This window comes from Gouania willdenowi, chromosome 5 (assembly GCF_900634775.1).
Source record: "Gouania willdenowi chromosome 5, fGouWil2.1, whole genome shotgun sequence".
NCBI classification, from domain to species: domain Eukaryota; kingdom Metazoa; phylum Chordata; class Actinopteri; order Blenniiformes; family Gobiesocidae; genus Gouania; species Gouania willdenowi.
In genome coordinates, this window is record NC_041048.1 from 22,271,615 (window position 1) to 22,343,703 (window position 72,089).

General features: G+C 40.0%; 6 protein-coding genes across 6 annotated transcripts; all 6 read left to right on the plus strand.

The window, feature by feature from the left end:
* The first annotated feature begins 6,272 nt into the window (after positions 1–6,272).
* Positions 6,273–7,389, plus strand: LOC114463952 (trace amine-associated receptor 6-like). Its single transcript, XM_028447854.1, has 2 exons — positions 6,273–6,445; positions 6,579–7,389. Exons 1-2 carry the CDS (start codon positions 6,273–6,275, stop codon positions 7,387–7,389), a joined length of 984 nt encoding a protein of 327 aa, XP_028303655.1.
* Positions 7,390–15,463: 8,074 nt separating this feature from the next.
* Positions 15,464–16,306, plus strand: LOC114463550 (trace amine-associated receptor 6-like). Its single transcript, XM_028447186.1, has one exon. It carries the CDS (start codon positions 15,464–15,466, stop codon positions 16,304–16,306), a length of 843 nt encoding a protein of 280 aa, XP_028302987.1.
* Positions 16,307–31,181: 14,875 nt separating this feature from the next.
* LOC114463549 (trace amine-associated receptor 6-like) lies at positions 31,182–32,291 on the plus strand. The gene is made up of 2 exons (XM_028447185.1): positions 31,182–31,354; positions 31,481–32,291. The coding sequence occupies exons 1-2, from the start codon at positions 31,182–31,184 to the stop codon at positions 32,289–32,291; spliced, it is 984 nt and encodes a 327-aa protein (XP_028302986.1).
* Positions 32,292–39,383: 7,092 nt separating this feature from the next.
* LOC114463927 (trace amine-associated receptor 6-like) lies at positions 39,384–40,494 on the plus strand. The gene is made up of 2 exons (XM_028447826.1): positions 39,384–39,556; positions 39,684–40,494. Exons 1-2 carry the CDS (start codon positions 39,384–39,386, stop codon positions 40,492–40,494), a joined length of 984 nt encoding a protein of 327 aa, XP_028303627.1.
* Positions 40,495–45,625: 5,131 nt separating this feature from the next.
* On the plus strand, positions 45,626–46,724 carry LOC114464072 (trace amine-associated receptor 6-like). Its single transcript, XM_028448126.1, has 2 exons — positions 45,626–45,798; positions 45,914–46,724. The coding sequence occupies exons 1-2, from the start codon at positions 45,626–45,628 to the stop codon at positions 46,722–46,724; spliced, it is 984 nt and encodes a 327-aa protein (XP_028303927.1).
* Positions 46,725–63,236: 16,512 nt separating this feature from the next.
* Positions 63,237–64,347, plus strand: LOC114463932 (trace amine-associated receptor 6-like). Its single transcript, XM_028447830.1, has 2 exons — positions 63,237–63,409; positions 63,537–64,347. The coding sequence occupies exons 1-2, from the start codon at positions 63,237–63,239 to the stop codon at positions 64,345–64,347; spliced, it is 984 nt and encodes a 327-aa protein (XP_028303631.1).
* The last annotated feature ends 7,742 nt before the right edge of the window (positions 64,348–72,089 follow it).

Below are 72,089 nucleotides of genomic sequence, written 5' to 3' on the forward strand. Positions count from 1 at the left end.
CCTAAATACAGAGAGACAGCAGGCAGGTGTAGCGTTAACATGAGTCCATTTACTTCAAATGTAACAAAATCCAAAAGGGCACAAGGGAAAAACCAGGAAGCAGGGAACAAATGCAGCAGGACACAAGGAGGTTTGACAATATACAATGATCCAGCAAATACACAATGACCACACCTGGGTGCAACACATGAGGCAGCTAATCAGTCACAACTCAAACACAATGACATCACTGGGAGGTGGAGACACGAGCAGGAATACCAAGAAACACAAAGACAAAGACTCAGAATAACACAAGGGCTAAACACAAACTAAACAGAACCTGACAGTGTGGTACAGGTAAAATCCATGTGCAAATGGTGGCCACCCAGAGGCGGAGCCACAGAAGGGGCTCGGAGGGCGGCAAGCCCCCGGCCGGAGCCCGGATAGGAGGTAGGACTTAAGGGAGCCGTTGCACACATTGCACATTATTGTACACAACTGAGCTGGCTCTAAAGACTGACAGGGAACATAAACACTGAGAATTATAGCAGAAGAGAGGTTTACAATGTGGCCATCCTAACAGCATTCTGCTCCGTGCACAAACTGATTTTTAAACTTCCCGGTAATATTCTTCCCGGTGCTGGAACATATATACAAGTCAAATTATTTGTACAAATAGGTGAATGAAAACGCCTTACTCTGCCAAGCAGTAGGCCTACCAGACTATAAAATCTTTTTTTATACTGACTAAACCTTTAACCAGAGGTTTGGACTCGAGTCACAAATTTGATGACTTTAGATTTACAATCAGAAAGTCTCACTCTTGTCAGTTTCTGAAACTTGGTAGCCCTTATACAAGTGTTAAATCTGATCATTAATAAATATGTGGCCCTTTGTGGTTTGATGACATTAAGATGTGGACTTTTTACTAGTCTCTTCTTTTCATTAAGTGGTTAGCATTAGCTCTTAACCCAGTCTTATGTGTCGGTGAAGAAAGAAATAATGTTTGTGGTATTTCTTATTAATGTTAACAAAACAGAACTGGAAAACGTAATACATAATGTGTAAGTGCGAAACTGCTAACTCGGTGAAACAGGTGTCTATTTTGAACCAAAATGGCGGCTGAGGGCTGAACTTTGCCTGTTTTGTTTGAGCCAAAATTACGGCCAAGCACCAAATTTTTACACCCGTGAGTGTCTTAAAACGACACATAACTCAGCCAAACATGCTCTAAACTTCACCTAACACCTCTAGTTATAGCAACGTTTACTTATATCCAACATTCTATAATGCTTGGAACTCTTACGGACCTGTACTTGTATAATGCAGGTGAAACAGAGGAGTCAGGAAACGACCTGTGTTCTAAGCTTTCCAGGCTTCTTCTGAAGAGATGGGGCGCCGCCCCTTTACCCGTTCCTAAAGCAATTAGTTCCCGCACAGAAGTTCCACCAGGTGTGTGTGTGTGTGGGGGGGGGGGGGGGGGGGGGGCGCAAATATCTCCCCGATGTGGTGCCTGTTCGACCTGAATCTTTGTCAATGAGTTCCAAATCCCCCGAGTGTGTGCATCTGTTGTTTTGGAGTAATTTGGTCATTTTAAAAAGTTTATTTTTATTTTATTTCACTTCTGGATGGTACAGAAGTGAAACCTATTCAGTATTTGACCTCAGAGTGTGAGGGGGCGCTAGCGCACCATTTATATCTATTTCACTACACAGCTCACTTCAGTTGCGTGCTTCTGTGGACTTCTCTTTTGAGGAAACATACTTTTTTACTGTGATGAGTCCGGTTAAAGTCTGTGTCACGACACCCGTCCATAGTGTGGTAGTGACTGTAGTGTTACGGTCTGAGTGATTTCCAAGTGTTTACATGTTACGTAGATTGTGCTACATAGTGAAGGTCACCTGATTACTCCAGCTTCACTCACAACACACCTGCCACTACACCTAACTACTTAAAAAGGATAAGTTTAGTGAAAGTTAGACAGGCAGGTACACGTGGATGGACTGGTGTGCATAAATTTAGAATGGATTCACCACCCTAAACACACACACCAAACAACAACAAAAATATGAAAATGACTCCAGATTCACACTACTTAAGGCAACAAAAAACAATAATCATACAAAAAATGCACAAATGACGTAAAACAAAAAACTAAACAATATTTATACAGGAAGTACACAAAACGGCAACAGAAATGCACAAAAACATAGAAAAAGGCTCCAAAAACACACAAAATGACTCCAAAAAACATATATTACAGAAAAATACACCAAACGACAACAAAAATATGAAAATGATTCAAAATACACTAAACTAAATATTTATACAAAAAATACACTAAAATGACAACAGAAATGCACAAAACTACACCAAAAAAGAAATACACAAAATGACTCACACAACAATGACAACAAAAAATAATAATAAATAATTATACAAAAATGTCACAAAAAAACAACAGAAAGATACAAAAATACACAATGACTCCAAAAAAACATACATTACAGAAAAATACACCAAACAAAAAAAATGTAAAAATTAGTTAAAAAAAAAAAAACAACACATTCATCATGCGCATGTCTCATAGAATTAAACCAGGGAAATTACACATGCTATTTTACTTTGCATCTGCCAATCTACCCCTTTATAATGCTACAGAGTATGTTATTATTATGCCCATAATTGACAACTCCACTTCAGCGCCCACTATATGAATACATACTTCCTACCGGCACTGTACTAGTTATAATAAAAGCGCCCAAATGTTCACAAAAACTATAGATACATAAATACAAAATATAGCAAAACTATTTATGAAACTTCAGCTCTTACATATAGATTGTGGCTGACCTATTTTTGGTAGTGTCACACTTGAAGTTAATCAAGGCTCTTCGTTGTTAAAATCCCAAGTTTTGTCCATAGTTAGAACACATGTCTTGCTGTACCAAGAAGAAGGTTGTGGATTGGATCAATGACAACAAATCTGATGGCATCATAGTAACTCAGGTGAAAAAGTTCTGACCATCTAACTCCATTTCCGTGTTCAATTCTTTTGTGTTCTGCCTTTGTCTGTGCCCGCCTGGATAATGCAGCATATATTATGTGTTCTTCTTTTTTTCTTTCTTTTTTTAAAAATGAAATAAATGTGTTCTTCTGATGTACGTGGCACCCATGAAGACCGGTCAAATCCAGAGTAGTCCATCCTAGCACCAAACATTGTCTTGCTGAATGTCTTCAAACACTTGTGGCATCCTGTGAGATAAATGGATTATAGTGAGATAATGTGTTACACAAGTTTATATTTTAGAATTCAAGTACACAGACACAATAGATAGATGGGTAAAATTGCCATTGCTATTTAGATGACCTCAATATGCTCCATGTTCTACAAAGCCACCACATTTTCTAGTGGCTGGGATGTCTGATGACAGACAAAGGAGAGAAGCTCTGTAGACTTGATATCCTATGGGAGAGCTGTCAGAGTTCTTTGAGATCATCAACCAAGGGATACAAGAAAAACATTTAAGTTTAATGAGAGTTGCTTTGGGCCAGGTATCAGTCCAGCAAGAATCATATTTTCTTCTTTAAAGGGGACATATCATGCTAAATCCACTTTTTTAGCCCTTAAATGCATTTTGTTGTATATTTAGAGTGCTTAGAAGTACAGAAAAAATCAAATTAGTCTCTTCAGGTGCTCCGTAGATATCTTTATATTCTGTTTTGCTCATATTTTTCAATCTGTTTCGATTTTTCTATTCTCTATTACGTTTTTTGAACTATTACATCACAGTATTTGCAGCGGAACTGACAAATTAGTACATCAACTCCAGGTCCAACACTTCGAGCAATCCGCCATTTTTATTTCTCGCGTTTATTTTGTAGTCCACACTCAAGGATGCCGAAGTTACGAGAGGATAAGTCAAAATGTTCGGTTGTTGGATGTAGTAACCCACACGCTTCATTACACCGTCTCCCAGCATCAGAACCTTTTCAAAGTGCCTGGTTGAGTTTTATTTTTCACAGAAATGTACCCACACCTGTGGGTAAGGTCATTTTTGTGTGCGCGAAGCACTTCAAGGATGACTGCTTCGCCAGTATAAAGAAGGATTTGCCGAAAGACTTTGTCTGATTGAGGGTTCAATTCCTTCTATCTTTGGAGACGACGAACAGAGCACTTCGGTAAGCTGTAAATAACGCTAAAAAGTGTGATGATAAGACGTCCCTGTCATTGTTTTGTTAGCATTAGCAGTTGCATCGTCTTCAGACTTCATATGTTAGCGCTGTGTGCTCGTTTTAGATCCTTGATGATATGGCCTACGTGATTTAATTTAAGTCTAAAGTTTTCATTAGTCATTTCATTTTGCCATTTTTGTCTCCGAAAAGACTGTATTAAAATGCATTTTGTGACATTAGCTTGGCGCTAGCGTTAGCTCGGTGCTTGTGTTAGCTCACTTGTTAGGGTTCTGCAGGTTCATCATCTTCATTTTCATCTGTCACCTGAAGAGGGGGCGGGGTATGAAGTGTCTCATTTGCATTTAAAGAGACAGCACCAAAACGAGTTGCTCTCAGAAGCACATCAGAAAAGGGGTAGAAAAGGGGCCTGTGGAGCTATAATAATGAGGAGTTCAGACCCAAGCATTGCAGTTCCGCTTTATATAGACCACAACTGTATGATTTATATGTATAAAAGAAAGGATTTAAAACCATGATATGTCCCCTTTAAAGCCATATTCAGATTTAGGATTACCAAGTAGAGGGCTGAATATGGTGCATTTTTGAGAGGCTGACACAGTTGACATTCAGCATCAGGGCCAAGTTTTTGGCTCTGCTAAAAAAGGCTGTACATTTACAAACTGATAATCTTGCCACACTTGTCCATCATATACATCTCCAAACACATTTGCTGGCATTTTCAGCTTTCGTCACTCTTCACAGCTTTCTTCAAACCCAGGTCTTCTAACAAGTGCTGCCAGAGACTGTATAACACTGCTGTAACAGTAAGTTCATATTGAATAAACATACTCTGCACCACTGGAAGATTTTGTCTTCCGGAGCAAAACAGAGCCACACTTCTTCCTCAGTGCAGACCTGGATGCTTCTAGAATGGGATTTGGCTACAAGTCTGGCACACCTTCATGCCATCCCTTCTGACCTCACAGGTTTCAGAAAGCATGTATAAGCAGTGTTTGGAATAACGGCGTTTAAAATAACGTCGTTAGGTAATGGTGTTTTTTTTTCAGTAACGGGGTAATTTAACTAATTACTTCTTATGCCGTTACAACGCCGTTAACGTTACTGACCGTTAAATGCGGTGCATTACATGTATTGATTGAATAAACTGTTATCCGAAAGCACCCCTGGCTTCTTACTCAGCTGTAGTGAGGAGGTGGGTTAAAAACAAGGTGAGCGATTATGACTGGCTAAGGTGGCGTCATGTGTCATGGTAGCCAATCAGAGCCAGTGTTTTTACACATGTGCCAGCACACGCGCCACACACAGAACCACTACAGATTTGATGAAGCAGCAGAGATGGCGAGCGTGGGGCAGACTGATGAAAAGTTGGCATTTTAAGGTGGCGATACAAACGCTACTTTAAATTAATTGTGGTCAAAGGCAAGAACGTGCATGTGAAGTGTACATTATATCTAGGGGTGAAGACTTTGTCAACATCCGTTGTAAGCAACTCCAATTTAAATAGCACTGTTTCACAAAGTAAATTCATGCTTGAGGCAGAGGGACATATGGTTTTTCAATAACTGTTTAGAAACCATAGCGACGTCAACCGATATTGCATTTAATGGCAAATAACGGCCCATCTTTAGTTAAAATTCTATACTTTTTTTGCGGGCCAATTAAAAATGGTTGGTGGGCTGCAGTAGGCCCGGTGTGGTATGTTTGGAAAGCTCTGCTCTAAAGAGTTAATATCAAAAGTAAAAGAAGAGGACTTTAGTCTTTTTTTATGTAAAGCCCTGAACATGAAACTAACAGTGAACACTTATCATTACAAATTATTTGGACAATATGATGCTCCCAACATTGTAGAAGTAGTTTGTGAACACTGTACCCCATGCTGTACATGTCAGAAAGGATCAGCTGCGGCACAAAGGGGAAACCATTAAATAAAACTTTAGTTACAGAGTCTGGAGACCAGGCCGTCTCTGAGGGAGGTCCTGTCCTAAGGTCCAGCCTCTACATCCCTGTGACTGAGGGAGGAGCAGGAATGACTTCAGGTAAACATCAGAGAGCCTGAGGCAGAACGCTGCAGAGCCCAGCAGCTTCTTCTCCTCACTATGAGCACATCTGATCAAACTGAGCTCTGCTATCCACACCTCGGAAACTCCTCATGCAGGAGGACTGTGCGCCCTCACTCAGTGTCTGTGCTCCTTCACATCATCCTGTCCTCCATCTCTGTGCTCACTGTGACCCTCAACCTGATGGTCATCATCACCATCTCACACTTCAAGTAATGGCATGTTCTGCTGTTTTATGAATTATCTTGTTGCTGAATATTTCCACTTCAACTACATTTGTTTTCTGCTTTGATGATAATTGTCAGTTCCTATAATGATCAGTGTGTTGCTCTCTATCCCCTCCAGGAAGCTGCACACTCCGACCAACTTTCTCCTCCTTTCTCTGGCTGTCTCAGATTTCTGCGTAGGGTTCCTCTTTATTTTTCAGATTCTCCTCATGGACGGCTGCTGGTATCTCAGTGCAGGCTGGTGTGTGTTTTACACAGTTTTTGTCGTTGTGGTAACCTCTGCATCAATAGGAACTGTTGTGCTCATTGCCATTGATCGCTACATTGCTGTTTGTGATCCTCTGCACTATCCAACTAAAGTCACTGTAAACAGAGCAAAGATTTGTGTTGTTCTATGTTGGGTCTGTTCTGGTTTCTGTCATACTGTGAGGCTTAAAGACAACATTGAACATCCAGGTGAGTTTAATTCCTGCATTGGAGAATGTGTAGCTTCTGCACATCCTGTCTCTCGAATTACGGGTGTGGTTTTGAACTTCATCTTCCCTGTCACTATTATTCTACTCTTGTATGTGAGGGTGTTTGTTGTGGCTGTGTCTCAGGCCCGAGCCATGCACTCTCATGTTGCAGTGGTGACACCTCATGGTTCACTGAAGGTTTACAGATCAGAGCTGAAGGCAGCCAGAGTTTTAGGTGTGGTGGTTGTTGTTTTTCTGATGTCTATATTTCCATTTTATATTGTGTCACTTTTAGCAGGGCCGACAAAAGTATCATTATCATTTCTTGTTTTTGTCATATGTTTGTACTTATTCAACTCCTGTGTGAATCCTATGATCTATGTGTTTCTTTACCCCTGGTTCAGGAAATCTTTAAAATATATTCTTTCTTTTCAGATCTTAAAATCCGGCTCCAGTGAGGCTAACATTCTGTAAAAAGAGTGAGAGCTGCTGACGTGTAAAGTTGGGACACTTTTCTATTTGTGTTTAGAAGTTCTCACTCTGAAACTGTGACGATTTCTGCAATGATTTCATGTAATTATCAGTATGTTTTATCATATGTGCATTAATCTCACAAACACTTAATAGCATGAAATTGACTACCTGTACCCTATGATCTATGTGTTTCTTTTGCCCATCTTGAACTCTGGCTCCAGCGAGGCCGACATACTGTAAAGAGAGAGAGAGAGAGCTGCTGACATGTCATCTTAGGATGGTGTGTTGTTGATGATTGAAGCATTTCATTTTAAAACTTGTGTACATCTTTTTGAGACTTTACTGCATATTAATAATATTAATAATACATCATTTTTTTACTCAATATTAGAGGTTGATACTTTTTTGTCTTTCATGGACAAAAGTGCACCAATCACACAGACACTGGAGGCTCTGAGACTGACTGGCAACAATAAGAACATGTTTAATGACAGAAGGAACTACAATGATAGTGAATATTTAAAAAATGGATGCAGTAAAGAATACAGTAACTTTACGTAATAAAGAGGATGAAAATAGATAGAAGGGGAATAGATGGGGACTATTAAAAGTGACAATGTTTTTAATTATGTTCACAGTTTTGAAATACTTTCTTTCTAAATTGTAAAGCTGAATACGTTTTAAGAAAATACATAATATGTTCAAATATTATTATATTTTTTTTCATACATTTGGGAGTGAGTATTACATGGACAAATGTACACTGATCATACAACCCTCACTGTGTAAAACTTCAAGTTGATGACATTTGTGTTACACACAAATGATCAAAATTGTTTTATTACAGAATAAAGCACCATTGTAAAGTAAACTATAGTCATTTTAAAATAAGCATTTTTTAATGTCAGATGTAGACTGAAAAGTACTGAGCTGAAATGACGACAATGGAAATACACAAAAGTAACTGAAAATCAAATGAGTGAGAAATTAGGGCCAGAATAATAGATTTTTTTTGTAAACAAAACTGATGCAAAGCAGTCAAGAATGAGTGGTCCACATTTCTGATTTGATTTGTCTTGTTGCTGAACACAATCTATTTCTTTTTATTTGACTATAAATCTAAACGTAATTCTGGATTTTGTAATAAAATCCACACAAATCGAGTGAGTTTCCGACTTTGGACAGTGATTAGAGTGTATGGAAGAATAGCCTGTGTGTATCATGATGTGGTGGTGTGGATCTAAATACAGAGAGACAGCAGGCAGGTGTAGCGTTAACATGAGTCCATTTACTTCAAATGTAACAAAATCCAAAAGGGCACAAGGGAAAAACCAGGAAGCAGGGAACAAACGCAGCAGGACACAAGGAGGTTTGACAATATACAATGATCCAGCAAATACACAATGACCACACCTGGGTGCAACACATGAGGCAGCTAATCAGTCACAACTCAAACACAGTGACATCACTGGGAGGTGGAGACACGAGTAGGAATACCAAGAAACACAAAGACAAAGACTCAGAATAACACAAGGGCTAAACACAAACTAAACAGAACCTGACAGTGTGGTACAGGTAAAATCCATATGCAAATGGTGGCCACCCAGGGGTGGAGCCACAGAAGGGGCTCGGAGGGCGGCAAGCCCCCGGCCGGAGCCCGGATAGGAGGTAGGACTTAAGGGAGCCGGGCTTCTACCGCGGCTCAGGGGAGCTGGAGAAGGTGGGCCCTCCCATGACTTGTGCCCAGAGGCGCACAGAGTATGGGCAGTCACCCATCATGCAGGTTATAACAGGGGTTATATAGACCCATTCTGTGTGACGTATGCATACTAAATTAGGTGCACGCGAGCGCAGGCTTGGTGCAAAACAACCGGAGGACTGCTGAGGCAATGGTGCACGGGAGCGGACGGAGCGCTATCTCAGTCTGGATCCAGTAAAAAGTGACCATAAAAATCTGTAAATGGACTGATATGCAGACGTGGGACAGTGAGGAGGAGACTTAATGTAGAGATGGAAACTCATTCGTTGAAAATGATCAGAATATACGGAAATACACGGAAACCTTTGGGAACAGGAGTACAGCAGCCCGCCTACCTGCCTGTTCATAACAGTTATAAGCATCTAGAGACTTAACGCTTTTAGGTTTTCTTTTGTTTATATACTGAGTTTTTCTATTAGATATGTATAAATATCTGGCCATTGAACATAGGGTCAGGAGCGCACATCGGATGACCACTCGATTTCAGGAATGCTGCATGGGTCCCTCAATCGTTCACCTGTACTTAAAGTGCGTTTCCTTAAATAAGTGGCCGCATCCTCAGATGACAAGCTTTCTACACACTTCAAACTATTTACGAGCCTTAACAGCGGTCTGTCATGGCAAATTTGCAGTTGACCTCATTTGGAGACATGATTTATTGCTCTGGTTGAGTGATGGAGTCCAGGCGAGGTATTGATGATTTTATAAAAAAAAGGTTTATTATAAAACTAAGTAAAAAAGAGTACAAAGATGGACAAAATTAGTGACCGCCCGGCCAGGCGATCCGAGGACCGAGACCCGCTCTAACCAACAGTTTCACAGCTTAAGCTTTTATACAGATAACATAAGAAGTTCCACCCTGAGGTAAGGAGAAGGGGGGAGTCAGATGCCCAACAGTGGAAACATTTGAGGATGATGAAGACGTGTATAATATGAGGAAGATTGGGCGCCACTCTTATCTATCCTTGATAGTGTGTGCGTTCGTGTATATCTGCATGTGAGTTTGAGTTTTGGCCTTCAGCAGAGAGTACAATACGATCTGTACTGTTTAATCTAACATGATTCAGCTGTTCAAAAGTGCAAAGAGTAATGGAGTCATCATGTATTAAAACATGACAAATTGTACACATGAACATACATTTGACGATATGATGATGAATATAAAAATTGCCATAACAGGTCCATTCATCGCCATTTTTCAAGCATCACATATGTAAACAACATGGTTTCTGTACGCACTCGCATGTCAATCACGTGTCCCGCTCATTCTCGAAGTTAAACTAATTAAAAACCAGTTGAGGGACACAGTGGGACAGGAGAGATTGAGGGGTCTTGCCATGTTGTCCATAGAGAATGAAGGAGCAAAGAAAATGGACATACAGAGCATCGTGGACGGCGCAAGGCTAGCCGTATGCCTTTTAAATAGTGGTGAGGAGGCCTATAGTAATTCATATTGAAATTGTGTTTGTGAACATGTGAGTCGCTGTGCCAGTTTTACTCAACTTTATAGCTACTGATACAGGCTCTGAGTTGAAATAGTTAAAGTGGGTGTCAAAATAAAGCGGTCGCTATCCGTGGTGCTGAGATACTTTGAATTTGTGTTCGTGACCATCCTAATTTTTTTTTGTTCTCTTGTTATACTTCATGTTCATTTGATGGACTTCAAAATGACGAGGTCGCTCTCCGTGGTGCTGAAGCTTGTAAGCCCCGCTGTTGCGGGCATATGTATGTTGTAATTTGATGTTATCATGAGCTTTATTATTTGGGTTTAAAGGGCCCGGTCATTTGCACCGCCCCGGCTCTGATTTGTTCCGTTACTGTGGCTACCTGTGCAAGAAACTCTAGTGGAAGCAGCCCCTGAATGAGATAGAGTCTCAGTCAGAACCATTTGAACTGAATTGAGAGATATATGTGTTTCTCCAGCTGGGTTCCTTCCGAGTGCGTGAGACTGAGGTAGTGATTAGAAAGTGAAAAGTTGGTTATGCTCCCACAGAGGGCAAATAACTTCTGTTTACACAGAGGGGAGCGTAAATAACTTTTCAGGCAGAGTTATTGTAAATAAACAATAACCACAGCTACCAACACAAAATGCCAGTGTCTTTAGCAAAATATGCCGATGTGATGGCTGTGTAATGACTGGGAAACAGCAGCATTCTCAGTGTGGTACTGAGTCTCGGTTGATCTGAGGTACTGTATTTTTCAGGGTGTTTTCTCCACTGTGATGTGTTTAGCAAGTCAGGTGGTCTGTGTGTATTCTTACACCACTTTGATGACTTGTAAGAACCTGTTCTCTAAGTTTGGTTCTGCAGACCACTTACACAAAAAATATTCTCCCATATTGCCTGGATCACATTAAATTCTGGTCAATGATGCTATATAATATATGAATAATTAAAGGGTTTATTAGTCATTGTGGTGTCTGTGTTGTTGTTGTTGTCCTTACTGGTCCTGTGGGGCCTGTACTACGAAGCTAGATTAAAGCAGATCTAAGTAACTTGAACTTAGCGCTCCCCCTAAAGATGGTTTTGGTTATGTCACTATCGTAAAAACCCCCCGCCGCCTGCCCTACCCCACAGCTACCTTTACTCTCCCAAGATGGTATCAACCAATTATTGAAAAATCCTAATACAACAGTAACACTAAGGGTGCTTTCACACATATAGTCACATGTGACCATGTGAACAGTATAAGGAAGAGAGACAAGTAAACTAAATGAATGATGGAGTAATACGGAAGGTAGTGTCGAAATGTGTGTGATGTGTTTGTTTGTGTGCTGAAAAAGTGGCTCTGAAAATGGATGGATGGATGGATATTTGTGTGTGCTGCCTGATGTGGTGCTGGGTTGCGAGTATGTGTGTGCGTGCCTGTTGCCGTGACAACAGTGTGTGTGATTACTGTGTTCCACTACTGAGCTGTCACTGCATGGAGTTGCTCCGTTCCTTAGACAAAAGTCTTCTTTGCCATTTTTTTGCTTGCTTCGCCATGATATAAGTTTGGTAAAAGTGAATTTGTAGACAACTGTGACCAGCCACGGTGCCGGTGATAGTCTAGCTTTAGTGTGTATTGGGCTGCCGTAAAGCAATAAATCTTATGGCGAGAACGAGAACAGAGCTGCGAGACTGCCACTGGGCCAGAGACAGCGGGGGGAGGGGGAAGACCCAATCACCCCATAAACACTTGTATTACCTTCACAGGGACTACGAGAAGGATTTATTATGGTGAAAAAGTAGTTCTGCTTTGATATTGTTTAATCTCGTGCTTTCATGCATTAACAGTGTTGGCAGTTTCCTGCCTGTGTTGCCGGGAGAGAACCAGCCATACATATCACCCAGGCGGGCATCGGTGAAGGGTGGAGAGGTGGGTGGGATCGGCTGCGTGTGTCTCTGCTTGTGTATTGGTTGAGGTTACAAGGGGAGGGGTCAATTAGCATATGTGCGAAACATTTAAGTTCAACATTTAGATTTAGATTTAACATTTAGATTTAACATTTAACATTTAGATTTAACATTTAACATTTAGATGATATATAAGATTTAGATTTAGATTTAAACATTTAGATTTAACATATATTATTTAGATTTAAACATTTAGATTTAGATTTAAACATTTAGATTTAAATTTAACATTTATACTGTACATAAGATTTAACATTTAGACTTAGATTTAACATTTAGATATAACATATAACATTAAGATTTAAAATTTAGATTTAATGCTTTTTTAACCTCTATATATGTAGTTAAATGTTGTGTTAAATGTAGGAAAATGTGCTAAATATGAGAAAAGTAAGTGAAAATGTGTTAGCTATACAACATTTATACAAAATTTTTACACTTGGCACCCCATAGTCTTGTGGGGGGAAAAAATAAAAAAGTGGCAACACCCAGTAACAGCAAATATTTCTTATAAGCTGAAAAAGAGAAAATGATCAGAAAGGCTGCTGTTGGCTAATCACACTGAAGAGTGGAAGGGAAAAAGTTTTTCCCGACTCATTACACACTTTGTTAAGAGATTATCTGTGTGCGATCTTTGTGGGAACAAGACATGTTTTGTGAACTTGTCAGAGAGAGAGACATAACACTAGGGAAACAGAGCTCTGACATGAAGGAAGGGAGAAATGTACATATATAGGTATCTATATTGACATCTTATAAGCTCAGAAAAATAATGTGCATATAATTCTACCATTACACCCGCTATCGGAAAATATTTCTGCATATACTTAACAGTTGTACAAACTTCAACACAAACAAGGAGCCTTTGATGATGTTTACAGTTAATACAATACAATACATAATAAAATAACCTTTCAATATTGTGCAACAAATATTACACTTATAACATGACTTATATAGTATTTTTTGTACATGAGGAGCAGATCGACTAACATAGCTATTGAGTTCGCTTAGTGTTTAGCCTGTGAGCTAGTTAAACATGTACAAAACAGGGAACAGGGCTCTACATTACTGTGTAAAATAACTGAAAATATAATAAACACTGTCCACCAACTGAAAATGCATTAGCACACAGAATGGAAGTTAACAAGCCATATGAATACGTTGCGGCAGTATGTTTCGGTACTTCTGATTTTGATGGGAAATTATTATTTTCCACCATTAAATAGCACTGTTTCACAAAGTAAATTCATCCGTGAGAAAGAGTGACACATGGTTTTTCAATAACTGTGGATATTGTATTTTACGGCAAATTTTGGCCCAAAATTCTATACTTTTTTTGAAGGTCAATTAAAAATGATTGGTGGGCTGCAGTAGGCCCGGGGCAGTATGTTTGGAAATCTCTGCTCTAAAGAGTTAATACCAAAAGTATAACAAGAGGAGTTTAGTCTTATTTTATGTAGGGCCCTGAACATGAAACCAACAGTGAACACTATTATCATTACAAACTTATTTGGACAATATGATGCTCCCAACATTGTAGAAGCAGTTTGTGAACACTGTACCCCATGCTGTACATGTTAGGTAGCATCAGCTCCAGCACAAAGGGGAAAACATTAAATAAAACTTGAGTTACAGAGTCTGGAAACCAGGCCGTCTCTGAGGTAGGGAGGCGCATCGTTAACCGTTTTAGTTTGGGAACCTGTTCTTAGTCAAACGATTCTGTGAAAATGCAAACAAAAACCCTTTACGATTCTGCTATCGATTCTTCTCGGGCTGCATCGCTACTGCAAACAATCGTACACTCCATCATCCAGTCCATCCTCTGCTCCTCCATCACCATCTGGTATGCTGCAGCTACGGCCAAGGACAAGGCCAGACTGCAGCGTATCATCCACTCTGCAGAGAAGGTCATCGGCTGCAATCTGCCCTCCCTCCAGGACCTGTACGGCTCCAGGATTTTGAGGCGTGCAGGAAAGATTGTGGCCGACCCCTCCCACCCTGGTCATAAACTGTTTCAATCTCTCCCTTCTGGAAGGAGGTTTCGGTCCATCAGGACCAGAACCTCCAGACACAAAAACAGCTTCTTTCCCTCTGCCACCATCCACATGAACACACCCCAAGTCACCCACTGAACCCCCCCCCCCGATCACCACCTCCATGATGACATTATCTGCTGCACTGTATATATATATATATATTTATATTTATCCTATTTATCCTTTATTCTCTATCTAGCCTTTATTTATCCCTCATCCTTTATATTTATCATTATTATTATTATTATTATTGTTGCTGGGTTGTTCTTTGTTTTTTTTATTTTATTTTCTTTGTTGTTTGTTTTGTGCACCAACTACCAAGACAAATTCCTTGTACTGTCCTTAAAACTCTACATGGCCATTTAAAACATTTCTGATTTCTGATTTCTGATAAGAGAATCAATAAAAAAAATTTAAAAAACGGATGTCGGGATCAATAAAGCATCGGGATCACAACATCTTTATCAATATGCATCCCAACTCTGAGGGAGGTCCTGTCCTAAGGTCCAGCCTCTACATCCCTGTGACTGAGGGAGGAGCAGGAATGACTTCAGGTAAACATCAGAGAGCCTGAGGCAGAACGCTGCAGAGCTCAGCAGCTTCTTCTCATCACTATGAGCACATCTGATCAAACTGAGCTCTGCTATCCACACCTCGGAAACTCCTCATGCAGGAGGACTGTGAGCCCTCACTCAGTGTCTGTGCTCCTTTACATCATCCTGTCCTCCATCTCTGTGCTCACTGTGACCCTCAACCTGATGGTCATCATCACCATCTCACACTTCAAGTAATGACATGTTCTGCTGCTTTATGAATTATCTTGTTATTAAATGTTTGACTGCTGTTGTTTTCTGCTTTGATGATAATTGTCAGTTCCTATAATGATCAGTGTGTTGCTCTCTATCCCCTCCAGGAAGCTGCACACTCCGACCAACTTCCTCCTCCTTTCTCTGGCTGTCTCAGATTTCTGCGTAGGGTTCCTCTTTATTTTTCAGATTCTCCTCATGGACGGCTGCTGGTATCTCAGTGCAGGCTGGTGTGTGTTTTACACAGTTTTTGTCGTTGTGGTAACCTCTGCATCAATAGGAACTGTTGTGCTCATTGCCATTGATCGCTACATTGCTGTTTGTGATCCTCTGCACTATCCAACTAAAGTCACTGCAAACAGAGCAAAGATTTGTGTTGTTCTATGTTGGGTCTGTTCTGCTCTCTGTCATACTGTGAGGCTTAAAGACAACATTGAACATCCAGGTGAATTTAATTCCTGCATTGGAGAGTGTGCAACTTCTGCACATCCTGTCTCTCGAATTATGGATGTGGTTTTGAACTTCATCTTCCCTGTCACTATTATTCTACTCTTGTATGTGAGAGTGTTTGTTGTGGCTGTGTCTCAGGCCCGAGCCATGCACTCTCATGTTGCAGTGGTGACACCTCATGGTTCGCTGAAGGTTAACAGGTCAGAGCTGAAGGCAGCCAGAGTTTTAGGTGTGGTGGTTGTTGTTTTTCTGATGTCTATATTTCCATTTTATATTGTGTCACTTTTAGCAGGGGCGACAAAAGTATCTTCATCATCTCTTGTTTTTGTTATATTTTTGTACTTATTCAACTCCTGTGTGAATCCTATGATCTATGTGTTTCTTTACCCCTGGTTCAGGAAATCTTTAAAATATATTCTTTCTTTTCAGATCTTAAAATCCGGCTCCAGTGAGGCTAACATTCTGTAGAAACAGTGAAAGCTGCTGACGTGTTAAGTTGGGACACTTTTCTATTTGTGTTCAGAAGTTCTCACTCTGAAACTGTGACGATTTCTGCAATGATTTCATGTAATTATCAGTGTAATCTACAGTATATGTTTTATCATATGTGCATTAATCTCACAAACACTTAATAGCATGAAATTGACTACCTGTACCCTATGATCTATGTGTTTCTTTTGCCCATCTTGAACTCTGGCTCCAGTGAGGCCGACATACTGTAAAGAGAGAGAGAGAGAGCTGCTGACATGTCATCTTAGGATGGTGTGTTGTTGATGATTGAAGCATTTCATTTTAAAACTTATGTACATCTTTTTGAGACTTTACTGCATATTAATAATATTAATAATACATCATTTTTTTACTCAATATTAGAGGTTGATACTTTTTTGTTATTCATGGACAAAAGTGCACCAATCACACAGACACTGGAGGCTCTGAGACTGACTGGGAAAAATAAGAACATGTTTAATGACAGAAGGAACTACAATGATAGTGAATATTTAAAAAATGGATGCAGTAAAGAATACAGTAACTTTACTTAATAAAGAGGATGAAAATAGTTAGAAGGGGAATAGATGGGGACTATTAAAAGTGACAATGTTTTTAATTATGTTCACAGTTTTGAAATACTTTCTTTCTAAATTGTAAAGCTGAATACATTTTAAGAAAATAAATAATATGTTCAAATATTATTATAATTTTTTTCATACATTTGGGAGTGAGTATTACATGGACAAATGTACACTGATCATACAACCCTCACTGTGTAAAACTTCAAGTTGATGACATTTGTGTTACACACAAATGATCAAAATTGTTATATTACAGAATAAAGCACCATTGTAAAGTAAACTATAGTCATTTTAAAATAAGCATTTTTTAATGTCAGATGTAGACTGAAAAGTACTGAGCTGAAATGACGACAATGGAAATACACAAAAGTAACTGAAAATCAAATGAGTGAGAAATTAGGGCCAGAATAATAGATTTTTTTTGTAAACAAAACTGATGCAAAGCAGTCAAGAATGAGTGGTCCACATTTCTGATTTGATTTGTCTTGTTGCTGAACACAATCTATATCTTTTTATTTGACTATAAATCTAAACGTAATTCTGGATTTTGTAATAAAATCCACACAAATCGAGTGATTCCGAGTTTCCGACTTTGGACAGTGATTAGAGTGTATGGAAGAATAGCCTGTGTGTATCATGATGTGGTGGCGTGGACCTAAATACAGAGAGACAGCAGGCAGGTGTAGCGTTAACATGAGTCCATTTACTTCAAATGTAACAAAATCCAAAAGGGCACAAGGGAAAAACCAGGAAGCAGGGAACAAACGCAGCAGGACACAAGGAGGTTTGACAATATACAATGATCCAGCAAATACACAATGACCACACCTGGGTGCAACACATGAGGCAGCTAATCAGTCACAACTCAAACACAGTGACATCACTGGGAGGTGGAGACACGAGCAGGAATACCAAGAAACACAAAGACAAAGACTCAGAATAACACAAGGGCTAAACACAAACTAAACAGAACCTGACAGTGTGGTACAGGTAAAATCCATTTGCAAATGGTGGCCACCCAGGGGCGGAGCCACAGAAGCGGCTCGGAGGGCGGCAAGCCCCCGGCCGGAGCCCAGATAGGAGGTAGGACTTAAGGGAGCCGAGCTTCTACCGCGGCTCAGGGGAGCTGGAGAAGGTGGGCCCTCCCATGACTTGTGCCCAGAGGCGCACAGAGTATGGGCAGTCACCCATCATGCAGGTTATAACAGGGGTTATATAGACCCATTCTGTGTGACGTATGCATACTAAATTAGGTGCACGCGAGCGCAGGCTTGGTGCAAAACAACCGGAGGACTGCTGAGGCAATGGTGCACGGGAGCATTTTTCAAGCATCACATATGTAAACAACATGGTTTCTGTATGCACTCGCATGTCAGTCACGTGTTCCGCTCATTCTCAAAGTTAAACTAATTAAAAACCAGTTGAGGAACACAGTGGGACAGGAGAGATTGAGGGGTCTTGCCATGTTGTCCATAGAGAATGAAAGAGCAAAGAAAATGGACATACAGAGCATCGTGGACGGCGCACGGCTAGCCGTATGCCTTTTAAATAGTGGTGAGGAGGCCTATAGTAATTCATATTGAAATTGTGAACATGTGAGTCGCTGTGCCAGTTTTACTCAACTTTATAGCTACTGATACAGGCTCTGAGTTGAAATAGTTAAAGTGGGTGTCAAAATAAAGCGGTCGCTATCCGTGGTGCTGAGATACTTTGAATTTGTGTTCGTGACCATCCTAATATTTTTTTTTGTTCTCTTGTTATACTTCATGTTCATTTGATGGACTTCAAAATGACGAGGTCGCTCTCCGTGGTGCTGAAGCTTGTAAGCCCCGCTGTTGCGGGCATTTGTATGTTGTAATTTGATGCAATAAAATGCAACTAAAGACACTTTTATACAGAAAAGCTTTTAATGAACCTCTTTTATTAATGTGGTGTTAACATTGTATTTTCTTTTTCCTAATTTTGAAGCACTGTTTTGTATCTTTGTAAATCACTGTTTATTCTGTTTTGAGAAGCAATGTGTTTTCACTGTGTCACGGCAAATTTGAGAAAAATGTGGAAATAAACCTTAAAAAACTTCATCATTATTATCAATGGCATGAATCATCAAAAATCATCCTTTATTACATCTAGATAAGCAAAAATCATCATTTGCATCAAGGACATCACTCGTCTTCATTGACTGAGTTCAGTGGTGACTGCGGTCACCAATAGCTAGAAGAATAGTGGAACCATGGTTAGAATCACCGCACTTGATTGGCGGCATCATGAGTGAAGAACCTTGAGTGTTTTCCTCAATCGCAGCAGAAGGGTTTATGACTGTATTCCTGCAGCCAGGTGTAAGGTGTCCACCCTCCACCTAGCTATAAGCCTTTGGTGTGGCTTATAAACAAAGCAAAGGAAGAACAAAATCCCACGTCGGCGGGGTCCTCAGGGCTTGGTCTAGGCTCTTGTTCTGGAGCGTTTTTTTTCAACAGAGTGTGTGTCTCGTGAAAAAGAAAATCAGCTCCTGTGATCCCACAAGGCAAAGGAATGCTTCTTTCTGCACCGCACCTGAGAAGCCAGCTTAGACGGTGTAGTTGTTATTACGCCGCCTCACTCAGTGGCCTTGTCGGTTCCCCCTTCGTTGTTCGGTCAGCCTCCGTCTCAGCATCAGCTGGTGTCGGCAATCATCTGCTTGGATCCATGTCGCCCGCTCCGCGACCTTCTGTCACGTCCAGAAGGTTATGTTAAGTTATGTTTAGTTTTTTGTCTTTGTTTTGTCATCCATTTCCTGTTTTATTTTGATACTCATCTCTTCCCTCTCATTTCAGATCCTGACTTCCTCCCTTTGTGTGATTTCCCTCCAGTGTGATTGTTAACTCCGCCCCTGATTGGTTCCACCTGTGTTCCCCTACCTCATGTATAAATAGTCTGTGTCTCCCTTTGTCCTGTGCCAGTTCGTCTTGTTGTGTGCAGCCAGAGAACCAGCGTTACTCCATGTTTCATGTTCTTCATCAAGTCAGGTTTTGTATTCCTTTGATACTTTGCTTCATTTTGCCATAGTTGTGCCTAATATTATTTGATACTTTGTCCTTGCCTTTGTTACGGCTGTTTTTCCTCTGAGAGAGTGATTTTACGTTGTTACCTTGTTTATTAAAAGATTATTTGTTTGAACTTTGACTCCTGAGTTGTGCATTTGGGTTCTAGTCCATGCTCGAGCGTGACAGTACGAACTGGCCAGCATGAACCCAGCAGACTCAGATCAGTTAACGGCAGCCATTCGCTCCCAGAATGCTCGCCTGAACCAGCAGGAGGATCAGATGTCCTCTCTGCACAGTGGAGTGAAGGAGCTGGCGAACTGTCAGGAGGATTTTAAAGAAACCATAACCAGCCAAGTAAACCTCCTGGCTGCCCAGATACAGCAGGTACTCACTCACCTCACGAAGGATTCCCCCTCGCCCAACACAGCAGTTATCCACTCGCCGCCAGCCGCTGCAGCCTCTTCGGTGCCGGTTTTCCATGCCTCGGCCCCACGCCTCTCCCCACCTGAAAGGTTCTCCGGGGAGTCTGGAGAATGCAGAGCTTTTATTGTTGATTGTGAGATGCATTATGAACACTTCCCATCAGCCTTTCCCACAGAACGGTCCAAAGTGGTTTTTATGATTTCCCACCTCACAGGGCGGGCGAGGGCGTGGGCTACGGCTGAGTGGTCCCGGGATTCACCGATCTGTGGGTTCCTTGAGGACTTCAAACAGGCCCTAAGGAGGACTTTTGATCCCCTCTCGTCTGAGCGAGAGAAGGCTCGTGAATTGGTCAATATCCAGCAAGGTATGGACTCCGTCTGTGATTATGCTATCCGCTTTCGCACCCTAGCCACGGACAGTGGATGGAACGCCACTGCTCTTTATGATGTCTTCCTTAAGGGACTCTCTGACCAGATTCAAGATTTGTTAGTACCCCTTGATTTGCCAAAAGACCTGAACTCCTTGATAACTTTAGCTGTAAGAACTGACAATCGCTTACAGGAGCGTCGGCGAAGCCGAAATCCAACCCCAAGACCGGTAGTTCTCCATCAGGACCACGCCAGGACTATCCCCAGCTGTCAGAATTCCACCTGCATCCCATCACTGGTTCCATGGAGGCAGGTATCCTCTAAGGCGGAAGAGGAGCCCATGCAGCTGGGACGAGCTAAATTATCCACAGAGGAACGTCGTCGTCGTCTACAGGAAGGCAGGTGCTTTTACTGTGGGCAGCAAGGCCATCTCCTTGCAACGTGTCCATCAAAAGGGCAGGCTCACCAGTAGATGGCAGGGCACTGGTGAGCCGTCTCTCCTCTGCTGAATTTCCTCCTCGTGCTTTAACAGAAATCACGGTAAAACATCACGACACCACAGTTTGCCTTGGGGTTCTTATTGACTCAGGGGCTGATGAGAGCTTCATGGACTGGGAGTTTGCCACAAAACTTAAGTTGAAAGCTGAACAATTATCCCGTCCTATAGAGGCCAGTGCCCTTGATGGGAGTTTGCTTTTTCAAGTATCTCATAAAACTGAACCTGTAACTGTAATTATTGGGGACCACCATGAACTAATGTGTTTTCATTTGTATCGCTCTACCCAGCACTCCCTTATCCTGGGTTTCCCCTGGTTAAAAGAGCATAATCCGCACATTGACTGGAAGACTGGAAGGGTTTTGAACTGGGATGAGAGCTGTAAAGACAAGTGTTTTAAGTCATGTCAGGATTGGAATGAAAAAATTGTTTTTAATTCTGTCCCTGTTTATGTCAACTCAGACTCTGACCTGTCTTCAGTCCCGAAATGCTACCATGATCTAGGTGAGGTATTTAGTAAAAGTAAGGCTACTTCCCTTCCTCCTCACAGACCGTATGATTGTCCCATTGATTTGATCCCAGGGGCCCCAATTCCTAAGGGAAGATTATACTCTATCTCTGGCCCTGAGAAGAAGGCTATGACTGAATACATTGAGTCATCATTGAAGGCTGGCCTTATTCGCCCCTCTTCATCTCCAGCTGGGGCAGGGTTCTTTTTTGTGGGGAAAAAAGATGGGTCTCTCCGGCCGTGCATTGACTATGGGCCACTCAATGACATCACTATTAAAAATCGATACCCCTTACCACTCATGTCATCAGCATTCGATCAGCTTCAGCAGGCCACAATCTTTACCAAATTAGACCTCAGAAATGCCTATCACCTGGTTCGAATTCGCGAAGGTGATGAATGGAAGACAGGCTTCAACACACCTAGTGGTCATTATGAATACTGTGTTATGCCATTTGGGTTGACTAATGCTCCTGCTGTCTTCCAAGCCATGATTAATGATGTACTCAGAGACTATCTGAATCACTTTGTTTATGTTTATCTTGATGACATCTTGATCTTTTCCACTGACTTAGACTCTCATGTTCAGCATGTACGTCAGGTTCTCCAGCGGCTGCTGGAGAACCAGTTGTATGTGAAAGCCGAAAAGAGTGATTTTCACGCCAACACTGTATCTTTCCTTGGCTTCATCATAGCCTCTGGAAAGATACAAATGGATCCGGCAAAAGTTAGCGCTGTGGCTCAGTGGCCTACACCTGATAGCCGTAAAAAGGTTCAGCAATTCCTGGGATTTGCAAACTTTTACAGACGGTTTATCAGAAACTTCAGCGCCATAGCTGCACCCCTACATGCCCTCACTTCTCCACTGACCCCTTTCTGTTGGTCCTCCCTAGCGGAGGAAGCCTTCAAGCAGCTCAAAGCACGGTTCACTACTGCCCCCATCCTCATGGTTCCTGATCCCAGCCGGCAGTTTGTGGTGGAGGTGGATGCCTCCAATAATGGGGTGGGAGCGGTCCTCTCCCAACGCTCCGGAAAGGACAACAAGCTTCACCCCTGTGCCTTCCTTTCACGGAAGCTTTCACCTGCCGAAACAAACTATGATGTTGGAAACCGCGAGTTGTTGGCAGTCAAGATAGCATTGGAGGAGTGGAGACATTGGCTGGAGGGGGCGCAGCACCCTTTTCTTGTATGGACTGATCACAAGAACCTCCAATACATTCGCAAAGTTAAAAGACTGAACTCGCGTCAGGCCAGGTGGACATTGTTTTTTAATCGTTTCAACTTTGTGTTGTCTTACAGGCCGGGGTCCCAGAACATCAAGCCAGATGCCTTGTCCCGTCTGTTCGACCCCGAGCCTACTGCCAAGGAACCTGAGCCCATCCTACCACTAAACCGTGTGGTAGGAGCGGTGACCTGGCAAATAGAATCTGAGGTGAAGCAAGCCAATGGTGAGAATCCGACACCTAGTGGTTGTCCGGTGAACCGCCTTTTTGTCCCAGTTGAGATGCGTCCACAGGTGATCCACTGGGCTCACACCTCGCTGCTCACCTGCCATCCGGGGGTCAAAAGAACTATGCATGCCATTTCCCAGAGGTTTTGGTGGCCCTCCATGAAGCGGGAGGTTCAAGAGTATGTGGAGGCCTGTTCCATCTGCGCCCGCAACAAGACCTCTTCCAGAACGCAGATGGGGTTGTTGCAGCCACTCCCTGTTCCTTCTCGTCCCTGGGCTGAGATCTCTCTGGACTTTGTCACGGGGCTCCCGGTCTCTGAAGGTAACACCACCATTCTCACAGTGGTGGACCGATTTTCTAAAATGACTCATTTCATTGCTTTGGCCAAGCTGCCATCTGCCAAAGAAACCGCTGAAATTATGATGACTCATGTGTTTCGTATCCATGGATTTCCCAAAGACATTGTTTCAGACCGGGGGTCCCAGTTCGTCTCCAGGTTCTGGAAGGAATTCTGCAAGATCATCGGAGCCACCGTCAGCCTCACCTCTGGGTATCACCCTCAGTCAAATGGCCAGACAGAACGTCTAAACCAGGAGTTAGAGACATGCCTTCGGTGCCTGGTGTCGCAGAACCCATCCTCCTGGAGCAAGAATCTGGTGTGGGTGGAATATGCCCACAACACGCTTCCCACCTCAGCCACCGGCATGTCACCATTCCAGTGTGTCTTCGGCTACCAGCCCCCTGTCTTCTCTGAGGCAGAGAAGGAGATCACGGTCCCATCAGCTCACGCCATGGTCCGACGTTGCCACCGCATCTGGGCAGCTGCTCGCAAGGTCCTGCTACGCAGTGTGGACCGCATGAAGAGGGCTGCGGATCGAAGGCGCCGACCTGCTCCGGCGTACAAGCCTGGCCAGAAGGTCTGGCTCTCAACGCGGGATCTGCCTCTTCACGTCATCTCTAAGAAACTGGCCCCACGGTTCGTGGGTCCATATCCCGTGACTAAAGTCATCGGCCCCTCCTCTGTTCGGTTGCGTCTGCCTCGGACCCTGAGAGTCCACCCCACCTTCCACGTCAGTCGGGTGAAGCCAGTCAAGGAGAGTTCCATGGTCCCCCCAGCCGTACCTCCCCCAGCTCCTCGGATGGTCGATGGTGGTCCTGTCTACACTGTCAAGGCCCTTCTGGCCGTGCGTAACAGGGGTAGGGGGAGACAATTCCTAGTGGACTGGGAGGGCTACGGTCCAGAGGAACGATCGTGGGTTCCTGCAAGCTTCATTATGGATCCTGACCTCATTACAGACTTTTTTGATAAACACCCTCAATTATCTGGTCCGTCAGGAGCCGTCCTTAGAGGGGGGGGTACTGTCACGTCCAGAAGGTTATGTTAAGTTATGTTTAGTTTTTTGTCTTTGTTTTGTCATCCATTTCCTGTTTTATTTTGATACTCATCTCTTCCCTCTCATTTCAGATCCTGACTTCCTCCCTTTGTGTGATTTCCCTCCAGTGTGATTGTTAACTCCGCCCCTGATTGGTTCCACCTGTGTTCCCCTACCTCATGTATAAATAGTCTGTGTCTCCCTTTGTCCTGTGCCAGTTCGTCTTGTTGTGTGCAGCCAGAGAACCAGCGTTACTCCATGTTTCATGTTCTTCATCAAGTCAGGTTTTGTATTCCTTTGATACTTTGCTTCATTTTGCCATAGTTGTGCCTAATATTATTTGATACTTTGTCCTTGCCTTTGTTACGGCTGTTTTTCCTCTGAGAGAGTGATTTTACGTTGTTACCTTGTTTATTAAAAGATTATTTGTTTGAACTTTGACTCCTGAGTTGTGCATTTGGGTTCTAGTCCATGCTCGAGCGTGACACCTTCACTGCCGTGTGGGTCATCAGCTGAATTCGGAAAGTGTCGGTCCACCTTCGGTCGTCCATTTCCGGTCGGCGTTGTAGATGATCGGTTGTTGTCTGAGGAAGGGTAGTCTCCACACACCTGGCAACCTCTCTTGGGATCGGTTGGTACCTGAACAGAAGAAAAGAGGGGGGGAAAAAAAAAAAACAAAACAAAATAAAATCAAAATAAAATAAAATCAAAGTTTAAAGAGTAGGGGTGTTAGGGTTAGTTAACTAACTAAATGAAAAGTTAGTATGGCTCTGGTGCTCAGTTATAGCTTCCAGGAAGGCAGAGACAGGTCAGAGGTCAGGATCTGAGAGCTTTTCAGATCCTAAAAGGTGTTGCTGCACAATCACACAATGGTTAGGTGTGGGTTAGTGAGCAATGTTATCTGTAGCCCATTCACACGTGAGTGGGAAAATATGAGGCTGAAAGAAAAGCAGGAAGTATTAATTCGATTCTCCTTTCCTGGAGCAAGGAGAAGCATAGCTGGAGTTGCAGTGATTCTCAAACTGTGGTACGTCTACTACCAGTGATACGCTGATACCTGGTGAGAAGCAACAATTTGAGAACCACTGTTTACAAGGACATGCAAGTCAGACGGAGAAGTGTGGAGTGTGACTACATGTCTTCTCAAGATGAATACATACAATTGGGAGACATGGAGATGTGAGAAAGCTAAATAAGTTTAACCAAATAAATAAATAATGTTGTTTATTTATTTAAATTGTTTGTTTTATTTTTCTTTGCTATCTCTTATTTGTGAAGGAGAAATCTTATTCTATCCTTTATTTATTCTGAATAATGTTAACACTCCACACCTAATTACATAGCCTAATTCTTTTATAGAGCTGAATTTGTCAGTTCATTTATTTCATTATTTTCCCTCATAATTATTATTTGAGATGTAATTTACTTAATTTTGAAGGTAAATTGGTGGCAAAAGTGTCTCCTATTCTGTGTCTGAACCAGAGTTAAGCAAGATTATTGGCCCTTCAAGGTTAGACAGAATTAAAGTTAAGTTGAGTCGAACAATCATATTGTCTTTTGCTCTCTGTCTTTATCCCATTCGTAGGAGTGACGAGCCCTAGCACGGTTTGGAGAGCTTCCTTAAATGCTTGGAAGTTACTTAACTTTAAACTATCTCTTATATCAATCAATTATCAAGAATTTCGGGAGGACTCTTTTTTAAATCTCAGGCGACCCAGATTGGGCCACCAACCCAATGTTGAGAACACTTAATTTTTCCCTTAAAAGTGTCTTGAACTAGGCTGTCTGTCGCAAGCAGCTTCAAAAAGGGTAAGGTACAGGTTGTTTACGAGGGTATCGGTCAAAAATGTCAAAATGTAAACTTGGTTGAGGCTGCAGTCCTCAATCTCTGTCTCAATTTTCCTGAAATTGAGTAAAAACAAAAGAGTAAAAGAAGAATCGTTCAGAAATAACAAAGGAGAAAAACGTGTGAGCTCAAAAAAATCATGGCCAATAAAAGAATAAAAAATTAAAACTTCAGCTCCAAAAGCTGAGGCAACAGAGGGCTCTTTCTTCAATGGATGTAACCATATCTTGCATTGTGGGGGTCTCCCCTCAACAAGAAAAGAAAAGGAAAGAAAAGCAAACAAAAACAAACCTATCAGTAACACTATTTTCTTCCCTTTTGTTTGTTTTTTTCTCATAAAGGCACAAGCAGTGTAAATAAATGAGCAACATAATGAATAAAAGCAAAGATATATGATGGGCACACATGGTCTCATGTGGCAAACAGAAGGGTTCTGTGTGAAGTTCTGGTGGTCCTGTGTTTCAGCTCATAGTTATGAACGTGAGTGTGTGACTGTATGTCTGGTCTGTCTGCTTAGAGCACCTTCTTTTAAGTGTATCTCAAAGCGTGTGAGAGAATAAATGAAAACAAAATAATCTAGCGTACAGTCAGAAAAAAGAAGGGTTAGTATTGTCCTATCGAAGGAGAAGCTTGTTGGCTATTTGCTAGTTGTCCCCCCATGCCAAAGTTCAAGGCTAAAGTGATTTAGCACTACCACCAAAGGCTGTGGTGGACTTCTTATGGCTTGGTATCCTCGTGGCTTTTGAAACAGTGTCTTTTTTTGGTGAAGATGTTCCAGCAGACGTGTGATCAGTCTGCAGTTGCTGCCCATCATTCAGGCAGTAATCGTGGCGTTTAACCCGCAACTCATTGGTGGGGGAGTGCCCAACCAACTCCGACGCCCACAGGTTCTCAGTCTTTGATGATGGGGCAGGATGTGTTAATCCCAGCATTGGCATGCGGCCCATTCCATAGACGATGAAGAGTTATTTCGTTGCAGCATTGCTTTGCTGAATGGGCAAGTTGAGTCCTTTGATAGTCGATTTCCTTCTGAAGCTTGGTCCTTTGTATGATGTTGACATTTCATTAGCATAAGGGTTGGAGGTGATTTCATTCATTAAGAGCTTTCATTGAAGATGTCGTTTCTTCAGGGACAACCGCAAAGCCAACAGAAACTAACAATAAAATAATAAAAAATGATAATGATGATAACAGTTATATTAAAATAAAATAAAATGAAATACTGTATTCATCTGTGTGTGTGTTTGAGTGTGTTTTGCTCATAGTCATTTTAGAGTGGACCCCAGATATATCAAACATGAAATCAAATAAAATTTAAAATAAAAATAAAAATAGTGTGTGTGTTGTAATGGCTTAGCACTATTCTGTTGGCCAATGAGGGGCGCTACCTCTCTCTCTCTCTCTCTCTCTCTCTCTCTGTGTGTGTGCGTGGGTGTGCCTCCCTCTCTCTCTCTGTGTGTGGGTGTGGCTCTCTCTCTCTCTGTGTGTGTGTGGGTGTGGCTCTCTCTCTCTCTCTGTGTGTGTGTGGGTGTGGCTCTCTCTCTCTCTGTGTGTGTGGGTGTGGCTCTCTCTCTGTGTGTGTGTGTGTGTGTGTGGGTGTGGCTCTCTCTCTCTGTGTGTGTGTGTGTGTGTGGGTGTGCCTCCCTCTCTCTCTGTGTGTGTGGGTGTGGCTCTCTCTCTCTCTGTGTGTGTGGGTGTGGCTCTCTCTCTCTCTGTGTGTGTGGGTGTGGCTCTCTCTCTCTCTGTGTGTGTGGGTGTGGCTCTCTCTCTGTGTGTGTGTGTGTGGCTCTCTCTCTCTCTGTGTGTGTGGGTGTGGCTCTCTCTCTGTGTGTGTGTGTGTGTGTGTGTGTGTGTGTGTGTGTGTGTGTGTGTGTGTGGTTGTGCTGACAGAAAAAAAACAAAAAAAAACAAAACGCACAGAAAACACAGCAGCCGACTCTCGTCCAAAATGAAAACATTAAAGCCAAACAACCTAAGAGAGAAATCTGATTCCATTCACATGTTTAAACAAAATAAAAACAAAGATAAAAAAGAAGTAAAACTCACCGAAAGCATAATCTGAGTTCACATCATACCAAGATTGTATATGCGGATGCATATATTATTTGTTTATTGGATTGTTCATCTGTTTGATTCCCATTGTCAGTGTTTTACTCCCTGTAGTCTTCACTACACTTTAGGTTAGGGTTGGGGTTTTAATCTATTTTTATATCGGTACAGAGGTGAACTCAGTACATGGTACCGGGGTGTTTTGGAAACTTTGGTTGCCTGTCTATCCTATGGTCAGGACCTCACAGGCTGTCCGTGGAGGTGCCTGAACAAAACCAAAGTAAATAATGACCAGCCGTATTAGATGCCTGAACAAAAATACCCGAGCCCAAATAAATTTATAGGGAACTTATAATATTAAAAAGCAAAGAACTTCAACCATTTGACCCTCTCTCATGGCAGTCCCTTTCACTGCGTCAAAACACAGAACAGCTGAAGGAGGAGAGAACCTCCAGAATGATGAAAATCAATACAGTGCTCGACTGGTTGCCTTTCTATAAACACAGAGCGAATATATATATGTAAATTAAAATTTACATATATATATTTATATATATAAAGGCAGCTTTACCTTAATAGTCCGAATTGGTGTTTGAGTGTCAACCGATGGTTCGTGGTCCAGTCTCTGTCCGAGGGGCAGCCCACCGTGGGGCAGCTTTGGGGTTTTAAGTGCGTCCACTCTCCGGTGCTGGTCCACGGCAGAAGCCCCCCAGAATAGAAGATGGATCCTGTTTGTGACGCCAATTTGTCATGGCAAATTTGCGGTTGACCTCATTTGGAGACATGATTTATTGCTCTGGTTGAATGATGGAGTCCAGGCGAGGCATTGATGATTTTAGAAAAAAGATTTATTATAAAATAAAATAAAAAGGAGTAAAAAAGAAGCTTCCATCCTGAAAGAATGAAAGGCAAAAGGCTCGTGGCAGAGCAAAAAGCTCTAACTAGCAGTTTCACAGCTTAAGCTTTTATACAGATAACAGAAAAGTTCCACCCTGAGGTAAGGAGAAGGGGGGAGTCCGATGCCCAACAGTGGAAACATTTGAGGATGATGAAGACGTGTATATTATGAGGAAGATTGGGCGCCACTCTTATCTATCCTTGATAGTGTGTGTGTGCGTGCATATCTGCATGTGAGTTTGAGTTTTGGCCTTCAGCAGAGACTCTGTGTTGCACTGAGTACAATACGATCTGTACTGTTTAATCTAACATGATTCAGCTGTTCAAAAGTGCAAAGAGTAATGGAGTCATCATGTATTAAAACATGACAATTTGTACACATGAACATACATTTGACGATATGATGATGAATATAAAAATTGCCATAACAACTGTACAGCACTTTGTGATTTCTATGAAAGATGTTATATAAATAAAATGTACTTACTAACATTGTGTGACAATGATAAAGATTAAGTTAATTTATTATCCTAAGTCAATAGCCACTTCACTTGTGGACTCATTTTATTGAGTATTGTTTATTTGTTTAATGAGGACTCATTTGAGTATTGTTTATTCTCAGTGGTGAATACTTAAGATTTATATTAATAAATCTGATTTTATTTTAACAAACCAGGTTGTATTCTTTTCTGTACTCATGTACTACTTGTTTTTCAGCCTATATGGGTCTGATAGCAGACTTCAGGAAGAACCCAGCCCCCCTCACCCCCCTCACCCTGGGAGACTCTACAGTGAGCTCTGTGGAGTACTTCTGCTTCCTGGGGACCATCATCACTCAGGACCTCAAGTGAGAGCTGAACATCAGCTCCCTTATCAAAAAAGCTCAGCAGAGGATGTACTTCCTGCGGCAGCTGAAGAAGTTCAGTCTGACAACAAAGATGATGGTGAACTTCTACAGCTCCATCATCCAGTCCATCCTCTGCTCCTCCATCACCATCTGGTATGCTGCAGCTACGGCCAAGGACAAGGCCAGACTGCAGCGTATCATCCACTCTGCAGAGAAGGTCATCGGCTGCAATCTGCCCTCCCTCCAGGACCTGTACGCCTCCAGGAATTTGAGGCGTGCAGGAAAGATTGTGGCCGACCCCTCCCACCCCGGTCATAAACTGTTTCAATCTCTCCCTTCTGGAAGGAGGTTTCGGTCCATCAGGACCAGAACCTCCAGACACAAAAACAGCTTCTTTCCCTCTGCCACCCGCCCCCCCCCCCCCCCCCCCCCCCCCCCACCCGATCACCACCTCCATGATGACATTATCTGCTGCACTGTATATATATATATATTTAAATTTATCCTATTTATCCTTTATTCTCTATCTATCCTTTATTTATCCCTCATCCTTTATATTTATCATTATTATTATTATTATTATTATTATTATTATTATTATTATTATTATTATTATTATTATTATTGTTGCTGGGTTGTTCTTTGTTTTTTTTATTTTATTTTCTTTGTTGTTTGTTTTGTGCACCAACTACCAAGACAAATTCCTTGTACTGTCCTTAAAACTGTACATGGCCATTAAAAACATTTCTGATTTCTGATTTCTGATAAGAGAATCAATAAAAAATTAATTTAAAAACGGATATCGGTATCAATAAAGCATCGGGATCACAACATCTTTGTCAATATGCATCCCAACTCTGAGGGAGGTCCTGTCCTAAGGTCCAGCCTCTACATCCCTGTGACTGAGGGAGGAGCAGGAATGACTTCAGGTAAACATCAGAGAGCCTGAGGCAGAACGCTGCAGAGCTCAGCAGCTTCTTCTCATCACTATGAGCACATCTGATCAAACTGAGCTCTGCTATCCACACCTCGGAAACTCCTCATGCAGGAGGACTGTGCGCCCTCACTCAGTGTCTGTGCTCCTTCACATCATCCTGTCCTCCATCTCTGTGCTCACTGTGACCCTCAACCTGATGGTCATCATCACCATCTCACACTTCAAGTAATGACATGTTCTGCTGCTTTATGAATTATCTTGTTGTTAAATGTTTGACAGCTGTTGTTTTCTGCTTTGATGATAATTGTCAGTTCCTATAATGATCAGTGTGTTGCTCTCTATCCCCTCCAGGAAGCTGCAAACTCCAACCAACTTTCTCCTCCTTTCTCTGGCTGTCTCAGATTTCTGCGTAGGGTTCCTCTTTATTTTTCAGATTCTCCTCATGGACGGTTGCTGGTATCTCAGTGCAGGCTGGTGTGTGTTTTACACAGTTTTTGGCGTTGTGGTAACCTCTGCATCAATAGGAACTGTTGTGCTCATTTCCATTGATCGCTACATTGCTGTTTGTGATCCTCTGCACTATCCAACTAAAGTCACTCCAAACAGAGCAAAGATTTGTGTTGTTCAATGTTGGGTCTGTTCTGCTATATGTCATACTGTGAGGCTTAAAGACAACATTGAACATCCAGGTGAGTTTAATTCCTGCATTGGAGAGTGTGCAACTTCTGCACATCCTGTCTCTCGAATTATGGATCTGGTTTTGAACTTCATCTTCCCTGTCAGCATCATCATAGTCCTGTATGTGAGGGTGTTTGTTGTGGCTGTGTCTCAGGCCCGAGCCATGCACTCTCATGTTGCAGTGGTGACACCTCATGGTTCACTGAAGGTTTACAGATCAGAGCTGAAGGCAGCCAGAGTTTTAGGTGTGGTGGTTGTTGTTTTTCTGATGTGTATTTTTCCATTTTATATTCTGTCACTTTTAGCAGGGGCGACAAAAGTTTCTTTATCATCTCTTGTTTTTGTCATATGTTTGTACTTCTTCAACTCCTGTGTGAATCCTATGATCTATGTGTTTCTTTACCCCTGGTTCAGGAAATCTTTAAAATATATTATTTCTCTTCAGATCTTAAAATCCGGCTCCAGTGAGGCCAACATTTTGTAGAAACAGTGAAAGCTGCTGACGTGTAAAGTTGGGACACTTTTCTATTTGTGTTTAGAAGTTTTCACTCTGAAACTGTGATGATTTATGCAATGATTTCATGTAATGATCAGTGTAACCTACAGACTATGTTATATTAAGTGTGCATTAATCTCACAAACACTTAATAGCCTAAAAGTGACTACCTGTACCCTATGATGTGTTTCTTTAGCCCTGGTTCAGGAAATGTGTGAAATGCATCTTGAAGTCTGGCTCCAGTGAGGCTGATATACTGTAAAGAGAGAGAGAACTGCTGACATGACATCTTAGGATGATGTGTTGTTGATGATTGAAGTTTTTCATTTTAAAACTTGTGTACATCTTTTTGAGACTTTACTGCATATAAGCAACGATTGACATTTTAATCATATTGTTTCATAACTTTTAAACTGATAATTAGAGGTTTAAACATCATTTTGTGTTTCATAGAAAAAAGTTCACCAATCACACAAACACTGGAAGAGCTGAAACTGACTGTGTGAGACCACAATAAGACTAGTACTTAGAATCAAACAACATGTTTTAATGACAGGATGAACTACAATGTTATTGATTATTAAAACAGAAGCATTCAGTAAAGGGTAAAGTAACTTTATTTTATAACGAGTTTTCGTTGAAAAGAATGAAAATAGATAGAAGGGGAATAGATGGGGACTATTAGAAGTGACAGTGTTTTTGCTTTTGTTTACTGTTGTATAATATTAACCTTGTTACATCTAAAACTAAATAAGTTATTTAAGAAAACAAATGCATAAATAAATAAATCCTGCAAGACAAGCAACATGTCTTTGATCCATCCAGAAATATCATGTCTGTGTTCATCTTCTCTGTCCTCATGTGAAACGTACACATGCACAGAATCTGATTAGTTATGATTACAGCATCGTATCCAAAAATATGGAACAGTCTGGCTCAGTGTCAGTATTTAGGGTCATTCTAAATAATCAGTCAGAGAGAAAAAGTGTTCATGTGTGAGAGCTAAAGACCAACATTGGTAACTTTGTAAAAAATAGATTTAATCAAGACGCAGTCTTACCAGAAAAGGATAAATCATGCATTTTGAAACATTGAAACACACCTTTCAGTTCGCGCAACAAGAATTTTGTAAATTATACAAGTAAGAATGTAGTATCAGGATATTAAGAAAGAATTGAAAAATGGTCTTTTATCAATTTGTTTTTTTTAATGTATATAATTCAAACACTAAATTGTATTACGCCCTAAGTTATTTTGACTCACACAGAACTAAATATATAAAACGTAAATAGCAAAAAATAAACTGAATTGAAAATATTAGACAAAGATTGGCAACAAATATTATCCTCCCAGTGGACATGTACCAAATTACATTCATGGAGAGAATTTAGTTGGAAATCGATCAACAGATTTATTTCAAAAGCTTGCTATCAAAGCACACTCTGGTTCTGGACACACTAACAGTGTTCATACCTCCTGGAAAGACTTACATGAAGCATTACAAACTATCTTTAATGTGTGCTTACCATATCATTTTAAAGCTATGTACTGTACTTGGGCCTTTTTTCATTGGAGATAAAAGGAATAAATACTTAAATGAAATTTCTGCTTACATCAAGTAAAAAAGCTTTGATTGAAAAGGTGATGACATAGATGACCCCAACACTGAATAACTGAATAGACATAACAAGAGAAATGTACAGAAGGAGGAATAGAAATTAGTGGCGGGATGCGCTGGGTGCTCGGCTGCTTGGGGTTTCCTCGGATGTGTGTGGGGGGGTGGCTGCTTCTCGGCCTGGCATCTCGGGGGCGTCTGGGGGGCCATGGGGGGTGGCCTGGGGCTCCTTGGCCCCCACTCTTTTGGCTGGCCTGGCTGCATCTGCGGGCCCGGGTCGGTTCCTGGGTTTGCAGTGGCGGTTTTTGCACATATACTGGTCTACGATGCACTGGCTATGGGATAAAACTCATACTGGGCATAACTTTAGACACATTAATCCCAAATACCAGCTTTAGGTACTACCAGTCACTCATTCCCCCTGTCCACAGCCACCACCATTATAGCTAAGCTTCACACTTGTCACCAGACTGGCTTGATTACACAACATAATAAGCACAATATGTTCAACAACTTCACATCTCATTCTCACTGTAAAATAATCTATTCTTCCCAACCTTTCTGATTCCTACCTTGAGTCTCTCTTCCCTGCTCACTTCCCCCTCCCCTTCCTTCTTGGTGTAACACGGCTCTCCCTTTTTATATCCTCCCTATAATAAAAGATTTCTTACCCTTCCTTAGGGAGGGCTGGTGATGGTCAACATTAAGTAATAAAATAAACTAATGTATTTCATTGCAATAACAAAACATGCATTGTTGTCTCATAATGATTGCACATCTTGTAATGTTGACCTTTGACAGCATGTGCAGACAAGTGAGAAAAAAAAATCACTGTATGGAGTTTGCCTGTGAAGAGATGTGACTTTTTGTACAAGATGAAGTGGGAACAGAAGATGAATGAACTGGAGATTTGGTTGCAGGCCGGTATTACAGGTTTTCTGTTCACTTAATCTTGTTACACTGTGTCCAAGTTTTAACCATTCTTAAACCTTGGCTGGAAGTTCAGCTACAGACTCTCTTAAATCTGCATGTCTTCAGGTGGATGTTACAGTAATGTGAGCTTCCTCTAGCCGATCAGCTCCTATAACGGGACAGTTTGATCAGGAACTGACAAGGAAAAGTAAAGCGACAAGAAAATATCATGATTAAAACAGTCTCTGAGTGAAAATGCACATCCACAGTCTTCTTTTTTTCACACATGAAAAACAGGGATGTAACTTTTTAGAGAAATAAGAGGCAGAAAACTATAATCACAAATAAACAAAAGAAAAAAGCATAAGTTTGACACTTTTAAACAAGAACTTAAAATGGGTCTCCTTATAACATTGGCAAAATAGGTACAATATACATTACCATATCATTATTTAGAGTATCTTAAAGTAGATTTAATCATTTGTTCTATTTATCATTGAATAATTTATATCAACTGGTTGGTCTGGATTGCAGTGTGGTGGGGACAAAAGGACCCGTGACACATCCCGCCCAACCCCCCCTTAATTGGCCAGTATTATGAAAAATGGTTTTGCTACAGTTGGTACATTCCTTTAGCCTCATTCAGAGGGCCAAATGTGAAAAAGTTCTGTTTTCTCCCTCCCCTGCTAATCCCAAAATTTCACATGTTTTTCAAATCCACAAATACATCCACAATTTACACATGCGTTTCTTCATTCATGTGTGCTTATCCATCATGAATTATATGTAAATCTTCAATTGTGCTTGTGGATTAAGCAAAGTGCGTTTGTGGATCGTCCATGTGAATTGATTTTTGAGACAAAAGTAACGCTGCTTCACTCAAATCTACAAACAGAGCTGCCGATTCACGTGTCTAGAGCACCACCATTCACTAGGGGGCAGTAATGAGGTATCTGCACTGCAGCCTTCAATTGTCTCCTGCTGATCATAGTACAACACTTGGTTTAACAAAAATATTTCATCATAATTTTAATGGATTTTTATTAGTAAAAATGTTTGTGATGACACTTCTCTTGATGTACTGTATGTGATGCTATATTTTATACCAACACAGAGTAAAATTGGCATAGGTCCCCAGTGCACCAGTTTGGCCAAATAAATGATAGTGTATAGTAATTAAACGTAAAATCCTCACCACGCACAGTCAGACACCATACCAATAAACTATTCAGGCTTCACCTCAAGTATGACAAATAGGAGGAAATAAAAATAGGATACTTTCTAAAACTGTTTTAGTGTTAATTCATGATTGAAACCAGAATGTTTACATTGATTAAATACATTTTTACAATTTTTTTTCATTTTCTTTATAAAAACCCATTAAAATTATGAAAAAGTATGTTTTTGACAAATCAAGTGTTGTAGCGTGATCAACAGAACTCCTTTGATGGTTGATAAATTTATGTCATTCGTATACAGTACATTGGAGTAAAATTTTTGTATTACTAATAAAAATCCATACACATTAATTAAAAAGTATTTTTTGTCAAACCAAATGGTATACTATGATCAGCAGGAGACAAGGGCTGCAATGATTTTGGTGACACTGCAGTGAATACCAATAACGTTATAAGACATTCTTGTAGCATCTGTTTTTGTGTCGGGAAATGTCTCATTACTGCCCCCTAGTGGATGGTGGGTCTCTAGACACATGTGGATCAGCAGCACCGTGGGTGTGGATTTGAGCGAAGCTGCGTTACGTTTGTCTCAAAAATACATTCACACGCGGGCCGATCCACAAAGGCACTTTGCTCAATCCACAAGCACAGTTGAAGATTTACACATGATAATTCATGATAAATACACACACATAAATGAGAAAACACGTGTAAATCGTGGATTTATTTGTGGATCAGAAAAACACTTGTGAAAATCTAAAAATCTCTCTGCATAGCACAGGGGGCTGTGGTCTCTGAGTAATGGGAAAGGAACCTCAGGTCATGCTCAGGAATCAGCCCACTTCAGCAGCTGAGCTGGCTCAGCAATAGCCCAAATGACGTCCACATTATAGTTTAGTGGCGTCGCTCCATACAACAGCAGGAATCCCCCAAATTCAATAACTGAGGCAGAGAGGATGCACCTTATTCAGGGTCGTCTTGTGTTTGGAGAACGCTGCAAAAACTATGTTGAACCGCTCATTGTGGACATCAGGCTCATGCACAACTATGTTTTCAAGATATATGGCCACGCCAGGTATGCCAGCCAGCTCGGAGGCCAGATGACAGATGATGTTGACTGATAAGCTGATTAATTATAAATGTAGGAATGTAATAAGTTATTAAAATCTGGCTCTCCATACAACCAAACGTGTCGTTAGAATGAAGAAAAAAGAGAGATTTTAACTGTGGCTCGGACAGAAAAATGCGGCAGATCTGTTGAGTGCAATGATCTTATCAAATCAACTTGTAACATTGTTCTTCAACAAAATTAAGAGTCTGCTTTATTATTTTCCCAGATTTCAATGATACTGTAAGTACAACTGTTGGGAAAACTCATGTTCCGTGATTTCTAGACAGCCCAAAAAAAATGACATCATGGCCCAGTCTGCCACTTTGACTTGTAAAAATGCGTATGTGAAGACCAGAGAATAGAGCCAATAGTGATTACAACATGACAAGGTTCAAGGTTCAACAACAGTCAAACGTTGTTGTTATTTAGCCCTTGTGGTCCTCTTTCAGTTATTCTGTCTTTGTTTATTCTGGCCTGCAGTGTTTAACTCTTGTCTTTGTGTTTCAGGTATTCCTGCTTGTGGCTCCACCCCCCAGTGATGTCTGTGTGCTTGGTTTGTGACCGATAAGCTCCCTCATGTTTCCACCCAGGTGTGGCCCTTTCCCAATCAGGCCTCCTCCACTATTTAGCAGAGTGCTTGAACACTGAATGTTTGCTGGATCATTGTCAATGTATTGACTACCCTCATCGTGTACTGCTGTGTTTTGTTCCCTGCTCCCAGGTTTCCCTGTGCTTCCTTGGTCTTTTTTGGATTTTGGGGTTTCATTATTAAAATGGACTACTACCAATGCTACGCCTGTCTGCTTCCTCCACATTTTCCTACATTTAACACAACATTTAACCACATATATAGAGGTAAAAAAAAAAGGAATTATATCTAAATCTAAATGGTTTGTTATATCTAAATTTTAAATCTAAGTCTAAATGTTAAATCTTGTATATGTGTTAAATCTAAATGTTGAATTTAAATGTTAAATCTAAATGTGAAATATAAATGTTTAAATATAAATGTTATATATCATATCTAAATGCTTTATCTTATATCTAAATGTTAAATCTAAATCTAAATGTTAAATGTTGAACTTAAATGTTTCGCACATATGCTAATTGACCCTGCCCCTTGTAACCTCAATCAATGCTGAATAGATAATGCACTGCACTTGAAAGTTAAAGGTCTTAGGTTTGAGCCCACCATGGGCCACCTTTTTTATTTCATCTTTTTAGGATGTCTGGAATACGTCTGCTGAGCAGGCCAACGTTGGAATGAAGTGATGGCCTGAAGTTGAGACGACGGCTCTGGCGGGTGCAGAATGAAACTTTCTCGACATCCCCAAAAAGACAAAATTAAAAAGGTGGCCCATGGTACGCTCGATCCAGGGACCTTAGGTTTTCAAGCGCACCTCCTTATCTATTCAACTACCATAGTGCAATGTGAAGGGCAGCTCGTCCACCTGCAATGACTGCGCGCTCGATCTCGGCCACACGGAGAGAACCAGCCATACATATCACCCAGGCAAGCATCGGTGACGAGGTGGGTGGGAGCGGCTTTGTGTGTGTCCGCTTGTGTATTGGTTGAGGTTACAAGGGGCGGGGTCAATTAGCATTTGTGTGAAACATTTAAGTTTAACATTTAGATTTAACACTTAACATTTAGATTTAACATTTAGATATAAGATTAAGCATTTAGATATGATATATGACATTTAGATTTAAACATTTAAATTTATAATTCAAGATTTAGATTTAACGTTCAAGATTTAGATTTAACATTCAAGATTTAGATTTAACGTTCAAGATTTAGATTTAATGTTCAATATTTAGATTTTACATTTAGATTAGATTTAACATTTAGATATAACATAACATTTAGATTTAGCTTTAAAATTTAAATGTAGATTTCATTTCTAGTTAAAATCTGGTTTGTTGCCGCTGTTGGCACTAATCTCCCGATAACTGCCACCCATTCCATTTCAGGTGACAGTTCTTGCGAGGCTAGTGACGGCGTTCAGTTTAGTAAGACATCTTTGAATTATTATTAAAATGCGGGAAATTTACGGGAAAAATGGCGGGAAAGAGGGGTAAAATAAAATAAAATAAAACTTGAGTTACAGAGTCTGGAGACCAGGCCGTCTCTGAGGGAGGTCCTGTCCTAAGGTCCAGCCTCTACATCCTTGCGACTGAGGGAGGAGCAGGAATGACTTCAGGTAAACATCAGAGAGCCTGAGGCAGAACGCTGCAGAGCTCAGCAGCTTCTTCTCATCACTATGAGCACATCTGATCAAACTGAGCTCTGCTATCCACACCTCGGAAACTCCTCATGCAGGAGGACTGTGCGCCCTCACTCAGTGTCTGTGCTCCTTCACATCATCCTGTCCTCCATCTCTGTGCTCACTGTGACCCTCAACCTGATGGTCATCATCACCATCTCACACTTCAAGTAATGACATGATCTGCTGCTTTATGAATTATCTTGTTGTTAAATGTTTGACTGCTGTTGTTTTTCTGCTTTGATGATAATTGTCAGTTCCTATAATGATCAGTGTGTTGCTCTCTATCCCCTCCAGGAAGCTGCACACTCAAACCAACTTCCTCCTCCTTTCTCTGGCTGTCTCAGATTTCTGCGTAGGGTTCCTTTTTATTTTTCAGATTCTCCTCATGGACGGCTGCTGGTATCTCAGTGCAGGCTGGTGTGTGTTTTACACAGTTTTTGGCACTGTGGTACCCTCTGCATCAGTAGGAACTGTTGTGCTCATTTCCATTGATCGCTACATTGCTGTTTGTGATCCTCTGCACTATCCAACTAAAGTCACTCCAAACAGAGCAAAGATTTGTGTTGTTCTATGTTGGGTCTGTTCTGCTATATGTCATACTGTGAGCTTTAAAGACAACATTGAACATCCAGGTGAGTTTAATTCCTGCATTGGAGAGTGTGCAGCTTCTGCACATCCTGTCTATCGAATTATGGAACTGCTTTTGAACTTCATCTTCCCTGTCAGCATCATTGTACTCCTGTATGTGAGGGTGTTTGTTGTGGCTGTGTCTCAGGCCCGAGCCATGCACTCTCATGTTGCAGTGGTGACACCTCATGGTTCACTGAAGGTTTACAGATCAGAGCTGAAGGCAGCCAGAGTTTTAGGTGTGGTGGTTGTTGTTTTTCTGATGTGTATTTTTCCATTTTATATTGTGTCACTTTTAGCAGGGGCGACAAAAGTTTCTTTGTCATCTCTTGTTTTTGTCATATGTTTGTACTTCTTCAACTCCTGTGTGAATCCTATGATTTATGTGTTTCTTTACCCCTGGTTCAGGAAATCTTTAAAATATATTATTTCTCTTCAGATCTTAAAATTTGGCTCCAGTGAGGCCAACATTTTGTAGAAACAGTGAAAGCTGCTGACGTGTAAAGTTGGGACACTTTTCTATTTGTGTTTAGAAGTTTTCACTCTGAAACTGTGATGATTTATGCAATGATTTCATGTAATGATCAATGTAACCTACAGTGTATGTGAGATTAATACAGTGCATTAATCTCACAAACACTTAATAGCCTAAAAGTGACTACCTGTACCCTATGATGTGTTTCTTTAGCCCTGGTTCAGGAAATGTGTGAAATGCATCTTGAAGTCTGGCTCCAGTGAGGCTGATATACTGTAAAGAGAGAGAGAACTGCTGACATGACATCTTAGGATGATGTGTTGTTGATGATTGAAGTCTTTCATTTTAAAACTTGTGTACATCTTTTTGAGACTTTACTGCATATAAGCAACGATTGACATTTTAATAATATTGTTTCATAACTTTTAAACTGATAATTAGAGGTTTAAACATCATTTTGTGTGTCATAGAAAAAAGTTCACCAATCACACAAACACTGGAAGAGCTGAAACTGACTGTGTGAGACCACAATAAGACTAGTACTTAGAATCAAACAACATGTTTTAATGACAGGATGAACTACAATGTTATTGATTATTAAAACAGAAGCATTCAGTAAAGGGTAAAGTAACTTTATTTTATTACGAGTTTTCGTTAAAAAGAATGAAAATAGATAGAAGGGGAATAGATGGGGACTATTAGAAGTGACAGTGTTTTTGCTTTTGTTTACTGTTGTATAATATTAACCTTGTTACATCTAAAGCTACATAAGTTATTTAAGAAAACAAATGCATAAATAAATAAATCCTGCAAGACAAGCAACATGTCTTTGATCCATCCAGAAATATCATGTCTGTGTTCATCTTCTCTGTCCTCATGTGAAACGTACACATGCACAGAATCTGATTAGTTATGATTACAGCATCGTATCCAAAAATATGGAACAGTCTGGCTCAGTGTCAGTATTTAGGGTCATTCTAAATAATCAGTCAGAGAGAAAAAGTGTTCATGTGTGAGAGATAAAGACCAACATTGGTAACTTTGTAAAAAATAGATTTAATCAAGACGCAGTCTTACCAGAAAAGGATAAATCATGCATTTTGATGGTCTTTTATCAATTTGTTTTTTTTAATGTATATAATTCAAACACTAAATTGTATTACGCCCTAAGTAATTTTGACTCACACAGAACTAAATATATAAAACGTAAATAGCAAAAAATAAGCAGAATTGAAAATATTAGACAAAGATTGGCAACAAATATTATCCTCCCAGTGGACATGTACCAAATTACATTCATGGAGAGAATTTAGTAGGAAATCGATCAACAGATTTGTTTCAAAAGCTTGCTATCAAAGCACACTCTGGTTCTGGACACACTAACAGTGTTCATACCTCCTGGAAAGACTTACATGAAGCATTACAAACCATCTTTAATGTGTGCTTACCATATCATTTTAAAGCTATGTACTGTACTTGGGCCTTTTTTCATTGGAGATAAAAGGAATAAATACCTAAATGAAATTTCTGCTTACATCAAGTAAAAAAGCTTTGATTGAAAAGGTGATGACATAGATGACCCCAACACTGAATAACTGAATAGACATAACAAGAGAAATGTACAGAAGGAGGAATATAAATTAGTCAATATAAATTAGTAAAGGATTATTTGGCGTATCTTGAAGGCAAGGCAAGGCAAGGCAAGGCAAATTTATTTATATAGCGCATTTCATACTCAAGGCAACTCAATGTGCTTTACATGATAAAACATTCAATTGTTTAAAATCAATAAGAACATTTAAATCAATAAGAACAATTAAAATCATCAGTAAAATCAATTAAAATCATCAGTAAAATCATCATTACATCAACAACATGACAAAAAATCTCTCTCTCAATCATATGCAGTAGAGAAAAAAAGTGCCTTTAACTTTGATTTAAAAATGTTCACATTGGATGCTGACTTCAGCTCCGCTGGCAGTTTGTTCCACTTCTTTGCAGCATAACAACTAAAAGCAGCATCACCATGTTTACTGTGAACTCTGGGCTCCACTATCTGATCTGTGTCCATAGATCTGAGAGACCTGCTGGGTTCATACCTGACTAACATGTCACTGATGTATTCTGGACCAAACTCATTCACAGATTTATACACCAGCAGCAGAACTTTAAAGTCTATTCTGAGGCTGACTGGGAGCCAGTGTAAAGACTTTAAAACTGGAGTAATGTGCTCTGACCTCTTTGTTCTGGTTAAGACCCGAGCTGCAGCGTTCTGAACCAGCTGTAGCTGTTTGATGCTCTTTTGGGGGATTCCTGTCAGAAGACCATTACAATAGTCCAGTCTGCTGGAGATAAAAGCATGGACCAGTTTCTCCTGATCTTTCTGAGCCATTAAACCTTTCACTCTGGAGATGTTCTTTAGGTGGTAGAAGGCTGTTTTTGTGATAGATTTGATCTGACTGCTGAATGTAAGATCTGAGTCAATCAGAACACCAAGGTTTTTGACTTGGTCTTTAGCTTTTAAAGATCGAGACTCAAGATAATTGCTGACAGCAGTCCTCTTTTCCTTGTTACCAAAGACAATCACCTCCGTCTTGTCATGGTTTAGTTGAAGGAAGTTTTCACTCATCCAGCAGTTTACTTTTTCTAAACAGTCACACAACACCTCAATGGGACCATAGTCATCTGGGTTCAGTGATAGATATAGTTGTGTGTCATCTGCATAGCTCTGATAATCAACCTTACAGTTCTGTAAAATTTGTCCTAAAGGAAGCATGTAAAGGTTAAACAGAAGGGAATATGAAGTGAATATAATCTTTTGCTTCATTTATAATTCTGATATAATAATAATATGATATAATGTTATTAATTAAATGTAATCAACCTGTCTGTAACATGTCTGTATAACTGTGTAAGAAATATTAGTAAGAAAATGTGATCGCCGTGTAAAGTTGAAATACATCAGGACGGTGCGGTCGGGTGTGGCAGGGCGGTGGGTCTCTGGGGAGCATGGAGAGGTGTTGCTGGGGCTCTAGGGCTCATCGCGCGGGCGGCATCAAGTAAAGGTGATTACAACATGACAAGGTTCAAGGTTCGTTGTTTGTCATTTCAGTGTACTTAACTCACTAAATGATGTGTCTCTCAGCCATTTGATGCACACAAACAACAGTCAAACGTTGTTGTTATTTAGCCCTTGTGGTCCTCTTTCAGTTATTCTGTCTTTGTTTATTCTGGCCTGCACTGTTTAACTCTTGTCTTTGTGTTTCAGGTAATCCTGCTTGTGGCTCCACCCCCCAGTGATGTCTGTGTGCTTGGTTTGTGACCGATAAGCTCCCTCATGTTTCCACCCAGGTGTGGCCCTTTCCCAATCAGGCCTCCTCCACTATTTAGCAGAGTGCTTGAACACTGAATGTTTGCTGGATCATTGTCAATGTATTGACTACCCTCATCGTGTACTGCTGTGTTTTGTTCCCTGCTCCCAGGTTTCCCTGTGCTTCCTTGGTCTTTTTTGGATTTTGGGGTTTCATTATTAAAATGGACTACTACCAATGCTACGCCTGTCTGCTTCCTCCACATTTTCCTACATTTAACACAACATTTAACCACATATATAGAGGTAAAAAAAAAAGGAATTATAAATAAATCTAAATGGTTTGTTATATCTAAATTTTAAATCTAAATCTAAATGTTAAATCTTGTATATGTGTTAAATCTAAATGTTGAATTTAAATGTTAAATCTAAATGTGAAATCTAAATGTTTATATATGAATGTTATATATCATTTCTAAATGCTTTATCTTATATCTAAATGTTAAATCTAAATCTAAATGTTAAATGTTGAACTTAAATGTTTCGCACATATGCTAATTGACCCTGCCCATTGTAACCTCAACCAATGCTGAATAGATAATGCACTGCACTTGAAAGTTAATGGTCTTAGGTTCGAGCCCACCATGGGCCACCTTTTTTATTTCGTCTTTTTAGGATGTCTGGAATACGTCTGCTGAGCAAACCAACGTTGAAATGAAGTGATGGCCTGAAGTTGAGACGACGTCCCTGGCGGGTGCAGAATGAAACTTTCTCGACATCCCCAAAAAGACAAAATTAGAAAGGTGGCCCATGGTACGCTCGATCCAGGGATCTTAGGTTTTCAAGCGCACCTCCTTATCTATTCAACTACCATAGTGCAATGTGAAGGGCAGCTCGTCCACCTGCAATGACTGCGCGCTCGATCTCGGCCACACGGAGAGAACCAGCCATACATATCGCCCAGGCAGGCATCGGTGACGAGGTGGGTGGGAGCGGCTTTGTGTGTGTCTGCTTGTGTATTGGTTGAGGTTACAAGGGGCGGGATCAATTAGCATTTGTGCGAAACATTTAAGTTTAACATTTAGATTTAACACTTAACATTTAGATTTAACATATTGATATAAGATAAAGCATTTAGATATGATATATGACATTTAGATTTAAACATTTAGATTTAACATTCAAGATTTAGATTTAACGTTCAAGATTTAGATTTAACGTTCAATATTTAGATTTAACATTTAGATTAGATTTAACATTTAGATTAGATTTAACATTTAGATTAGATTTAACATTTAGATATAACATAACATTTAGATTTAGATTTAACGTTCAAGATTTAGATTTAACGTTCAATATTTAGATTTTACATTTAGATTAGATTTAACATTTAGATTAGATTTAACATTTAGATATAACATAACATTTAGATTTAGCTGTAAAATTTAAATATAGATTTCATTTCTAGTTAAAATCTGGTTTGTTGCCGCTGTTGGCACTAATCTCACGATAACTGCCACCCAGTCCATTTCAGGTGACAGTTCTCGCGAGGCTAGTGATGGCATTCAGTTTAGTAAGACATCTTTGAATTATTATTAAAATGTGGGAAATTTACGGGAAAAATGGCTGGAAAGAGGGGTAAAATAAAATAAAATAAAACTTGAGTTACAGAGTCTGGAGACCAGGCCGTCTCTGAGGGAGGTCCTGTCCTAAGGTCCAGCCTCTACATCCTTGCGACTGAGGGAGGAGCAGGAATGACTTCAGGTAAACATCAGAGAGCCTGAGGCAGAACGCTGCAGAGTTCAGCAGCTTCTTCTCCTCACTATGAGCACATCTGATCAAACTGAGCTCTGCTATCCACACCTCGGAAACTCCTCATGCAGGAGGACTGTGCGCCCTCACTCAGTGTCTGTGCTCCTTCACATCATCCTGTCCTCCATCTCTGTGCTCACTGTGACCCTCAACCTGATGGTCATCATCACCATCTCACACTTCAAGTAATGACATGTTCTGCTGCTTTATGAATTATCTTGTTGTTAAATGTTTGACAGCTGTTGTTGTAAAATTGTCAGTTCCTATAATGATCAGTGTGTTGCTCTCTATCCCCTCCAGGAAGCTGCACACTCAAACCAACTTTCTCCTCCTTTCTCTGGCTGTCTCAGATTTCTGCGTAGGGTTCCTCTTTATTTTTCAGATTCTCCTCATGGACGGCTGCTGGTATTTCAGTGCAGGCTGGTGTGTGTTTTACACAGTTTTTGGCGTTGTGGTAACCTCTGCATCAGTAGGAACTGTTGTGCTCATTTCCATTGATCGCTACATTGCTGTTTGTGATCCTCTGCACTATCCAACTAAAGTCACTACAAACAGAGCAAAGATTTGTGTTGTTCTATGTTGGGTCTGTTCTGGTTTCTGTCATACTGTGAGCTTTAAAGACAACATTGAACATCCAGGTGAGTTTAATTCCTGCATTGGAGAGTGTGCAACTTCTTCACATCCTGTCTATCAAATTATGGAACTGGTTTTGAACTTCATCTTCCCTGTCAGCATCATTGTACTCCTGTATGTGAGGGTGTTTGTTGTGGCTGTGTCTCAGGCCCGAGCCATGCACTCTCATGTTGCAGTGGTGACACCTCATGGTTCACTGAAGGTTTACAGATCAGAGCTGAAGGCAGCCAGAGTTTTAGGTGTGGTGGTTGTTGTTTTTCTGATGTGTAATATTCCATTTTATATTGTCTTACTTTTAGCAGGGGCTACAGAAGTTTCTTTGTCATCTCTTGTTTTTGTCATATGTTTGTACTTCTTCAACTCCTGTGTGAATCCTATGATCTATGTGTTTCTTTACCCCTGGTTCAGGAAATCTTTAAAATATATAATTTCTCTTCAGATCTTAAAATCTGGCTCCAGTGAGGCCAACATTCTGTAGAAACAGTGAAAGCTGCTGACGTGTAAAGTTGGGACACTTTTCTATTTGTGTTCAGAAGTTTTCACTCTGAAACTGTGATGATTTATGCAATGATTTCATGTAATGATCAATGTAACCTACAGTGTATGTGAGATTAATACAGTGCATTAATCTCACAAACACTTAATAGCCTAAAAGTGACTACCTGTACCCTATGATGTGTTTCTTTAGCCCTGGTTCAGGAAATGTGTGAAATGCATCTTGAAGTCTGGCTCCAGTGAGGCTGATATACTGTAAAGAGAGAGAGAACTGCTGACATGACATCTTAGGATGATGTGTTGTTGATGATTGAAGTCTTTCATTTTAAAACTTGTGTACATCTTTTTGAGGCTTTACTGCATATAAGCAATGATTGACATTTTGATAATATATATCTTTTAAACTCATTATTAGAGGTTGAAACATACGTTTTTTTGTCTTTCATGGACAAAATGGCACCAATCACACAAACACTGGAGGCTCTGAAACTGACTGTGAGAGATAAGAACATGTTAAATGACAGAAGGAACTACAATGTCAGTGAATATTAAAAAAATCATGCAGTAAAGGATAAAGTAACTTTACTTAATAAGGAGGATGAAAATAGATAGAAGGGGAATAGATGGGGACTATTAGAAGTGACAATGTTTTTAATTATGTTCACAGTTTTGCAATATTTTCTTTCTAAATTGTAAAGCTGAATACGTTTTAAGAAAACAAATAAATTAATTAATCTTGCAAAACAAGCAACCTGTGACTTCTCTTTAACATGTCTTTGACCTATCCAGAAATATCATGTCTGTCCTCATGTGAAATGTACACATGCACAAAATCACCCAAAAAGCTCAGCAGTTGCAACTTTTAAAATCTATCCCTGAAAATCAATTCATGAATGGTTGGAATAACCAAAGAACAAACCTGTGCATGGAATCAAGTTGCTTTTTTGTTAGTTTGCAGACTTTTCAGATTTGAAAGTCCCCAGTTTTCATTCACTTGGACTATTTCTCTCAGTATAGCACTGATATATCGCCTCAGTACAGTTAGTTCTACAGTTCCATCGTGCTGTTTTTTTGCAGATTTAAATTTTAGATTTTGGATTTATGTGGATGTACAGTGTGTGCAATGATTGTGGCAAGTTGAAGAGTGACTTCATTGAGTACAAAGTAGAAATTGCGTCTCATTCATAGAGATCTGAAAAAATGAATAGCTAATATACATCAGCCGTAGATGACATGTAATGTTCAAATATTAAATATTTTTTTTATACCTTTGGTAGTGTCATCATCAGTGAGTGTTACATCGACAAATGTATACTGATCACACAACCCTCACTATGTAAAACTACAAGTTGATCACATTAATGGTTTGCAAATTACAAAAATTGTTATATTATTACAGAATAAAGCACCATTGTAAAGTCAACTGTAGTCATTTTAAAATGTAAATGTAGACTGAAAAGTGCTGAGGTGAAATGACGACAAAGGAAATACACAAAGGTAACTGAAAATCAAAAGAGTGTGAAACATAAAATAGGAGCAGAATAATAGAAGAGTTCATTAAAATTTGGAGGTGGTAAAATTGAGGAAAAATTTTGATTTTTTTTAAAAAAGTGAAGCAGTCAAGGATGAGGGGTTCACATTTCTGATTTGATTTGTTTTGTTGCTGGAACGCAGCCTGTATCTTTTTATTTTACTATAAATCTAATTGTAATTCTGAATTTTGTATTAAAATCCACACAAAATGAGAGATTCCGAGTTTCTAACTTCAGACAGTGATTGGAGTGTATGGGAGAATAGCCTGTGTGGTACAGGTAAAAACCAAGTGCAAATGGTGGCCGTCTGAACAAAAGATTCTAGTGGAAGCAGTCCCTGTATGAGATAGGGTCAAAATCAGAACCATTTGGACTGAATTGAGAGATAAATGTGTATCTTCAGCTGGGTTCCTTACGAGTGTGTGAGACTGAGGTAGTGATTAGAGAGTGAGATGTTGGTAACACTCCCACTTTCTTTTTTTCCACTTTTGAACCTTTCCAAAGACAGCTAAAAAAATGTTTATACACAGCGAAAGGAACTTTTCAGGCAGAGTTATTGTAAATAGACAATATTCACAGCTGCCAGCGCAAAATGTCTGTGTCTTTGGCAGAATATCTGTTAATTATAATATCCTTTCAACAAAATTAGAAAATCATGGAATTAAAGATGATGTCATAAAATGGATACAAAACTATTTGAATGAGAGAGAACAATTTGTTTCTGTTAACAATCAAAGCTCAAACAGTGGTAAACTCAGATGTGGGGTACCACAGGGTTCCATTTCGGGACCTCTTTTATTTATAATTTATGTCAATGATTTAAGTAATGTTTGTAATAATGTTTGCTGACGACACATGTCTTTTATTATCGTATTCAAATTATGATAGTTTAATAAGAGAAGCAAATGAAGAATTATCAAATATCTCTGATTGGTTTCAAATAAATCCACTCTCTCTAAATATACAAAAAAATGATTTTTTTATATTCGGCACAAAAAACAAAAGATTCAATGAAGAAGATGCAGAGCTATTAATTGATGGAACCAAAATTAGTCAAGTGACTCAAACTGAATTTTTAGGCATCATTGTAAACCAAAAATTAACCTGGAAATCTCACACTAAAAATGTTTGTAAAAAAATAATGAAATCTATAGGTATTTTGAGTAGAATTCGCTCCTTAATCGGTCTTAAATGTATGATGACACTGTATTATAGTTTAATTTATCCACATATAACTTACTGTTATATGATTTGGGGTGCTACATGCCAAACCTATCTGAATAAGATTGTATTGCTACAAAAATAATTCTAAGAATTTTTAATTTTTAAACTAGATTGTCCTCATCTGCTCCTCTCTTCAGGAAATACAATGTCTTGACAATATATCATGTTAATATCTATTACACTTGTCTCTTTATGTATAAATATGTGCCTATGTCCAATGTTATGCTCAGAGCTTGTAGCAAATTTTTCATATATACTTCAGATGTTCATGCCTACTCCACCAGGCATTTGCATCTGCCCTTCTGTAGGACTTCAACCAGACAAAATACACTCAAATATAGAGGAATCATTTATCTTTGTCTAAAGACTATATCCACTTCTAACCCTTTTAAAAGACAGCTAAAAACATGTTAACCCACAAGTAATCTTTAAATATGTGTATGTATATTTAAAACATATTTTCTTCAGGGTGTTTTCTCCACTGTATTGTGTTTAGCAGAGGGGTATTCCATAAAGTGGGTTATCTTCAAACTCTGAGAATGTTCGGGCTCAAATGAGGCAAACTCTGAGTATTCCATTCCTGTATGCGAGGTATGTCCTTCTCTGAGTCTGTTACCGTGGCAACATTGTCAGTGAACTAAAGCTGCTCCGTGGCAGGTTTTATCTCAGAAACCCTGGGTTTCTACCTGGCTCCGCCCACCTGAACACCGCTTCTGAACACTTTAATGTACCTTGACACTCTTCTCTGACACACATTAGTAACATCACACACCAAACGGTAGTTTTCTTCATAACATTGTGGATACAGATCATTTAGGGAAAGAAACTGAGAGGTTGATCTGCATTAAAACGCCTACTGACGTCTGTATTAAAGTTCCCTGGACACAAACCAGTGGCAAATGTAAAGTGAGAGATGTTTCATACTGTAATACAGTTTGATCTATAGACCACGTAATTTTGAGGGTAAAATATGCCAATAAAATATATTTCATACATAATGATCACATGAAGGTGTACAAATGTACAGATTAGTTGTTTATTAAGTCATATATATAAAAAAAATTGCAATATCACCTTATACTTTAATATTGGGATATATCGTATCGCATCGTGACCTATGTATTGGGATACAAATTGTATCACCAGAGCCCAGGCAATACACACCCCTATTGTGAACGCACCTTTAGAACAGCTCACATATCTCTATAAACACCAGCATATTTCACCCATCAGGGTGAATAAATCACTCTCTTCCAGGTGGTTACCATGGCAGTTAGTGTAACCTTCGATCCATTGATAATGGCTTTTTATCGCACGTGCACGTAAGTACATACTCAGGGTTGATTGACCCACTTCATACCAGCTGTAATGGAATCATATACCCAGAGTTTCCCATCGTGGGATATGTTGACCCAGAGTTTATGGAAAGACTCAGAGTTTGTTTACCCTCCTTTATGGAATATACTCCTGGTCAGGTGGTCTGTGTGTATCCTTACACCACTTTGATGACTTGTAGGAACCGGTTCTCTAAGTTTGATACTGCAGACCACTTACACAGAAAAATATTCACTAAATTCTGGTCAATGATGCTATAAAATATATGAATAATTAAAGAAAAGGGTTTATTAGTAACTGTGGTGTCTGTGTTGTTGTCGTCATTATAGGTTCTGTGGGGCCTGTACTACGAAGCTGGATTTCCTCTTATTGCGCTGAATTCCGGGATTTATTTTTTGTATGGTGTACTACGATGCTGTGTAACTTCTTACCGGGTTAAATCACCGTGATAACTTAGGCTGACGACCTAATCTGGTCTAACTCTCATATACAAAGTTCAAACAGTCTCATATTTATACACATGGGTTACCGACCCCTTCGACTCCTTCGGACCCTACGAAGCTGCTCGCGGCTTTAATTCTTCTTATTTTTCAAGAATTATTTCTCATTTGTGACATAAATTGCTCTACACAGTTTGTCTGTTATTGTGGTTGGTCTGACGCTGCAATCTCTAACTCTGTTACAAGAGCGCACACGTAGTCTGTCTGAAATTACCGGGCATAAGTCAACGTATTTATCCTGCTTTGTAGGATAGTTCGGAGTTAGTTAAAGCCCGCTAACGTAAAAAAAATGATGCATATACTTATTAACTTCAGAGTACGGGCCCATGATGGCCATTGTCTGTCTGTTTGTTTTTGTGATGTTTAGGGAATAGAAGAAAATTCGAAAAAAAAAATATTAAAAATAAGGCAGATGGAAAAAAGCTAATTAGAAGCAATGATGATATGTCAGTATAAAAATATATTCATATAATAGATTAATAAAGAAAAGATTAAACAACTGTGAAAATAGCGTTTATTCTGGAAATTAAAACTTGTAACTAATGAGGAGGTATGAACTATACAAATGACAACACATGAGGAGAGCATGATGAAGTAGTGGTTAGCATGTCCGCCCCTCACAGCACATAATTATAAAACGATGTAAGGGTCGTGCAAACACTCTCACAGAGGTGAATGGTGTTTTTCTCAAAAATCCAATCCACAACGACTGTTCAGAGTTATATTTACTTCTTAAAGGTTAAGTCTAGAATAAAAACTTAATGTAACACAATAGAACAAAGGATAAAATAATGACAAAAAATAAGAACATAATTAAGAATAACAGTCTGACAAAATTTGGAAAGTTCCACTGTTAAACTATTAGGGATTAGTTTAGGGCAAAAGATGTCTTTACTTTTTTCATTTTCTAGGTTTGTGTTGACATTGTGTGAATGTGATGGAAAGTTTTGGGGTCATCGGTCCAGATGGCTAAAGATCAGAAGTTAATAGTAATACCATTAAATAATGCAGCTACAGTTAGATTAGATTATTTTTAGGGGGCTAATATCAGTATATTACAATTTACACCTGACATTGTCAGAATTTAAAATGGAAATATAGAAGACGAGATGTTAATAAGGGACAAACGAAAGTTCGAGTGACTCGATTATTAAAAAAAAATGCTGTTGAGAACTAACATACTTTTTGTGTGAGCTGTGATTGCATATTATCTCTTCTACAAAGGTCATTGGTCATTGTTTAATCTGCAACCAGCTGGTTTTTGTGTGCAACCTCATGCTTAGTACTCTAACTCCTCCAGTGCTTTTCTTCAAATCTGCCTCCTATAATCTTTGACTCGCCTCCTCTCCGTACAAACGGCCACAACAGATGCAGATTGCATCAGATGCAAGGCTGTGTAGGTTACACACACACTCATTAGACTACATACACACAGTTGAGTCCTTAGAGACTGACAGGGAACGTAAACACTGAGAATTATAGCAGAGGTTTACAATGTGGCCATCCTAACAGCATTCTGTTCAGTTTACAAACTCTTCATTGAATATGTCAAAGCTCATTTTTAAACTTTGAGATTATAATCTTCAGGGTGCTGGAACAAACATACAAGTCCAATCAATAGTGCTAATAGTTGAGTGAAAAAACTTTACTATAATTTCCGGGCTATAAATAACTGTTTTATTGGCCGCATTATAATAATTTAGCAATTTTCTAAGAAAAATCCACACAATGCCGCAGCCTAACATAGGCCGCACTCTATTGGCTGATGAGGGTGCCCTTCAGACAACTCGGCAAATCAGAACGGGTGGGTAGGCGGGCTGCTGTACTCGAGTAAGGTTTCACTGAAATGTCCGTGTTTCAACTGATAAGTTTCCTTTACTACATGAGGTCACCTCCTCACTGCCCCACGTCTACATATCAGTCCATTTACAGCATTTTATGGTGACTTTTCACTGCAACCAGACTGATACACCACTTCGTTCCCTGTTCTTACCGTGAACTACAGCAGAGCGATCACAGCGAGTCGGACTCTGAGTCAGAATATGGACGCTCTCTCTCTCTCTCTCTCTCTCCCTGACAACATCTTTTTTTGCGTTGTTGCTATGATGAGGCAGTGTGCATCATGACAAAATGAGTAATCAGAATGATTCAGTACGAGCAAGAACAAGTTAATGTTAACAATTTCATTGTTGCACCTGGTCTAATGTGACAGAGCTCAATTTTGTGGCGGCATGAAGCTTATAAAACCGGGAAAAATCCACAATTTAGCCGTGTCACTGTTTACGCCGCAGGGTTCAAAGCGTGAGAAAAAATAGCTGCTTATAGTCCGGAAATTACGGTACTCTACGAAGCAGTAGGCCTTCCAGAGTATAAAATCATATTTTTATACTAATTGATCCATTAATGCTCATAATTCAAGTTGAAGAACATCTTCTTTTACCGATATCATCTCTAAAATTAGTAACATCTTCTCTCAAGGTGATGCTGATAAAGAAATCCATGCATGTGTTACAAACTTGTCTCATCTGGTCATTTAAACGTGCGTATCCTGTACCGTGTTTCTGGAGCTCAGTTGATATTGTGTGCAAGGCAGACTAAACCTTGTTAAAAACAGGCAGTTTGGCACAAAAACAGTTTCACATTTGGGTAATTATCTATTAAAGTTAGAGATGTTTGATACTAGCTTGTTGCCGATATCCAAAGTTGTCCAACACTAAATTTGAAATTTCAGATGTTCACTGATACCAATATATACATAGACCACTCCCCCAACCTGATTTATAGGTTAATCTTACTTTAAAGTGATCCTACACTGGATGTATTCACAAATAAACATATTCAGTGCAAGATAAGAATACTTATTCAACTTCAGTAATTTAAAAAAGTGCCATATTGGTTTTTAATATTGTAACGGACTGGGCCCTATGTTCATGTTGTTCTACTTGTTGTGTATTCAATGAATCACTAATACTGAGATGTCCCATGGCCATGAAGGCATCATCGTTACATGCAGCTTTCCCTGCCAATGTGTATCTTTGTTTATGTGTGTTCTAAGTGTTGATTGACTGGAAGGCTGGCGGAAGGAGGGACATTTGGGAAATGCAAAAAATTATTATTTTCCACCATTAAATAGCACTGTTTCACAAAGTAAATTCATACTTGAGACAGAGTGACACATGGTTTTCTCAATAACTGTGGAGAAACCATTATGATGTCAACCGATACTGCATTTTATGGTAAACGTTGGCCCAAAAATCTATACTTTTTTGCGTGCCAATTAAAAATGATTGTTGGGCTGCAGTTGGCCGGCGCAGTTTGTTTGGACAGTTCTGCTCTAAAGAGTTAATACAAAAAGGAAAAGAAGATGAGTTTAGTCTTATTTTATGTAAGGCCCTGAACAAAAAACCAACAGTGAACGCTTTTACCATTACAAACTTATTTGAACGATATGATGCTCCCAACATTGTAGAAGCATTTTATCAACACTGTACCCCATGCTGTACATGTCAGGTAGGATCAGCTTCAGCACAAAGGGGGAAACATTAAAAAAAAACTTGAGTTACAGAGTCTGGAAACCAGGCCGTCTCTGAGGTAGGGATGCACATCGTTAACCGGTGTCGGAGACCCTGGCCGATGTCCAAAAAGCGGTAAAAACACTGTCGCACATTTGGAATTTTATCGCACTGTTATGACTCAAAAACAGACCAAGGACCAAGGAAGATTTCTTGAAAGCCACTCTTCATCCTGCAGACCCCCTGCTGACACTCACACCATCCTCCCCAAAGAACAAAGACATTCCACATGGACGACAGGGATGTAACCTGACACTCAGAGAGCATCTTCTTCAACACCAGGTTGAAAAGGAAGAAATAAAAATAAAATCTACAACACCATCCGATGCTTTAAAGGCAGAACTGTGATTTAAACTAATTCCAGACATGGGACCCCGACTTTAACTATTTTCTTCATCGACAGGAAAGATATTCATCGTGTGACTCTTTCTGACATATGTTTAATCACTAATGCATTCATCTTTCAAGGGAAATGTTTATAACTATTCATACTCTATGATTATTGATCAAGTGTTTCTGCTTTTGTCTTGGGTAAAGTTTATATATCAATTTAGACAGATTAAGAGTAAACATTGGGATAATTACTTTGAAGGGTGATTTAGCACAATGTGACTCATATAATAATGTTTTCATAATGTTTACAGAAGTTTTGTTGCAGAGACTTAAGAAAAATAGTTCTGTAGCACACACACCATCCTCCATTTTGAGCCTAACATGCTACACACACCCTCGCTTTTATGACTCTTTGTTTAAAAGCACATGTCGATATAGCCCCACCATCTTGTCTTTTTACAGGAAAGTTAAGACTCCCGCTTCCTTCTGCTAACCAATCAGGTCTCACTCACTCCTGCACTGCAGATGTGTTTTACCCAATCAGATAACCTCTTGACATGTTTATAAAAGGCCTTGCTCCCTTATCACTCACTCTCACTCTCTTGCTCTCGCTCCTCAGTCCTATCTCTCATCCAGTCCTCCGACTTAAACAGTCAGAAGTTTTACAGTTTAATTATGCAGAATTTTTGAGAAATTATTTGAACTTTTCTCCAGTCATGAGGTGGCCGCAAGCCGCTTCTACAATGACCAACTTTAAGTTTTATCTCCATTTTTTAAATTAGCCAAGCAGCTTTTCCCTTTTTGGACCCAATCAATTTGTATAGCTTTCAATGAGTAACCTTTAAACGAACTCTAGTATCTTTGATTTGAGAACTTGTTGCTCAAAATACCCATCAACACCCAGGAGTTGGTGACGTGCGAGGAGGTCCAGAACCGAAACCCCTTCAGGCCCAAACAACATCCAGTGAACTCGTACAGAAAAGATGAACAACCCCGGTGAAAAGCACCAGGAAAGGCTTCTCACTTCTGCTGGTTACACAACGGAGCTGTCGTGAAAGCGCCTGTTTGAAGAAGAGTAAAACTGCACACAATTCTGGCAGAAAGGTGGTTTTTACTTAACAAATTCTAGATTCATAGTCCATGATTTTAATTTTGGTAAAGTTTTATTATTTTCATTACTTTAACTTTACATTTTTCCTTCTTCCTCCTCCTCCTCGTCAGAGCGTTAAAAAACCCTTATAAATGTTAAATTCACATAAACATCTGAAACACTCAGAATGTGTACATACCAAAGATCGGTGTACAAATGTGCATAATGTGGATACTAACGGGTCAAAATAACTGTAAATAATTGTGAAACTGTCTATTATTTATCATCATCATGTTTGTAACCTATGTGAATAGCTGCTTATAAAATAAACTTATATTTTGTAAACACTGCATTTTTATTGACATTTAAACTTTTATTAAACCTCTATTCTGACGTCAAGAACCCACTACAAAAACAGGGAACTGTAACAATAAACTAAAATAAAGTGATCGAGGACACTTAAAAACTCAATTCTAGATCATACCTGTCAAGTTTTGGATTTGAAAATAAGGGACATTTTCTGGCGCCCACTACGAGCCGCTCCACCCTCCCAACCCCAGTATCCCTTATATTTTAAGATAGGTGTACAAGAGATCTAAAATACCCACTTGTCAACCACTTACTAAATACCATTATGTGATTAGAATCTGGTATGTCATCCTTGATTAACATTGAAATGCTGTGAACATTCCTACTAGGGCTGGGCAATATGAACCACAACTCATATCTCAATATATTTTCTCAAAATGGTGATATATGATATAAATATATATAATTTTGTCAAATAAAGTCTGACCAGAAAGATAATTCTGCGTTAAATTTGCTGATGCAAAATTTCACACAGGAACATTTATTAACAAACAGCTGATCAATATGTGCACTCAGAAATCCATCTAACTGAGCTTTACATGTTGTTCTGAGAAGTAAAAGCAGCGACTTCTAGAACCAGTATTTTGATACATAATAAGCTATTATATATATATATATATATATATATATATATATTGATATATGAAATATTGTAGTTTTCTATATCGCCAAAATAGAAAACTCGATACTTCTTGAATCTCGATATATAGCCCAGCCCTAATTCTTAAATTATAAAACAGCCTAAATAAAATTATAAATGTGTGTATGAAGCACATGTGTTTATTTAATATTCTTACAGTTTATATACAAGTCAACACATTTAATATTTACAGTTAATTTCACGTTGCTTGTCTTTAAGTTAGACTTTAACATTTTATTTTCATTATATATTTATTATAATTTTTCATGCTCTCATGTGGTTCTCTGGTATTCACTAATGACTTATTAGACACATTTGTTGCAGACTTTACATCATTTAACACTTTTTTAAAGCAGTGTATATTTGTGGAGCTTGTGATTGGATGATTTTTCATGGTGACTTACATTGTTCCTTCCCCCCGTGGTAGACGTTAAAATCTCAGTTATTAATCTAACAGAACGTGTAACTGTGTCCCATCCTGCAGCTCTTTAGGAAGATAAACTCTGTGTCTCATTATACAACATATTTACACCAGTTCTTTGTTTTTTTTCACCAGAACGTCTTCATTCATTGTCTCTGTTCTGACTTATTTCCGGGTTTTTTGCCTCTGTCAGCACTAATCTCACAAGAGCTGCCACCCAGGCCATTTCAGTTTGCAGTTCTCACGAGGCTAGTGACGCCGTTCAGTTCAGTAAGGCATCTTTGAATTATAATTACATTAAAATACGGGATATTTACGGGAAAATAGTAATACGGGAAGATGGCAGGTAAAATACGGGAGTTTTCCGGCCAAAACGAGATACTTGACAGGTATGTTCTAGATGGCACCTCTGGCAATGAACATATTAAAATTAATAATTAATATTTTTGAATATTAATTACTCTTTGTTCCCCTACATCGGTTTTCTTTGGGAACTGGTTCCTAGTCAAACAATTCTTTGGAATCTTTAACAAAAACCCTTTGCGATTCTGCTATCAATTCTTCCCGGGCTGCATCGCCCACTGTGATGATGTCACACACACAAGCTGCTGCAGAGCAGAGGTGAGCTGAGCTGCTGCATTTCACAAAGAAGGACATCACCTCAGGGATTGTCACCTGTATTTCCTGCAAGAGGGATCTGTGCTCCAAAGGCGGTAACACAACCAATAAGTCCAAACATTTGGCCACACAACTTGGCATTAAACTCAAGCAATGTCGTGTCTTTGATGCACTTAGCAGCACCAGTGCTAGCACTAGCACAGCGGGTAAAATTCAACAACTCTGCCGCTGGCTCTGTGATTTCTATCTATGAAAGGTGCCTAATAAATAAGATGTTGTGTGATAATGATAAAAACGAGGTTAATTTATTATCCTAAGCCAATAGCCACTTGAGCTGTGGACTCATTTTATTGAGTATTTGTCAGGTTGAGGTTTTATTTTGTAGGCAGGCTGGAACTCTTGTTCTCCCTCCGAGCAGCTTTCTCTTGCAGGGCCCCAGCTGCTGGTGATTGGTCACGAGCTGCAATTGATTGACTAACTGCTCTGTGTATAAATGGGGAGGCTTTGCTTGGGTTCTTGTCAGTAATGCCTGACTCTACAATAAGTTTTTTTGAATTTTTCCAGGTTTTTTTTTCCCTGTATTTGAACATTCTTCTTGTTTACCCTCGCTCTGTGTTCTTGGTTTTTCCTAAGTGAATTGTGACGACGACGCTCCAATCTTTTTTTATGATATTTTTTGGACGTTGAGATGACTCTGGCAACAATATTACATTAAAAATCAATATAAATGATTTGATATCAAGCGGCCATCCTATGCTGCTGCTACATCACTACGCACACATTTTATTTATATCATTCCCCGCTCGTCACGTCACTGCAGCAATAAAGTGATGAAGCGACCAAAAAGTGTGACTAATTACGGGTGATTTAAGCCACTATAGTCACTGAAGACTGAACGCACCTTTAGAACAGAATCCGTGAATTGAACAGGCTCATATTCCTCAAACACTTTTTTCACTCATCAGGGTAAATCACGCTTCTGTGTGGTTGCCATGGCAGCTCGGGTAATCTCTGATCCATGGATGATGGCTTTTTATCGCGCGCATGCACGAAAGTGACCCAAAGTTTACATACTCAGGGTTGATTGACCCACTTCAAACCAGCTGTAATAGAATCCGATAGCCAGAGTTTCCCATCGCGGGTTATGGATAGACTCAGAGTTTAACCCTCCTTTATGGAATACCCCTCTGTGTGCTGAATCCCTGCTTGTCTGAGGGGTATTCCATAAAGGAGGGTTAACAAACGCGTGCGATAAAAAGCCATCATCAATGAATCGAAGCTGAGTCGAGCTGCCATGGCAACCACCCGGAAAATAGTGATTTATTCATCGTAATGGGTGAAATAAGCCAGTGTTTGAGGAATATGAGCCTGTTCTAAAGGTGCGTTCAGTCTTCAGTGACTATAGTGGCTTCAGTGACTAAAGTGCCCCCCCCCCCCCCCCCCCACTGATTCTTACCCTAAACTGATTCTTACCCATCTTTAGGGAGGACCGGTGATGATCACAATTATGCAATAACAAAAAACATAAAAAGATTGCACTTCTTGTAGTGTTGACCTTTGACAGCATATGCAGACAAAGTAAAAAAAAAACAACAAAAAACAATTACATGCAAATGGCCATTTATGCAAATTAGGTAAATTTAGCGACTTCTACTGCCTCTTGGGACAGCCAATAGCTACTTTCCTTACTGATGATTTGGCAACACTTCTTGAGACGAGGGTAACGCATGCACTCCGGAGACATTGAAACAGCCTCCCTGCTCTGTACCTGGAGGGCGCGTCAGACGGTGTGATGGCCAGAGCAAGACTGCCAGAATGGGGTTTTGTTTCCAAGCGACAGACGGCAAACCGGGCAGCAGCCTGGCTGGGGACGGTGCCCGTCACTACACCCCAATCATGCTGATAAGCCCCTTGAGTTTTTTCAGGAAAAACGTGCCAAATATTGCCAGCAATCATCCCGCTTTGTGAATGCTACTGCAGTAAACCAGAGAGCACTGTTGGCATCATATGATATAAGGTAGGTGTCTAAATCTGTGCTTGTGAGCACTTCTCCTTTGTAGAGATAATCGATTCCACCTCACAGGTGTGGCATATCAAGATGCTGATTAGACAGCATGATTATTGCACAGGTGTTCCTTAGGCTGACCACAATAAAAAAGTCACTCTAAAATTCTTCAGTTTAATCACACAGCACATTGTCACAGATGTTGCAAGTTCTGAGGGAGCGTGCATTTGGCTTGCTGACTGCAGGAATGTCCACCAGAGCTGTTGGCCATGAATTGAACGCTCATTTATCTACTATAAGCCGTCTCCAAAGGTGTTTCAGAGAAATTGGCAGTACATCCATCTGGCCTCACCACCGCAGACCACGTGTAACCACAATATCCCAGGACCTCCACATCCAGCATGTTCACTTCCATGATCGTCTGAGACAAGCCACCCGGACAGCTGCTGCAACAATCGGTTTGCATAACCAAAGAATTTCTGCACAAACTGTCAGAAACTGTCTCAGTAAAGCTCATCTGCATGCTCCTCGTCCTCATCCGGGTCTCGACCTGACTGCAGTTTGTTGTCGTAACCGACTTGAGTGGGCAAACAGTTTTCACTGTTCAAGGCAGATGACAGACAGCATGTGTGGCGTCGTGTAGGTGAGCATTTTGCTGATGTCAACATTGTGGATCAAGTGGCCCATGGTGGTGGTGGGGTTATGGTATGGGCAGCGTATGTTTTGGACAAAAAACACAGGTGCATTTTATTGATGGCATTTTGAATGCACAGAGATACCGTGACAAGAACCTGAGGCCCATTGTTGTACCATTCATCCGCACCTGTTGCAGCATGATAATGTTGCAAGGATCTGTACACAATTCCTGGAAGCTGAAAACATCCCAGTTCTTGAATGGTCAGCATACTCACCGGACCTGTCACCCATTGAGCATGTTTGGATGCTCTGGATCGGCGTATACGACAGCATGTTCCAGTTCCTGCCAATATCCAGCAACTTTGCACAGCCATTGAAGAGGAGTGGACCAACATTCCACAGGCTACAATCAACAACATGATCAACTCCATGCGAAGGAGATGTGTTGCACTGCGTGAGGCAAATGGTCACACCAGATACTGACTGGTTTTCTGACTTCTGACCCCCCCCCCAATGAAGCAAAACTGCACATTTCAGGGTGGCCTTTTATTGTGGCCATGCACCCTGAGGCACACCTGTTCAATAATCATTTTGTCTAATCAGCATCTTGATATGTCACACCTGTGAGGTGGGATGGATTACTTCTGCAGAAAAGAAGTGTCTTTTGTGTATATGGAAAATGTTTTAGATCTTTGAGTTCAGCTCATTAAAAATCGGAGCAAAAACAAAAGTGTTGCATTTATATTTTTGCTCAGTATATTTTCAGCGCGTTAGCGCTGACCACTGACTCATTGTTGTTGGCTTGAGCATTAATTAGTGCAGAAAGCGAAGCAATTATGTCACCGGTGTTGGCGTGTTCGGTGTCGTCATGTTCATACATCAGCTTCTTTATTACCTGTGAGACCAGTTAGACTTTTTTTTTTTACATGTAATCACAATTATTTTCGATTTCATTACAAGATTGGGTTTTGGAACAGGGTTCAGTTTAGAGGTTAATTGAATAAAAATAAAAATTATGTGTATAACTCAATAATAATTAACGTAAAGCCATGTGTTTTACATTTACTAAATCAGTTGTATATAAAATGTGAATGAATGTAAATAATAATAAAAAAATTCAGTGTTTTAAAAGTAAACATGTACAGTATTTTAACATCACTTCCGGCTTTAAAGAAAAAAACACATAACTTCCGGTACGTTCTAAGCGTGCTAGCAACCATAGCAACAGCATAAAGAATGATGAATGTATTCCGAAACGACCAAACTACAGATCCTATACATAAACCAAATGGATATCGTGAAATGTAAGAATACATTTCTCACTAGAAATGTCGTCAAAACAATTCTAAAGCCACAATCTATCTTGAAATAAGGCATTTTGCCCCTAAAATATACGAGATGTCCGCCATGTTTTTCATTGCAGCCAGGAGGGAATCAGCAGTCATGTGACCTGACGTCAGCCCATTAAAAAGAATGGGCGGAAAAAACAGTAAGCATCTTACGTTCTACGAGTCTCATACGTAAAATGCTCACAATATAAAAAAAAAAAAAAAAAAAAAAAAACAATATTGCTTGTGGACAAACGTTGCTATTACACATTTTGCTGTGAGACTGGGTTGTCTTTTCCACCACTAAATAGCAGTATTTCAGAGTAAATCCATGCTTCAGGCAAAGCAGCACATATCGGTTTTTCAATAACTGTGGAGAAACTATACCAGTGTCAACATATGTTGCCTTTAATGGCAAAATAATGACAGACCAAAAATTCTAAATTTATTTATATTTTTTTTTGCGGGACAATTAAAAATTGATGGCTTTGTTTGGCCCGTGGCAGTATGTTTGGAAAGCTCTGCTTTAAAGGGTTAATACCGAAAGTAAAAGGAGAGGAGATTTGTCCTATTTCATTTACGGCACTAAAAATGAAATCAATAACAAAGTTATTTGGATGATAGGATGCTCCCAACATTGTAGAAGTAGTTTGTGAACACTGTACCCCATGATGTACATGTCAGAAAGGATCAGCTCCAGCACAAAACGGGGAAACATTAAATAAAACTTTAGTTACAGAGTCTGGAGACCAGGCCGTCTCTGAGGGAGGTCCTGTCCTAAGGTCCAGCCTCTACACCCCTGTGACTGAGGGAGGAGCAGGAATGACTTCAGGTAAACATCAGAGAGCCTGAGGCAGAACGCTGTAGAGCTCAGCAGCTTCTTCTCATCACTATGAGCACATCTGATCAAACTGAGCTCTGCTATCCACACCTCGGAAACTCCTCATGCAGGAGGACTGTGCGCCCTCACTCAGTGTCTGTGCTCCTTCACATCATCCTGTCCTCCATCTCTGTGCTCACTGTGACCCTCAACCTGATGGTCATCATCACCATCTCACACTTCAAGTAATGACATTTTCTGCTGTTTTATGAATTATTTTGTTGTTAAATGTTTGACTGCTGTTGTTTTTCTGCTTTGATGATAATTGTCAGTTCCTATAATGATCAGTGTGTTGCTCTCTATCCCCTCCAGGAAGCTGCACACTCCGACCAACTTCCTCCTCCTTTCTCTGGCTGTCTCAGATTTCTGCGTAGGGTTCCTCTTTATTTTTCAGATTCTCCTCATGGATGGCTGCTGGTATCTCAGTGCAGGCTGGTGTGTGTTTCACACAGTTTTTGGCATTGTGGTAACCTCTGCATCAATAGGAACTGTTGTGCTCATTTCCATTGATCGCTACATTGCTGTTTGTGATCCTCTGCACTATCCAACTAAAGTCACTCCAAACAGAGCAAATATTTGTGTTGTTCTATGTTGGGTCTGTTCTGCTATATGTCATACTGTGAGCTTTAAAGACAACATTGAACATCCAGGTGAGTTTAATTCCTGCATTGGAGAGTGTGCAACTTCTACACATCCTGTCACTCAAATTATGGAGCTGCTTTTGAGCTTCATCATCCCTGTCAGCATCATTGTACTCCTGTATGTGAGGGTGTTTGTTGTGGCTGTGTCTCAGGCCCGAGCCATGCACTCTCATGTTGCAGTGGTGACACCTCATGGTTCACTGAAGGTTTACAGATCAGAGCTGAAGGCAGCCAGAGTTTTAGGTGTGGTGGTTGTTGTTTTTCTGATGTGTATGTTTCCATTTTATATTGTCTTACTTTTAGCAGGGGCTACAGAAGTTTCTTTGTCATCTCTTGTTTTTGTACTAAATCTGGCATTTTTCAACTCCTGTGTGAATCCTATGATCTATGTGTTTCTTTACCCCTGGTTCAGGAAATCTTTAAAATTTATACTTTCTCTTCAAATCCTAAAATCCGGCTCCAGTGTAGCCAACATTCTGTAGAAACAGTGAAAGCTGATGACGTGTAAAGTTGGGACACTTTTCTATTTGTGTTCAAAAGTTTTCACTCTGAAACTGTGATGATTTATGCAATGATTTCATGTAATGATCAGTGTAATCTACAGTGTATGTTATAGTAAGTGTGCATTAATCTCACAAACACTTAATAGCCTAAAAGTGACTACCTGTACCCTATGATGTGTTTCTTTAGCCCTGGTTCAGGAAATGTGTGAAATGCATCTTGAAGTCTGGCTCCAGTGAGGCTGATAGAGAGAGAGAACTGCTGACATGACATCTTAGGATGATGTGTTGTTGATGATTGAAGTCTTTCATTTTAAAACTTGTGTACATCTTTTTGAGACTTTACTGCATATAAACAACGATTGACATTTTAATAATATTGTTTCATAACTTTTAAACTTTTAAACTGATAATTAGAGGTTTAAACATCATTTTGTGTTTCATAGAAAAAAGTGCACCAATCACACAAACACTGGAAGAGCTGAAACTGACTGTGTGAGACCACAATAAGACTAGTACTTAGAATCAAACAGCATGTTTTAATGTCAGGATGAACTACAATGTTATTGATTATTAATACGGAAGCATTCAGTAAATGGGTACAGTAACTTTACTCAATAATTAGTTTTCGTTGAAAAAGATGAAAATAGATAGAAGGGGAATAGATGGGGACTATTAGAAGTGACACTGTTTTTGCTTCTGTCCACTGTTGTACAACATAAACCTTGTCCAGTGTAAAGCTCAATAAGTTTTTTAAGAAAACAAATAAATAAATCTTGCAAGACAAGCAACCTGTGACTCCCCTTTAACATGTCTTTGATCCATCCAGAAATATCATGTCTGTGTTCATCTTCTCTGTCCTCATGTGAAACGTACACATGCACAGAATCTGATTAGTTATGATTACAGCATTTTATCCCCAAATATGGAACAGTCTGGCTCAGTGTCAGTATTTAGGGTCATTCTAAATAATCAGTCAGAGAGTAAAAGTGTTCATGTGTGAGAGCTAAAGACCAACATTGGTAACTTTGTAAAAATAGATTTAATAGAGATGCAGTCTTACAGAAACGGATATCATTTGAACGCTATGTACTTCTGCCTTTTTTTCATCGGAAATAAAAGGAATAAATATTTAAATGAAAATTCTGCTTACATCAAGTAAACAAGCTTTGACTAAAAAGGTGATGACATAGATGACCCCAACACTGAATAACTGAATAGACATAACAAGAGAAATGTACTGAATGAGGAAAAATAGGTACAATAAGCATTGCCCTAAAGACTGGATTTTGTCAATATAAATTAGTAAAGGATTCTTTTGCGTATCTTGAAGTAAATATAATCTTTTGTTCTATTTATTATTAAATATTATGTAATCAACCTGTCTGTAACATGTTTGCAATAACCCAAAAAACTAACAGGTTTTAAATTAATTTATTCTTGCTACGCTGTGTCCACGTTTTAACCCTTCAAAACCTTGGCAGGTAGTTCAGCTACAGACTCTCTTAGATCTGCATGTCTTCAGGTGGATGTTACAGTAATGTGAGCTTCCTCTAGCCAATCAGCTCCTAAAACGGGACAGTTTGATCAGGAACTGACAGGAAAACATAGAGCTCAGACAAGAAAATGTCTTGATTGAAACAGTCTCTGAGTGAAAATGCACATCCATAGTCTTCCTTTTTTTAACACATGAAAACCAGGGATGTAACTTTTTAGAGAAATAAGAAGCAGAAAACTATAATCACAAATAAACAAAAAAAAGAATAAGTTTGACACTTTTAAACGAGAACTTAAAATGAGTCTCCTTATAACATTGGCAAAATAGGTACAATGTGCATTACCCCCCAAAGACTGGATTTTGTCAATATAAATTGTCATAATTTAGATTATCTTAAAGTAGATTTAGTAATTTATTCTATTTATGACTGAATATTTTATATGCAATCAACTGATTGGTAACACGTCTGTATTTACCCCCCCAAAAAAAATAAAAAATAGTAGTAAAAAGGAGATGTTTGAATATCTGCATGTGCAGCTCTCGGCCTAGCATGAGAGAGGCATGTGAGATGCATGTGATCAAGTGCTGTGTGGCCCTTTAGTGCAACAAGGTGCTGTGGATGGCCAGCACAAAGGAGCCTTATTAGACCATGTGAGCCCTCAGGCTGTTCTTCAGTGAATAGTAAGAGTGCTCAACAGCACCATTCACCTGGGAGTGGTAGTACACAGTGTGCATTTGCCACATTGCCCTTGCTCTCAATATAAACAGTGAAATCAGCTGATACCAGTTGAGCACTGTTGTCGGTGGTGTTAGTTTTTGGGAGTCGCCAACGTTGTGTAACGTTACATTATTAGGAATGTGGCAGGACTTTTATTATGAAGGCAAATTTCTCCCTCTAGGCTTCTGTAGTTCCACTACAGTCTGTCAGATGCATGCTTGTTCACGTGTTGTTTCTTCCTACGTTGTGTCTTGGAAAGCACCATCTGTAAATTCTGTGCCTGTTTGATGCCTGTCATAGAGACATGATATGTGTGAGCAATTGCCAAGATAGTGCTGTGTAACAGTTCATTTTAATGTTCAGTGTGCTGCTAAATCAACCTGCATCTCTGTTGCTCGCTAGCTGGCTCTCTTAAAGGAGCATAGGGCAGGATTTGTGAAAAATAAACATTATTTTTACACCTTTTAAGGCTAATGGGTGATGTAGCATTCAAACCAAAAAGACTGAGCACACACACATCTCCTTATTGCCTTGAACTGGTTGTGTGCTGCAGTATGTACTGCAATTTGTGGTCCGAATTTTCCATGCACATCTGCGAACTTAACCAGCAACATGAATGCGTCATTTGACATGCGTTCATGCGCTGGCTTAGCCGATGGCTGCAGTTACCCTGACTGCCATTATGTCACGTCGTGTTTACATGCAGTTTTGTGAGCTTTATTATCATTGTGTGTGCTAAAACAACAAAAATGTTAAATAATGTGGAAATTTTGATTTATTTTTTGGAATTTCAATAGAAAGTGAAAAAAAAAACATTTCATTTCCAAAAAATTACAATTTTCTATCTATACTTTGTGTTTTCAGGCTTTAGGGGTTCAAAACGCTCTGAAATAAACACTGCAGTGCAATAAATACAGCAGCAGCAACCGATGAGTTGCTGCTGCTGTATTTATTTCAGAGCCATTTACTGGTTCAATAAACAGGAAGAGATTCAAATTCTGATGTAGCTGGTTATGATTTACAGTCCTCATAAACAGGACTGAATCATAAACTAACCTAACCGCTAGAGCGGACATGGGCTCATCTATAAACGGTCGCATTTACAGACATTGGAGTCACTGATTAACGGGAAGAAATTCGTCACCTTTATAATAAGTGTTGACTAGGCCACTGGGAGTGAGGCCCAAGGCCAAGGCAGCCTGACTTGATAATGCTGTATCATGTTTTTCTGCAGTCAGTGCCTTCTCCTTGCTCTTCTCTCTCTTCTCTGTTTCAGGTGTCGTGAAGCTGATGATGGCAGTTCCTGATCTGAGGTTCACGGTTCAACTAGTCTGGGACACTCTGATGTTCTATCCTGGTCTGTTGGTCCTTCTGTCCACTAACCCCAACCAGTCGAAGCAGATGGTTGCCACCTCTGAACCTGGTTCTGCTGGAGATTTCTGCCTGTTAAAAGGAAGTTCTTTCTTCCCACTGTCGCTAAATCATGTAGATTTTGCTTCTTTTTTTTTATTATTATGAATTTTATATTTTGATAGCGCTATGAGATGACCTTTGTTGTAATTTGCGCTATATAAATAAAGATTGATTGATTGATTGATTGATCGGCGCCATGCCCAACAACTCAGCACAACTGCTCAGTGTATGTAGAGCTGAGCAGTGCAAGCTCAGGCGAGAACCATACACCATCACTGCACAAATCACGCAGCTTCTCAGCGTTGAGTCTGGGCTGAAACTCGTCATGCATTGCATGCATTGGCAGCAGTGATTGTTGTTGGTCTAAACTCCAGAACCTCATCTGTGCAGAGAGAGGACAGAGCGCATGAAGAGAAGAGCATACAGCTGCAGATGTGATCCCAAATACCTGTGCTAGGTACTACCATTCACTCCTTCCCTCTGTCCACAGCCTCCACCATTATACCTAAGCTTCACACTTCTCACCAGAATGACTACAACATCACATCTCACTCTCACTTTAAAATAGTCAACTCTCCCCCACCCTTACCATCTCTTACCTTGACTCTCTCTCTCTCTCCCCCCCCACTGATTATTACCCTAAACTCATTCTTACCCATCTTTAGGGAGGGCTGGTGATGGTCACAATTATGCAATAACAAAACATAAAAAGATTGCATTTCTTGTAGTGTTGACCTTTGACAGCATGTGCCGACAAAGTAAAAAAAACAACAAAAAAACAATTACATGCAAATGGCCATTAATGCAAATTAGGTAAATTTAGCGACTTCTACTGCCTCTTGGGACAGCCAATAGCTACTTTCCTTACTGATGATTTGGCAACACTGCTTGAGACGAGGGTAACGCATGCACTCCGGAGACATTGAAACAGCCTCCCTGCTCTGTACCTGGAGGGGGCGTCAGACGGTGTGATGGCCAGAGCAAGACTGCCAGAATGGGGTTTTGTTTCCAAGCGACAGACGGCAAACCGGGCAGCAGCCTGGCCGAGGACGGTGCCCGTCACTACACCCCAATCATGCTGATAAGCCCCTTGAGTTTTTTCAGGAAAAACGTGCCAAATATTGCCAGCAATCATCCCGCTTTGTGAATGCTACTGCAGTAAACCAGAGAGCACTGTTGGCATCATATGATATAAGGTAGGTGTCTAAATCTGTGCTTGTGAGCACTTCTCCTTTGTAGAGATAATCGATTCCACCTCACAGGTGTGGCATATCAAGATGCTGATTAGACAGCATGATTATTGCACAGGTGTTCCTTAGGCTGACCACAATAAAAAAGTCACTCTAAAATTCTTCAGTTTAATCACACAGCATATTGTCACAGATGTTGCAAGTTCTGAGGGAGCGTGTATTTGGCTTGCTGACTGCAGGAATGTCCACCAGAGCTGTTGGCCATGAATTGAACGCTCATTTATCTACTATAAGCCGTCTCCAAAGGTGTTTCAGAGAAATTGGCAGTACATCCATCTGGCCTCACCACCGCAGACCACGTGTAACCACAATATCCCAGGACCTCCACATCCAGCATGTTCACTTCCATGATCGTCTGAGACAAGCCACCCGGACAGCTGCTGCAACAATCGGTTTGCATAATTAAAGAATTTCTGCAAAAACTGTCAGAAACTGTCTCAGTAAAGCTCATCTGCATGCTCCTCGTCCTCATCCGGGTCTCGACCTGACTGCAGTTTGTTGTCGTAACCGACTTGAGTGGGCAAACAGTTTTCACTGTTCAAGGCAGATGACAGACAGCGTGTGTGGCGTCGTGTAGGTGAGCATTTTGCTGATGTCAACATTGTGGATCAAGTGGCCCATGGTGGTGGTGGGGTTATGGTATGGGCAGCGTATGTTTTGGACAAAAAACACAGGTGCATTTTATTAATGGCATTTTGAATGCACAGAGATACCGTGACAAGAACCTGAGGCCCATTGTTGTACCATTCATCCGTACCTGTTGCAGCATGATAATGTTGCAAGGATCTGTACACAATTCCTGGAAGCTGAAAACATCCCAGTTCTTGAATGGTCAGCATACTCACCGGACCTGTCACCCAATGAGCATGTTTGGGATGCCCTGGATCGGCGTGTACGACAGCATGTTCCAGTTCCTGCCAATATCCAGCAACTTTGCACAGCCATTGAAGAGGAGTGGACCAACATTCCACAGGCTACAATCAACAACATGATCAACTCCATGCAAAGGAGATGTGTTGCACTGCGTGAGGCAAATGGTCACACCAGATACTGACTGGTTTTCTGACTTCTGACCCCCCCCCCAATGAAGCAAACTGCACATTTCAGGGTGGCCTTTTATTGTGGCCATGCACCCTGAGGCACACCTGTTCAATAATCATTTTGTCTAATCAGCATCTTGATATGTCACACCTGTGAGGTGGGATGGATTACTTCTGCAGAAAAGAAGTGTATTTTGTGTATATGGAAAATGTTTTCATATACACAATATTTTCAGCGCGCGTTAGCGCTGACCACTGACTCATTGTTGTTGGGCTTGAGCGTTAATTAGTGCAGAAAGCGAAGCAATTATGTCACCGGTGTTGGCGTGTTCGGTGTCGTCATGTTCATACATCAGCTTCTTTATTACCTGTGAGACCAGTTAGACTTTTTTTTTTTTTTACATGTAATCACAATTATTTTCGATTTCATTACAAGATTGGGTTTTGGAACAGGGTTCAGTTTAGAGGTTAATTGAATAAAAATAAAAATTATGTGTATAACTCAATAATAATTAACGTAAAGCCATGTGTTTTACATTTACTAAATCAGTTGTATATAAAATGTGAATGAATATAAATAATAATAAAAAAAATTCAGTGTTTTAAAAGTAAACATGTACAGTATTTTAACATCACTTCCGGCTTTAAAAAAAAAAAAAAACATAACTTCCGGTACGTTCTAAGCGTGCTAGCAACCATAGCAACAGCATAAAGAATGATGAATGTATTCCGAAACGACCAAACTACAGATCCTATACATAAACCAAATGGATATCGTGAAATGTAAGAATACATTTCTCACTAGAAATGTCGTCAAAACAATTCTAAAGCCACAATCTATCTTGAATAAGACATTTTACCCCTAAAATATACGAGATGTCCGCCATGTTTTTCATTGCAGCCCAGGAGGGAATCAGCAGTCATGTGACCTGACGTCAGCCCATTAAAAAGAATGGGCGGAAAAAACTGTAAGCATCTTACGTTCTACGAGTCTCATACGTAAAATGCTCACAATATTGCTTGTGGACAAACGTTGCTATTACACATTTTGCTGTGAGACTGGGTTGTCTTTTCCACCACTAAATAGCAGTATTTCAGAGTAAATCCATGCTTCAGGCAAAGCAGCACATATCGGTTTTTTCATAACTGTGGAGAAAACTATACCAGTGTCAACATATGTTGCCTTTAATGGCAAAATAATGACAGACCAAAAATTCTAAATTTATTATATATTTTTTTTGCGGGACAATTAAAAATTGATGGCTTTAGTTGGCCCGTGGCGGTATGTTTGGAAAGCTCTGCTTTAAAGGGTTAATACCGAAAGTAAAAGGAGAGGAGTTTTGTCCTATTTCATTTACGGCACTAAAAATGAAATCAATAACAAAGTTATTTGGATGATATGATGCCTCCCAACATTGTAGAAGTAGTTTGTGACACTGTACCCCATGATGTACATGTCAGAAAGGATCAGCTCCAGCACAAAACGGGGAAACCATTAAATAATACTTTAGTTACAGAGTCTGGAGACCAGGCCGTCTCTGAGGGAGGTCCGGTCCTAAGGTCCAGCCTCTACATCCCCTGTGACTGAGGGAGGAGCAGGAATAACTTCAGGTAAACATCAGAGAGCCCTGAGGCAGAACGCTGCAGAGCTCAGCAGCTTCTTCTCATCACTATGAGCACATCTGATCAAACTGAGCTCTGCTATCCACACACCTCGGAAACTCTTCATGCAGGAGGACTGTGCGCCCTCACTCAGTGTCTGTGCTCCTTCACATCATCCTGTCCTCCATCTCTGTGCTCACTGT

What these genes read in the sequence shown, in the direction of transcription:
- LOC114463952 (XM_028447854.1), top strand. Translation starts at nt 6,273, where the DNA reads ATGAGCACATCTGATCAAACTGAGCTCTGCTATCCACACCTCGGAAAC. An exon ending in ATCACCATCTCACACTTCAA is followed by an intron (nt 6,446 to 6,578) that starts GTAATGGCATGT and finishes TATCCCCTCCAG; the next exon opens with GAAGCTGCACACTCCGACCA.
- LOC114463550 (XM_028447186.1), top strand. Translation starts at nt 15,464, where the DNA reads ATGATCAGTGTGTTGCTCTCTATCCCCTCCAGGAAGCTGCACACTCCG.
- LOC114463549 (XM_028447185.1), top strand. Translation starts at nt 31,182, where the DNA reads ATGAGCACATCTGATCAAACTGAGCTCTGCTATCCACACCTCGGAAAC. An exon ending in ATCACCATCTCACACTTCAA is followed by an intron (nt 31,355 to 31,480) that starts GTAATGACATGT and finishes TATCCCCTCCAG; the next exon opens with GAAGCTGCAAACTCCAACCA.
- LOC114463927 (XM_028447826.1), top strand. Translation starts at nt 39,384, where the DNA reads ATGAGCACATCTGATCAAACTGAGCTCTGCTATCCACACCTCGGAAAC. An exon ending in ATCACCATCTCACACTTCAA is followed by an intron (nt 39,557 to 39,683) that starts GTAATGACATGA and finishes TATCCCCTCCAG; the next exon opens with GAAGCTGCACACTCAAACCA.
- LOC114464072 (XM_028448126.1), top strand. Translation starts at nt 45,626, where the DNA reads ATGAGCACATCTGATCAAACTGAGCTCTGCTATCCACACCTCGGAAAC. An exon ending in ATCACCATCTCACACTTCAA is followed by an intron (nt 45,799 to 45,913) that starts GTAATGACATGT and finishes TATCCCCTCCAG; the next exon opens with GAAGCTGCACACTCAAACCA.
- LOC114463932 (XM_028447830.1), top strand. Translation starts at nt 63,237, where the DNA reads ATGAGCACATCTGATCAAACTGAGCTCTGCTATCCACACCTCGGAAAC. An exon ending in ATCACCATCTCACACTTCAA is followed by an intron (nt 63,410 to 63,536) that starts GTAATGACATTT and finishes TATCCCCTCCAG; the next exon opens with GAAGCTGCACACTCCGACCA.